At 41.7% G+C, this 72,089-nt stretch overlaps 2 protein-coding genes across 2 annotated transcripts; one reads left to right on the top strand and one right to left on the bottom strand.

Moving 5' to 3' along the window:
• Nucleotides 1-45,788: 45,788 nt before the first annotated feature.
• LOC123251553 (centrin-4-like) lies at nucleotides 45,789-54,135 on the bottom strand. The gene is made up of 5 exons (XM_044680845.1): nucleotides 54,048-54,135; nucleotides 51,982-52,128; nucleotides 50,905-51,033; nucleotides 47,131-47,268; nucleotides 45,789-46,259 (listed from the first exon to the last, which is right to left on the bottom strand). Exons 1-5 carry the CDS (start codon nucleotides 54,048-54,050, stop codon nucleotides 46,170-46,172), a joined length of 507 nt encoding a protein of 168 aa, XP_044536780.1. The 5' UTR covers nucleotides 54,051-54,135; the 3' UTR covers nucleotides 45,789-46,169.
• Nucleotides 54,136-56,613: 2,478 nt separating this feature from the next.
• On the top strand, nucleotides 56,614-58,734 carry BBS12 (Bardet-Biedl syndrome 12). Its single transcript, XM_044680686.1, has one exon. The coding sequence runs from the start codon at nucleotides 56,614-56,616 to the stop codon at nucleotides 58,732-58,734; it is 2,121 nt and encodes a 706-aa protein (XP_044536621.1).
• Nucleotides 58,735-72,089: the final 13,355 nt, after the last annotated feature.

The raw sequence follows: 72,089 nt of genomic DNA, 5'->3' as shown, positions 1-72,089 counted from the left end.
ACCTCAATTCTCACACTAGGTTCAAGTCCTTTTTATTGGCATAGAAGTCTCAGCAATCCTTAGCAAGATTAGTTTCTCTATTTAACCTGTGCGCTTGTTTGGCATCATACAAGTTAAATATGTGCTGCTTTGGCACTGTGTAGATATCTGTGCTTCTTTGGCACTGTATAGATGAAATCTGTGCTCCTTTGTTGATCCCATTTCTTCAAATCAGACATATGTGCAAAGTCCCATATTGGTTAAATACCAATGGCAGTTTCAGTAGTCTAAGGCTTTTGGGCAGGCAGTTACAGTTAGAACAAATGGATATATTAAACCTACACTAATTTAATAATAAAAAACTCTTTCAATTTAGACAACATGTGCTTCGAATACATAAATTGCACATGCAAATTTTAAAAATGTGCTAAAATTTCAAAAATATGTCTCCTATAATCAGTGACAATGATAGAAAAAAATATATGTATATGTATGTTGTAATTCATGTCACTTAAGGAGGGGTAGAATATAAAGGTTCTTACCCAAGAATTTAGATGCATTTCCTCTTAGCTTAGCCATGATCCACAGTGTGAGTGCAAATGAGGTAAAACAATGGAGTTATAAAAGCAATAATGCAGTTAAAAAAATACAAAAATTTCATAAAAAGCACAAAATGCATATCAAGTCAATTCAATACAGGTCTCCTTCAAAGTAATATATGTACAAATACAGTGAAACAACAACAATAACAAAATGAAAAAAAAAACCAACAAAGTACAGATGTAGCAAGTCCCTTCGTGGTCGCCAAATAAAATGTGAGGGTGATGGAGGGAGGAAATTAGGAGGAAGGATGGAAGGGAAAGGAAGGTAGCAGGCCCCAGCCCCAGCAAGGGGGAAATTGACCAGACCCCTTTGGGGCTCAAATTAAAGATCAGAGAGCAACTTAGGGTTTAGAATAGCTAGGTTTTATTTAAATTAGAAAAGGGAAAGGTTAGGTAGGGGAAAAGGGTCTCCCCAGTAGAAAGAGTCCAGGTTTAGAGAGAGTCAACCAGCCTCCAGGCTCAAGAGAGCTGGACGGAAAAGGCACCAAACAAAGGAAGTGGGAGGTGTTGGGGGAAGTTGTAGTAGGGAGTCCTGGGAGTTGTAATCTCCCAGGGCTTATAATAATTTTAAATGTTTTAAATGCCACACCATCAAACCATGTGATCAAGCAGTTGTTTTCTTTCTGTGTTTCTGCTCCCACAGTTCTTTCTCTGGATGTGGAGTATATTCTTTCTCATAAGTCCCTCAGAATTGTCCTGGATCATTGCATTGCTGCTAGTGGAGAAGTCCATTATAATCTATTGTACCACAGTGTATTTATCTTTGTATATAATAAGTATAACTTTAAATAGCAGCAAAACCAATTAAACATTTGTTAAGCCATTTTATATTTATTCAAATAAACCTCAATGTAAAAAGTATTAGTCATGTCCTCTTTGTATTCTTGCCTTCCTTTTGTCTATTATTCTATTCATATTGATGTATTTTCCCCATTTTTATATGACCGTGGTCTTGGGAACAGACATGTCCCTGCCTCTTCTATGTCTTCATATCCCCTATAATTCTTTCTAGATTTCTTTATATTCCTTATACAGTTTTTACCCATCTAAAGTCACATTATAGCACACAGACGTTACACACACACACACACACAATCTACTTAGCTATTCCCCAAGTGTGGGTCATTTTGTTTTTTTCCACTTTTTTATTTATTTTTTCTTATATATAACAAAATGCTTCTATTAATACTCTGAACATATGACTTGAAAATATTCATCAGAATATCTTTTCAAGAATAGGATTACTAGGTCAGCCAGTATCTTATTTTTGTAACATTTGCAATGTACAGCCTCATTAGACTCCAAAATAATGACATCAGTTTACAATTCTAACATAAGAGGGTGACTATTTCTCCACAGCCACACAAACATTGAGTTTGGTTATTTATTCTATTTTTGCCTTCTCAGTTTTCTTCCTTCTTCCCTCCACCCCTTCCCTTCATTCTGGAACTATAACCAAAACAAGGAGAGTATTCATCTACTCCTTTATGGCCCCACTTAATCATATCTGTAACTTTCTTGACCAGCACTGTCCTCGGTGTATTGTTGAATACTATTAGAAGGCATCCTCCTTGCAGGCAGTTAGTGTCTTTGATTGATTGATTGATTGATTGATTGATTTATTTATTTATTTATTTATTTATTTATTTTTATTAGACATTTATTAATATTCATTTTTAATCTGTTTACATACTTTATGCCCCTACTTTCCCCTTCACCCCCCGCTCTCCCCCCACCCATGGCCAACGCACATTTCCACTGGTTGTAACATGTGTCCTTGTTCAGGGTCTATTTCCCATTCATGTCCTCCTCAGCCCATGCATTCAAGCAATTGTTTATCTTATATGTTTCCTCTCCTGCAGTCCTTCCTCTGAATGTGGGTAGCATCTTTACCATAAATCCCTCAGAGCTGTCCTGTGTCATTGCAGTGCTGCTGGTACAGGAGCCCATTACATTTGATTTTACCACAGTATATCAGTCTCTGTGTACAATGTTCTTCTGGCTCTGCTCCTTTCACTCTGCATCACTTCCTGGAGGTCTTTCCAGTTCCCATGGGATTCCTCCAGTTTATTATTCCTTTTAGCACAATAGTATTCCATCACCCGCATATACCACAATTTGTTCAGCCATTCCCCAATTGAAGGACATCCCCTCATTTTCCAGTTTTTTGCCACTACAAAAAGCGCAGCTATAAATATTTTCGTATAAGTCTGTTTATCTATGATCTGTTTGGGGTACAAACCCAGCAATGATATGGCTGGATTTTGATTTTTAATTACTATCTCCACCTTAGCTTAGTGTGAGGCACATAGTAAATACTAAATGCTTTTGTATTCATTTTTTTAAACTCTCACCTTCCATCTTAGAATCAATACTGTGTCTTGGCTCCAAGGCAGGAGAGTGGTAAGGGCTAGGCAATGGGGGCTAAGTGACTTGTCCAGGGTCACACAGCTAGGAAGTGTCAGAGGACAGATTCAAACCCAGGATCTCCCATCTCTAGGGCATGGCTCTCAATCCACTGAGCCATCTAGCTGCCCCTCATTCATTCATTTTGTTGGGCAAAGGGTTATCTTTCAAAGTTGGTTGAATTTGCTTTTCTTTGTGAGTGAAGTTACTGAACGTGTGACCCTGGACAAACTACTTTCCTCCCAGGCTCTCAAGCGTCATCTTGGACACCTCAGTGTCTCTCACCCTGCCCTCCATATCCAATATGGTGCCAGGGCTAGTCAATTTCACCTTTCCAATATCTCTTGAGTATACCTCCTTTACTTCTCTGATACTGGCCCAATTCTAGTGGAGGGCCTCATCAACTCATTCTTGGAATATTGCCATGGTTGGTGGTGGGTCTGCCTGCTTCATATCTCTTCCCATTCCAATCCATCCTTCATTCTGTCACTAGAGTGACTTTTTGGTCACTGGTCTGAATTTGTCACACACACCCTTCCCCCCATGTCATTCTCCCCACCACCCAACTTTACAAACTCTTATGGCTTCCTATGGCCTCTGTAATTAATGGCAAAATTCTCTATTTGGCATTCAAAGTCCCTCCTAAATCTAGCCCCCTCCTACCTGCCTGATGCAATGACACTGGCCTCCGTCCTGGCTGTTTCACAGACAAGATGCTCTATCTCTCCTCTCTGGCTATTTTCTCTGGCCATCCCCCATGCCTGGAATGCTCTCCCTCTTTCACTCTCTCTGCTCCTGATTTCCCTGACCTCCTTAAAATTCCAGCTAAAATGTCACCTTCTACAGAAAGCCTTCCCCAAGCCTCCTGAAATCCAGTGCCTTCTTGCCTCTCTTCATTATTCCCAATTAATCCTGTATATAACTGACTTTGTATATATTTGTTTGCTTATTGACTTCCCAGTTAGATTATAAGCTCCTTGAGAGCAGGGTCTGTCTTTTGCCTCTTTATTTTTTTATGCCCAGTGCTTAGCACAGTGCAGGGCATATAGTAGGCACTTAATAACTGTTTGATTGATTGATTAGAGAGGCAGCATAGGCAAAATGTTGGCCTTAGAATCAGGAAAGCTTCAACTCAAATCCATTTTTAGACATTTAGCAACTTGGAAAACAAAACAAGCATTACATATCTACTCTGTGCCAGGCACTGTGCTAAATACCTTAAAATATTATCTCATTTGATCCTCACAACAATCTTAGGAGTTAGGTGCTAATATTAGAGGGTAAGTGACTTGCTCAGGGTCACCTAGCTAGTAAATGCCCAAGGCTGGATTGAACTCAGGTCTCTGATACCAGACCTACTTCTCTACCCATTACGCCACCTAGCTGTCTAGGCTGGGCAAATCATTTAACCTGAATTTAATTTAGTAACTGCCTAGAAGTTAATCCCAAAAGGACTGTGATGTATATGGAAGGGTGAAGGGAGTTTCCACATTAAAAATTCCCCACGCTGATGAAATCCTAGGGCTTCCTTTTATTTGTGTGATGATGATTCATATTTATATAGTTCATTGAAGTCTGCAAAGCCCTTTCCTCACAACAACCACACGAGGTAGGTTTTTTAATTTGTGCAGCTTTGCCTCAATTAAATCTAATTCACATGAAAGCCAAGACCACTCTGTGATGTCATTGGTCCTCTGTGAAAATGAAGGATGAACAACACTAGCAAGGTATTGTTATTCCCCTTTTATAGATGAGGAGAAAGAGACTTGACCATCATCACACAGATTATAAATATAACTATAATATTACTTGAAAGTTGACTTTAGTTTACTAGAATATATTCCCATGGAAACTGTATGAACCAATCCATATCTAACACTTTTAAGAGTGAGTATATGTGCTGCCAGCAGTGTGGGGGGCTGGATGATGAGGGTTGTCCAGCAGGTTGGCCCTCATGTGAATGGCACCCTGGATTCTCAGCTTCTCCCTCTAGGCATGGTGCTCTCTTGAGCCAAAACACTCAGCTTCACTTAACCTGTTGGGATGACCAAGGTTTCCTGAAGCTCTTGGCCTCATCAGAGCTAACTTTGCCCCTTCCCATACAAAGATAATTTATCTCTTCTCCTCCTAGTAGTATGAAAAGATTTAATCATCATTTAGCCCCTTCCAATTGCCCCAGTAAATTTACCTTTCTAGGTGTCTCTGAGTTCGTTTTTCAAAGATATTAGCCAGCACTGGTTTTCTCAACAGCAATACTAGAAGGTCCTTTATTTTATTAAAAGGCCATTAGCTTCCCCCCACTGTAGAATAATCCTTAGTACGGCTGGTTACTTTATTCTTGGTTGTAAAACTTTTTCTCTTGCCTTTTGAATATATATTCTAAGATTTCCTTGATGAGAGTTGTGATGTAGCCCGATGGGATCTTGATGTGGTTCCAGCATGCTCACTTTCTTCCTATTTGCTTTGCTTTGCTGTTTGACCTGAAAGCTCTTAACTTTGGCCATGACATTTGCGTGTATTCAATTTGGAGTTTCTGTCAGAACATGACTGGGGGATTCTTTCTACTTAGATGTTTATCCATTTGTTTGTTTATTCATTTATTCATCTATCTATTATTTGTTCATAGTTTGTTTTTCTGTTAGTTTCATTTGTTTGTTCCTTTTTATTCTCCATTATGTTCTTAAATGTGGACAATCAGCAAACTGATAAATCCAGCCCTTATTTGTAATATTAACTGATTTCTAAGGTATAAATGTTCACTGTGAAAATTGGACAATTGATTCTCCCCAGCCTATTCCAGTTGGCTCCAGCCAGCATTCCCTTGTCTAGGCTGTGGATTTCTATATTATTGAGTAATCACACATTTATTAAGTGCCTGCTGTGTACCAGGTACTCTGTTAAGTGCTGGGGGTACCAAAGAGGCAAAAGCCAATCTCTGTCCTCAAGGAGTTTACAGTCTAATGGAGGAGACAACATGCAAATAAATGCATACAAGCTAAAATATCCATTGTACCAGTTGTTGAACCATGACCAACATAACCTGTCTTCTGAAGGACTCTGAAGCTCTCATCATTGTCTTTGGCTCTTCTGTCTCCTTGAATAGTTAGCTCCCTGCTGTGTTTCCAACCCAGCCTGGTCTGAGATCATGGTGGCTTCATGCCCCATCTCCTTGAGATCTCACCAGCTTCAGTCTTTGTTTCCAAAAGACTGACCTCACCTTGTCATCATCTGCTTCCACAGCCTCCTACCCATACATTCATGACTTTGTCCCCTGGTACAGCCCCAACTGACTGGGCTGGGGTTTGTGCTGGTTTCATTTACTCTGACCAGAATGTCTTCAGACTTCCAGGCTTTTTCTGTTGCAGACCTGGCCTCTACCGAATCTTGGATAGAACTGACATTTTTTTCATCTTTGCTGGAGAGTCTCATTGGAGCTTGACTAGGCAGAAGACCTTTGCCCTATCTTCTAGAAAGAAGTTCTGGCTTCACTGTAAGCCCTTGTGTCCCGTCCTACTCTATAGTCAAATGGGGTTTCTTGAATCCGATGTCTTTTTGCAGACACACCTTTCCATTACAGCTGTTTCATAACTGAACTCAGGAAGACTCAACAAGAACAAGTCTTTGAGATGAGCTTTGAAGTGAGCAAGTCTTACTAATAAAAAACCTGTGAAGGCCCTCCTTCCTTTAGAGAGAAAAAAAGGAGGCAAAACTGTCAAAGAGATGCAAATGGGTAACAACCAGTTTCTCCTTTAAGGTGAATAAGACACACCATCTTTCACAGATCAGTTAAAGACAACCTTTGATTCCCTGCAATTAATTATATGATTTGATAATACAAAAGAGGAAGGCAAGGAAACTCTTGGAACCTTACAAGGTCATAGGATTTAGAGATCATCTAGTCCAAACCACTCATTTTAGAGGAAACTGAGATCTGAAGAGAGGAAATGACACTGTCCAGAGATAGACAAATAAATAAATGTGTGTGTGTGTGGGGGGAGGGAGGCTGAGAGGGACGGAGGAAGAAAGGAGCAAGTAATCACTACTAACATTTCATACCTATAGTCTACCATGTTTTCACTGAGAAGAAAGCTGTTCCACCATTAATCATGTGAAAGCAAAATTGGTCACTGTATTTGATGTGTATTCTGTTATCTCACATCTAGATCCAAATTGTTGCAAAAGCTTGTTGAATTCACTTTTACAACATCTCTTGAATATGCCCCTTTGTCTTCTTGACCACTGCTACCATTTTTTTAAACCCTTCCCTTCCATCTTAAAACCAATACCATGTATTGGTTCCAAGGCAGAAGAGTGGTAAAGGCTAGGCAATGGGGGTTAAATGACTTATCTGAGGCCAGATTTGAATCCAGAACTTCTCACCTCTGGACCTGGCTATCAATCCTCTGAGCCACCTGACTGACTCCAACATTGCTACCATTTTAATGCCAGCCTTCCTCATCTCATGCCTGGCCTATTACAATAGCCTATGGGTGAGTCTGCTTTCCTCAAGTCTCTCCCCTCTCCAGTCCATCCTCCATTGAGTCAATAGTGTGATTTTCCTAAAGCACAGGTGCAATCATTTCACCCCCTACTCAATAAACTCCAGTGGGTCTCTATGGCTTCCAGGAGCAAATACAAAAATGCTCTGTTTGTCATCCAAACCCTTTATAACTAACCCTCTTCTCCTTTTCCATTCTTACACCTTATTTCCAGATATACTTTTGGATCCAGTGACAATGCCTTCTTGACTTCCATGAAAAAGACCCTCCATCTCTTGGCTCCCAGTACTTTTTCTGGTTGTCCTCCTTCCTCATCTCCACCTTCTGGCTTCCCTGGATTCCTTTGAGCCAAGCTAAAACCCCTCCTTCTATAGGCAGCTTTTCCACAATCTCCTTAATTCCAGTGCCTTCTCTTCACCGAGACTATTGTAGTAGCCTTCTACTTGGTTTTACTGCTTCAAGTCTTTTATCCCTCCAGGCCATCCTCCTAAAGCACATGTAAGATACATGTCAAATGTCTAACATACACATGTGTGCACACATGTATATGCACACACATGCAGACACAAACACTGGGATGACCTGCATATGGTCTGAATAGATATGTGATCTGGATCATCCTGCCTCTAAGGAAGACTTTGATTGCCTCCTAATGTAAACAGGAAACAGAAATTGGGGAAGTTATACAGATTGAAGTCAACAAAATTCAATTTGGCAGTAGTTACAATAGTAAATGAGCTCTTCAGCTGGGAATAAGAGAAGATCTTAGCTCAATTAAGAGGATACCTTCTTGAAGGGGAGTAAGAGCATAAATCATGTAACCATGTTAACTTTTCTAAAAAATAAATATTAATAAATCTTAAATGCTCTCATTTAAAATGAAAAAGAATACCTTCATTGGAAGGGATCTGCTTTTAGCAGTCACTAGGGTTATAGGTACTTGAGAATCCCAGGGCACATGGAGAGCTGGTTTCCTCATGAATCTCATGGGTGAGTCTCCAGGGAATTCTCTAGTTCACCATTCAAAAATTCATGCTGTCATCTCCTGATCTTTCTTTTTTGATACATCTGTGTCACCTGAGCAAGTATGTAACATCATTGTCTTAGAGTACCATGAGCCAAAAGGGATGTTTGGAGTGTTCATGGAAACTTAATGCCTTTGGTGTAAAGGTCCATCAAGCCCTTTCCAGGGCTGCTCATCTATCTTTGGTGTCCATCTGCCACCTAGCTCTCACCGATGGTTCCAAGAATCTGTAGCATGTACAGCAGCCACGCATTGGTAAACTGTCTCAGCAGGAGGGACAAACCAGTGCCCAACTGGCCTCAAACCCATCAGTGACTTAGGAGGATGTCTACCTCAAATATTTGAAAACTTCTTTTGGCAGAAGGGACAGATGAAAATAATTTGTTCCATCATCCATGAAGGTGGCTGAAACAGGCACCGTGGAGCATTTAGAGCTTGGTTAGATATAGAAGAAGCCAAGGTCATCCATTGTATCCTGGCTCATCTCCAGTAATCCTGACTTTTGTCTTGCCACTGGACTTGGAGGACTCTGGAAGAAAGGGTGAAGCTGATGACTTTGTGCAACTCTGCCTCATTTAAATCCAATTTATGCTCAAGTCAAAAGATGTCACCAGCCATTTTAGTCTTCTTTGAGTACAAAAGACAACAACCAATAAGTCAAAGGGGAGTCGTATCTCCCCTTGGATTCACAGGTCAAAGCACCAGGGGTCCAGCCACATCATCCTGCTGCTCTAAAATATTCAGTGGCTCCTACTGCCTCCAGGTTAAAATGTCAACTTTTAAGACTTTCTACAATCTGGCTCCCGTCTATCTTTCCAGACTTATTTTCTGCTTCCAGATTCTAAAGGAAAAGGATCAGGAGAAAGAAGAATCTAAACCAAGTAAGAAAGAAGTGATTTGGGGATGACTAAACTTATAAGAATGGCCAGAGGTTGAGTTTGGGATGGAAAATTTGGAGAAATTAAAGCAAATTTGAAGGAGAATAATCTCCAGGCGCAGATTTGCCCCAGATTCTACTTAACAACTGCCCAAAGAGAATTTTGTAGGACAAACATCAAGGAGGAGTAAGAAAGCTCTCAGAGGAGTAGGAACTGAGGAAGAAGACTCCAGAAGGAAAAGGAGAAGGTAGTTTGCAGGTCAAAGGAAAGTATGAAAAAGTAAGCAGAATAATCAGGAGTAAAGCAAATCGATAGAATTGTCAATTAGGATAAATAGACGAAACAGGAGTTTACTGCAAAGAGTTAGATATAGTAGAGTGTGGTTTAGGAGTTGTTGAAACTAAAGAAAGGAAGTTCAATGGAGTTGTTATGTTATTAGTAGGTGATAGTTGGCTATAAAATTTTTTAACCAGGCTCTAAGGGGTGAAGTGTTATTCCCCTAAAGAAGTTCAAAAACACAAGGCTCAACCAATATGGAAAGTAGGGGAAATTATGCAACGACTTGTACTACTTTTGTAGTGTTTGTACTGCCACACAACTCAATCTTTCTGAAGACACAGATCAAGGAGAAGAAAAGTGACCATTTGTCAAGTGGATGGAGAATGGAAGTGTTCCAGAGAGAATAAAGGAAAGGAAAAGGAAAGCTTAAAACTTGAGCTTAAAACAAAGTTGAAGCTCTTCCTGAAGAGGAGAAAGCTGGATACATGGAGGCTGAGGCTAGCTACTGTGCATCCCCCAAAGACTTATAGAAGTACAGAAACTCTTGGGTAAGACATCATCCAGTAAGAGGTAGAGGAAAAAACGATGAGTAGAGTTGCTGGTACTGACTTGGTAACAATAACAGAGTTTTATATTGACTTCCTGGATGATATATCTGAGACATAATAGTGAACCTCCCAAGATTTATTTAAACAAATGGCTCCTTCCCACTTCTGGTGATTGACATTGGTATGAATGATCTTGTCAAATGAACCTGGCATATGTGAGATTACAAAGACTTGGGTAAGAAACCAAAGATTAAAGGAGTCAAAGGTTGTGTTTTCTTCCCTCTTGCCCATTGAAGTCGAGGGATTCAGGAAAGGAAATTTGCTTTGGGAAGAGAAAGGTTGATCCTTTCCCACAATGTGACAACCAACTTACAAGGTGGGCAGGCTAACCTAGCTTAAGCAACAAGGCATCCAGAGGAGGACAGGAGGCAAGGTGTGCCAGGCAAAGAAAATCACCATCACCTTCACCATTACCTCTCCTCAGATCCTGATGGAGAGAGTTAAGAACTATGAACCCCAAAACCTTGGGAATAGCTATGCTTCCAGCCCAGTGCCCACAGTCTTCATCTTAGAAAGCAGCCCCTGTGGAGACGCCACCTAGAATTGCTCCTTCAGGGATAGAGCCACAGCTCTTGGGGTCTCCACACAGATGATGCTCAAATGTATTTATTCATCCCTAACATCTCTCCTGACCTCCAGTCTATGTTCTCAGTCACCTATAGGACATCTCATACTGGATATCTTAGACATCTTAAACTCGATATGTCCAAAATTGAACTCAATATCTTTCTCTAAAACCCTCCCTTCTGCGTAACTTCCCAATTACTGTTGAGGGCACCACTATCCTCCTAGTCATCCAGTTTATAATCTAGGTGTCACCTTAGATTTCTCATTCTCTTGCCCCCCCCTTCTAATTAGTTGCCAACTCCTGTCATGTCTACCTTTATAATACCTCTTATCCATGTCCCTCTCTCTGTCTTCTGACATTGCCACCTGGACTATTGCAATAATCTGATTGTTCTCTCTTGTCCTCCCCTTTCATGTCCCCCGTACTTGCCCAGTGGGACTGAGTTGGGGGAAGGGGCCCCCATGCATTTTTCCCTCTAGAGTTGTGGGTAAATAAACCATTCTAAATCTTCTGCTATTCAGAGTGTCTTTCCAAACCAAACTTTTGCCAAATATTAGTCATCTTTAATCTTGGCACTTTCCTTCTGAGATGACTTCTAATTTACTTTGTACATATTTTATTTGTACACAGTTGCATGTTGTCTCCCCCATGGGGCTATAGGAGTTCCTTGAGAGCAGGGACTATTTTTTGCTCATTTGTTTTTCTTTCTATCTATCTACAATGGGCCAAGCACTGAGTAGGTGCTCAATAAATGCCTATTGACTTGACAACTGTTCTGCATGAGATTCTCACTAACATAGAAGACCAATTGAGGTGGAAACAATAGGAACCCAGTGCTTTAAAAGTACCCTCTCTCTTCTGGAGTTTGTGATAGAGGAGAGGGCTTGTAGACAAAGTCTGACATACCCTACAAAATTTGAAAAAGCAGATTTCAATCCATGACACTATGGATTAAAATTCAACAGGGAAAGTCAGTTTAGGAAAGATGAGAAATACTTAAGAATAAAATTCTATAGTCACAAAGAGAAACAGTTCTAGTGAGGAAGAACTATGGGATTCATCTGAATATACGAGTGTAGGTATAGAGCGTCTTTATGACTCACCAACCAACTTAGCCCTTAAAAAGAAACATAAAGAAGATGGAAGCAAAAGCACGTAATAACAAGGGTAAAGATGAGCAACTTTAAAAGATCTGAAAATTCTGATCATAGCAATGCCCAACCACATCTCAAGAGGACAATAATGAGACGTGCTCCCTACCTCCCACAGCCCGAACATTTCAAATGGAAATCATGTTAAAACCTGGACATCAGAAAAGAAATCACAGTGGAGCCAGTGGGAGACATTTCTAGTACACACAAACAATTACTCTAAGAAAGGTGTGATAGGCACTATTTCTACAGCTCTCTGGGTAAGAGCTATGGCTCCCTTTTGACCTGTGCTTTGTGGTCTCAAAAGACAAAGAAGATGCAAATACTCACATGCCATACATCTCTCATGTGAAGTTGCATGACTTCAGCTTAGAAGAGCTCTGATGGAAATCACTGACAGTATGATACTTGGGTTCCTTGCCAGGACCTCCAATAAGGAGACAGTGTTACAAGATACTTTGATGTCCAAGGAGCAACAGAGGAAAAGAACTCAACATGAGATTGATGAATGAGTGATAAATTTGGTATAAGCAAACAGAACGGCCCCCAAAAGTGTCAGGTTCCCTGTAAAGAGAGTTTACCAGAACCACTTATTGCCCATAGGAAAGTTAATGGGATTTCTCTGATAAGCAGGAGAATAGAAGTGATGGGCACTTACCTGAGTGGACTCAGTAGAGGAGGCCACCAAAGTGATAGTTCCAGTGACGAAGCCCCCCAAGCACTGTTTTCCACCCGTCTTGTCTTAGACAAAACAATTCCAGCTTAGAGAAAGGGAAATACTGAAACTAGGGGCAAAACCTTTTCTTCTTAGAATTTCAGCCACAGAGACTTCTAGGACACAGAGAAAATTCACAGTTGTTTCCTTTACAGCTTTATAGTCATTGTGTTCTCCTAGTGCTGCTCACTTTATTCTGCATCAATTCATGCATGTCTTCTCAGGTGTATTTGAGTCTATTCCTTTGGTAGTTTCTTATGGTGCAGTGATATTTACATTCCTAAACCATGAGTTGTCCAGTCATTCTCCACTTAATTGGCATCCTCTTAGTTTCTACCTCTTTACTATAAGAAAATGTGCTGCTATAAATGTTTTTAAACATCTGGATGCTTTCCTTCTTCCTTTGATCTCTTTGGGGCAGTGATGGGCAAACTACAGCCGAGGGCCAGATTGGGGGGGGGGGGTGAACCGTTCTATCATTATTCCTAATCTAATGAATACAATGAGAAGGATACAATACAATGAAACTTCAAAAGAGTTGCCTTAGAAACAGACTGACAGATGAGCATTTCCTTTCCTTTGGCCCCCTCTTTAAAAAAATTGAACATCACTGCTTTGGGGTATTCACTAGTGGTATTGTTATATCAAAGGTTTTCCACAGTTTAGTGGCTTTTGTTTAGTGGTACAGTTCCAAATCACTCTATAGGGGGCAGCTGGGTGACTCAATGGATTGAGAGCCAGGTCTAGAGATGGGAGGTCCTAGGTTCAAATATGGTCTCAGACACTTCGAAGCTATGTGACCCTGGGCAAGTCACTTAACTCCCATTGTCTTGCCCTTACCACTCTCCTACCTTGGCAAGACAGAGGTAAGAGTTTAAAAAAACAAAAAATAATATAAAATCACTTCTAGACAATATAAAATATGTAGGAGTTTATCTATCAAGACAAATACAGGAATTATACGAACACCAACTACAAAACACTTTTCATACAATTAAAACTAGATCTAAATAACTGGAAAAATATTAATTGCTCCTGGGTAGGATGAACTAACATAATAAAAATGACAATTTTACTTAAATTAATCTACTTATTCAGTGCCATACCTATCAAACTACCAAAAAACTTTTTTATAGAATTAGAAAAAATTATAACAAAGTTCATCTGGAAGAACAAGAGATCAAGAATATCAAAGGAACTAATAAAAAAATGTGAAGGATGTTGGTCTAGCATCTTAACCAGATCTTAAACTGTACTATAAAACAGTGATTATTAAAACAATATGATACTGGCTAAGAGACAGAAGGGTGAATCAATGGAATAAACTAGGGGTAAATGACCTCAGCAAGCTAGTGTTCGATAAACCCAAAGATCCCAGCTTTTGGGACAAGAACTTGCTATATGACAAAAACTGCTGGGAAAATTGGAAAACAGTATGGGAAAAATCAGGTTTAGATCAACATCTTACAACCTATACCAAGAAAAATTCAAAATGGGTATATGACTTAAACGTAAAGAGTGAAATCATAAATAAATTAGGTGAATATAGAATTGTATACTTGTCAGATCTGTGGGAAAGAAAGGAATTTAAGATCAAGCAAGAGATAGAGAACATTATAAAATGTAAAATGAATGACATTGATTATATCGAATTAAAAAGTTTTTGTACAAACAAAATCAATGCAACCAAAATTAGAAGGAAAGCAACAAAATGAGAGAATATTTTTATAACAAAACTATCTGACAAAGGTTTAATTTCCAAAATATTTAAGGAACTAAATAAAATTTACAAAAAAATCAAGCCATTCTCCAATCAACAAATGGTCAAGGGACACAAATATGCAGTTTTCACACAATGAAATCAAAACTATCAATAAGCACATGAAAAAGTGTTCTAAGTCCCTCCTGATTAGAGAATGTAAATTAAAACAACTCTGAGGTACCACCTTACACTATCAGATTGGCCAATATGACCCAAAGGAAAGTGATAAATGTTGTAGAGGATGTGGCAAAATTGGGACACTAATGCATTGCTGGTGGAGTTGTGAATTGGTCCAACCATTCTGGAGGACAATTTGGAACTGCCCAAAGGGCTTTAAAAGAATGTCTGCCCTTTGATTCAGCCACGTCACTTCTGGGGTTATATCCCAAAGAGATAATAAGGAAAAAGACCTATACAAAAATATTGATAGCCATGCTCTTTGTGGTGGCAAAAATTGGAAAATGAGGGGATGTCCATTGATTGGGAAATGACTGAACAAATTGTGGTATATGATGGTCATGACATACTATTGTGCTGAAAGGAATAATGAACTGGAGGAATTCCATGTGAACTAGAATGACTTCCAGATATTGATGCAGAGAGAAAGAAGCAGAACCAGGAGAACACTACACAGAGACGGATACATTATGGCACAATCAACTGTAATAGACTTTTCTACTAGCAGCAATGCAATGACCCAGGACAATCCAGAGGAACTTAGGAGAAAGAAGGTTATCCACTTCCAGAAAAAGAACAATGGGAACAGAAATGCAGAAGAAAAACATATGATTGATCATGTGGTTCAATAGGGATATGATTAGGATTTTGGCATTAAAAGATTGCTCTACTGCAAATATGAATAACATGGAAATAGGTTTTGAACAATGATAAATGTATAACCCAGTGGAATTGCTTGTCAGCTCCGAGAGGAGGGAGGGAAGGGGGTGGGGAGAATCATGAATCATGTAACATTGGAAAATATTCTAAATAAAAGAAATGATGAGCAGGATGACTTCAGAAAAATCTGGAAAGACTGCCATGAACCAATGCAAAGTGAGGTGAGCAGAAGCAGAACATTCTACATAGTGACAGCAATAGTTTTTGATGCACAACTAGCGATGACCTAGTTATTCTCAGCAATGCAGTGATCCAAGATAATCCCAGAGACTCATGATGAAAAATGCCGCCTGCCCTCTAAGAATGTAGACTGAAATACACTCTATTTCACTTTCTACTTCTTTGTTTGAGAACTCTTCCACAAAATGACCAATATGGAAAATGTTTTACACATGCAAAATCTATTTCAGATCGCTTACTATCTTGGGGAAGGAGAAGATAAGATGAAAAGGAGGTAAAGAATTTAGAACTCAAAACTTTTCAAAAGAATGTTAAAAATTGTTTTTACATATAATTGGGGGAAAATATTACTTAAAAAGAGAATAACACTAATTTTTCACTTCACACACCTTTACTTCTTTAGGCCTCAGTTTTCTTATCTGGCTGTTCCCTTACAACTCACTCAAGATTCCAGAGTTCAGCTTGAACAATGAAAATGTAGGTCTCTGGTTTCCATGGCAACCACCTGCCTTGCCAAATGCAACAATAATTCAGGTATGGAACCTCAGCATCATCCCTGACTCCTCACTCTCCCTCACTCCACATAGCCAGTCAGTTGCCATATCTTCCCACATAACATCTCTCCACTTCATCCCTTTCTCCTTACTCACACAGCCTCCATCATCATATGAACCTCCATCACTCCCCCATGTAAGAGGGAAAATTAGATATTATATTTAAGGTGTGGTCGCCAGGAGTCAATCAAATTCAGATTGATTCCATAATTAAAATAGACCCAAGTCAGGATGCGTTTTATGGTAGTTTATTTACAATTTGGGAAGGTATAAGGTAGGGAAATAGATAGAGGGAGAAGCTGGCCCTGACTGGCAGAGGTCCGGACCGAGAGAGGCTTAAAAGGCTAATTAAACTAGGCTACTAGTCACAAGGCCTTAGCAATTAGAGAGGCAAAGAAGCCTTATTGAGGCAGAGATTCTAGACCGCCAAGGTAGGCAAAAGGGAGCCAGCCTAACACCCACGTGACAATTCAGAGAGGAAGCTGTCTGAGGTCTCAGCAGAGATCCTTCAGCACCAAGTTCAAAGCGGGAACTTCCTCAACAGGAAGTTACCATCATATTTGAAAGATAGCAGCTTTCCTCACTTCCTGCATCCACCTCTAATTCAAGTGGACAAATGGCAGGTTCTACATTGATTTGGACTGCCCAAAGGGCCATCCCTTGTTCTTGATTTGTTACTTATTGTCTTGAGTGGGTAACTCGTCTCCCCTCCCCACTAAGGGAGGTGGGGATGACATTATCTCTGGTGGCTAGAGTTTTGACTATGAATGGGCTTGAGCTAATTCCATTTACACACCCACACCCAGATGAGTGTAATGGCTGTCTCTCTGCCTCAAGTGTCCCTCCCACTCCAGTCCAGCTTACATACAGAGGCCAAGGTGATTTTCCTAAAATGACAGGTCTGACCATGTTACTCCCCTCCTCAGCAAAAGCCAGTGGCTCCCTATTACCATGAAGATCATATGTGAACTCTTCTATTTGACGTGTAAAGTCCTTCCCAACCAGGTCCTTTCCTTCTATTCCTTCTTATACTTTATTTTTCTTGCCTTAAAGAACCAGACATACTGGCCGTTGTGTCATTTCCCACGTATTCTGTCTCAGTGCTGCGGCACTGGCTATATCTCCCATGCCAGGAACATGCTCCTTCTCACTTTCACCTTGTACATTCCCTAGTTTCCAGCAAAACTTAGTTCAAACTTTATGTTCTTCATAAAACCATTCCAGTATTCAATTTCTGTTTCCTATATATATACTTAGATGTGTTCATGCTATTTTCTCAACTAGAATGCAACTTCCTTGATGGCAGGGGCTCAGTTTTTTCCCTTTCTCTGTATCCCCAGTGCTTAGCACAGTGCCCCCTCCCCAAACAGTAAGCTCTTTTAAAAAAATTATTAAAAAAAAAACATTGCATTAAAAAATCAAGTGCTTGTTCTAAGGCAGAAGAATGGTAAAGGTTAGTCAATGGAGGATAGATGACTTGCCTAGGGTCACATAGCTAAGAAGTGTCTAAGACAGTGGTTCCCAAACTTTTTTGGCCTACCGCCCCCTTTCCAGAAAAAAATATTACTTAGTGCCCCCTGGAAATTATGAAACTATTTATTGAACTCTGAATAAAATGTAATACAAAAAAAGTGTGGCCATCACCGCTCCCTCCGGATCACTGCAGCACCCACCAGGAGGCAGTAGCCCCCACTTTGGGAATCACTGGTCTAAGATCAGATTTGAACCAAGGACCTTCCATCTCCCAGCTTGGTTCTTTATCCACTGAGCTACCCAGCTGCCCTGAAAATATTAAGTTCTTAATATGCCTTTGGCTGCCTGACTGTTGAATAACATGAGTATGAGCTCTTTGAGGACATGGACTGTTTTTAAATTTCTTTGTATCTTCAGCACTTAGCACAGTGCCTATCTGGCATGTAAGTGCTTAACAAATGTTTATTGATTACTTGATTTTTATTTTATTAGCAGATCCCACAGTGAAAAACAAAACAAAACTATCTGAGCAGAGAAGTCACAGATTTATCTTTTGGAAGTCAATGCCTCTGAAAAATTAATGAAAAAATACTATTCACTAAAACTCTTAGTTATCTATGAAGTTTCCTAAATAAAAAGAGTAGTATTGTATAGAATCTGTTGGTCCTCCTTGTCCAAACACCTTTCTAGACTCTTCAGCCTCTTCATTTCTAGAGTATTCCAGAAATCCAAACCAAATCGGCAATAAAGATGGGGCTTTAAATAAGATAAGAGGACTCATCCTATGGGGTGGAAGAGGAAGAAGGGAACTCAATAAACATCCAGTGTTCTAAGAGGTGGGGATAAAAGAAAGGCAAACAATAGCAATGACAACCTAAAACTGCCCCTTATCCTCAAGGAGCTCACAGTCTAATAGAGGAGACTATGTTCAAAGTATATCCAGGGCAAATTGGAAATAATGAATAGAAGAAAGATCCTGACTTTTTGTAGATGTTGTGTGCAACAGTAAAATGTTGTAAAAGCAAGCAGGCTTGGCTTTGGGCTATTGGTTTTCAGGTTTGAGGGGATGCTAGCCCTGTCACTGGAAAATGGCTTTTCCTTCAGCTTTTAGGACTAGAAGCAAACATAAGAGATCATTTTACAGATGAAGAAATTGAAACCTAGAGAAACGTCTTGCTCAATGTCACACAGATAATTTACAATAAACTCAGAGCTTGAAACCTGGTTCACTGATCCCATATCCTGGGCTCTTCTCATTATCCCATACAGTAAAGACTTGATTGAGAATGGAATTGCCGGTGAGCTTTCTAACTTCTCCTGAGATCAATTTCCGTGGAATTTGTTAGCTTTATTGGTGAGTTGCAAATCCTGGGAATTCCTCTCCATTAAATCCTCCTATGATGATGTGCTGCTTTGTAGAGTTGGTCCTTCCTTCCTTCCTTCCTTCCTTCCTTCCTTCCTATTGGAAAGCTATTGGAAGCAAGAACACTAAAGATCTCAGTTGTGTTATAAAATACTAAGAATTAAGTTGTAATAATGTTTTTGGTCTTGTGTTCTTCACATTCCTTGACTTCTTTGAATCAGGGTAAGAAAGGCTACATACTTCATTCATCTCAAAAGGAGAACTAGTAATGTGATAGAAGGAGGAAGTGGCCTTTTGTTATCCAAAGAAAGTGTCCCTTAATTTGTTGGGGACCAAATAGAGACAAGTCGCCTCTTCTTTACCATGGACTTGACCCACTCATTTTTCAGGAAAACAAAAATTCCGCTTCAGCATTAATAGTGATTAATAAAACAAAACTTATCACTTTGTAAGAATTAAAAATGATAAAGGCTGATATTATGAGGAAAACTAATATTTTATTTGGGCCCATTTTAATAGAATAATTCGGACCACATGCCTGGCTATTTAAAAATCCCACCTCCAGTACCTTCTCCTATCTTGTCTGTCTCTTACACCAGAGAGAGAGAGCCCCAGCTCCACCCCTAAATTTAAGTCGCACCCTACGTTGTTTCCCATTGTTTGACGTCATCACACCAGAAACCAGAAACCCATTGGATTAGGAAAATGTAGTCTCAAAGTCCCCCACATGTCCACAGGAAGTTTGTCAAATACTTTTAAATGGGACCCCCCTGAATTCCAAATAACACACCTTCCACTTAATAAACTCCGCTGGCTTCCTATTGTCTCCAGAATCAAATGTAAAATGCTCCGTTTGCCATTCCAAGCCCTTCCTTCCTTAGCCCCTCGTATCTTCCCAGTCTTCTCATCCCTTACTCCCTAACATGTACTCTTCATCCCAATGACACTGGCCTCCTGGATGTTCTTGGCTCCTACCATTCTTTCTGGCTGTCCCCATATGTGGAACGCTCTCCCTCATTCCCTCTGTCTCCTGACCTCCCTGACTCTCTTTCAGTCCCAACTAAAATCCCAGCGCCTACAGAATGTCTTTCCTACCCTCTCTAAATTCTGCTGCCTTCCCTCTACTAATTATCTCCGAGTTATCTTGTTTGTATCTGGCTTGCTTTGCACATGTTTGTTTGCACGTTCTCTCCTCTCTTCGATGATAAACTCCTGGAGGTCAGAGGCTGTTTTTGTCTCTTTTCCTATTTCCAGTACCTTAGCACATTGCCTTAGCACGGTACCCACATAATCATTTTTCTTTAATACTGAGTCCGACAATGCACCTTTGTTTTAGTTTGCTGTGGAATTTTGTCTTGTGTTCAAAAACAATTATAAAACACAAGTGGAAATTGCTTTGGGCAAAGAGGATTCGAATGAGCAGAGGGAAAACTCTTCCTTGGATCTCTCTCCAAAAAGAAATGTTTATATAATAATAAACCGTCTTCAACTAAAAGCCAGAGTATAGGATTTTCTTGCATTGTTGAGGCCTACCCAGCATGCTAGGACCTGAAAGAACTTGGGAGCCTCTGAAGCGCTGTTTTTTATTTTGTTGCATATTTGTAACAGGAGTTTGTTTGTTTTGTTTTTCTTGCTTTCTCAAGGTGGGGGAGAGAGACAGAATGTAGCTTTTGAAAATGAAAACAACATTTAATTTAAGAAGGGAGGAAGGAAAAGAAAGGAAGGGCATTATGATTATTTCTTAAAAATCTTACCTTCCATCTTAGAATGAATGCCATCTATTGGTTCCAAGACACAAGAGTGATAAGGGCTAGGCAATTGGGGTTAAGTGACTTGCCCAGGGTCACACAGCTAGGAGGTGTCTGAGGCCAGATTTGAACCCAGGACCTCCTGTCACTAAGTCTGGTTCTCAATCCACTGAGCCACCCGGCTGCCCCCTATTATTATTTTTTTTAAAAACCCTCACCTTACATCTTAGAATCAATACTGTGTATTGTTTCCAAGGCAGGAGAATGATAAGGGCTAGGCCATGGGGTTTAAGTGACTTCCCCAGGGTCATGCAGCTAGGACATCACACTGAGCCTAGCTGAAGGCTAAAAGACTTATCCAGCCCAAACAAGACAGATTGCTAAGTTCACAGTGGAAAGAACATTTATTGTCAGTCGGTCAGTCAACAAGGGTCTATAAAGTGCCTACTATGTTCCCGAAACTATGCTAAGGCCTCGGGATAGAAAAGAGGCAAAAAAGGCAGTCCTTGTCCTCAAGGAATTCCCAACCTAATGGGGGCAGAAACCCGTAAACGCTATGTACGATTTCTATCGAGGGTAAATAGAAAATGACGGGGCGAAGGCTAATGGGGCCTCCTCTAGAGAACTGACTGACAACTCACATTCCAGGAATCGAGCTCTATGACAAGAGGAGTAACAAGCTAGCTAGGATTCTGAATAAATAATTAAGGTAGGGTAAGGAGGGGTGTGTGTGTGCGTGCGTGTGTGTGCATGCGTGTGTGTGCGTGCGTGTGTGCCCCTCATGCTTAGTAGAAGTATGGGCTTGGGATCAGAGGACCTGAGTTCAGATCCTGCTTCTGTCACTTCAGAAATATGAGAGGGTTGAGCTAGATGGCTATTGAGTCTCCTTCCTTCTGTTATGATAATAATAATAAATTATAATTACTAGGATTATAATTAGCAATGATGTTATTGTAAATATCTAGTATTTTTATAATTTGCAAACTCATTTAAACCCTGACAACAACCCTATAAGAGAGGTGCTATTATTATTGCCATTTTACAGAAGAGGAAACTGAGGGAAAGAGAGGTAACTTGCCCAGAGTTACACAGCTAGAAAGAATCTGAAGCTGGATTTGAACCACTTCTCTTTCGGACTCCGGGCCTGCTGCTCTAATCACGGCACCACTCAGCAGCTTTACATCCACGATCCCGCGGGCAAAAAATGTTCTCTGGACTCGATTTCTCAGAACGTTCAATGCGCATACAACCCCAAGCATAATTACAAAAACGCATGATGGAATCAACTGCTGTGGACAGAGATGATCTCTCCTTGCCCTCTCTTCCCAGGGACAGTGATCAGAAGCCTAGTGGGCTGAGGAGTTTTTGCCCATGTATCATTACCAAGGAGGTCAATACCAGGAGGAAGGAGAACCTACTGAGAGGATGAAAAAACAACAACTTAGTCCTAGAGCTAGCGGGAACCCCTCCCCATTTTTATCCAGTCCTCTGATTTGACTGATGAGGAAACGGAGGCAGAGAGACCAGATGACTTGCTGAAGCTGGCATAGGCAGGAAGTGGAAGATGGAATGTGAACACAGGGCCCCTAACTCCTGAGCCAGTGTCCTAACTCTAGGGTGGGGGTGAGGAACGGAAGCAGCAGCTTAAGGCAAGAGGAGCTCCAGAGCCAGGAAGAGCATCATGGAGCTGCAACGAGAATGGGATGCAGCCTAGACCCCCAGGACGCTCCAGCACCTGGCCATTCACTCCTGGGAATGGACCTCTCCATGGCTGAACTCTGGGGGAAGAAAGGAGAATCAACAAGGGGGAGAGTGAAGGCTTTTGACCTGGAGCTGAAAGGGACCTCCCAGGCCAAATAGCCTAAAAACCTCCTCATTTTACAGAAGAGGAAACCCAGGTTCAGAGAAGGGATGTGACTTGCCTAGGGGCATACTGAGCAGGTTGCCTGATCCATCACAAGCCCACTCCCACTAGCCACCATGAAATATATATCCTGGACTCAAGGGGAAGAATTGGAAGAAAGAGGCAGAAATTATGGAGAGGCAAAATTAGGCCAGATGCAAGGAAAAGCAGCTAGGGGGTACCAGAGTGGATGGAAGACTGGACCTGGATTCAGGAAGACTCATCTTCGTGAGTTCAAATCTGGCCTGACACTTACTAGCTACGTGACCCTTAGCGAGTCACCTCACCCTGTTTGCCTCAGTTTCCTCATCTGTAAAATGCCCTGGAGAAGGAAATGGCAAACCACTCCATTATTTTTGCCAAGAAAATCCCAACAGGGTCACAAAGAGTTGGGCATGACTGAAAATGACTGACCAGCAATAGCAAGAAAAAAATGGTCAAATATCAAAATTATCTCTGAGTGGAAGAGACTGCCTCAGGAAGCCATTGAAGAGGGAATACATATGATGCCACCACAGTGTATCACCCCAGTGACTTATGGTGAAGGACTTCAAAGAAATGTTCTACTTGCCTCACTTCACGAGCTGGAATTCCAATACTTTTCCTGTTTTCTCTGCATTTTAATATGCTGGGTTCTGATTTGTACCCTGCAAACTTGATGCTTGCTGGGAAATGGAAGCCCTCCAATCTCCTTTGTCTTAAGTGAAAGAATGCCAATGCAGGCAAAGAACCATGCCCTGTTTTCATGGGCTACATGCTGGCTTTGGAGGAAAAAGGTCCAAGACCTTCTCCCTTAGAGTGCCATCTTCCATCAGATGCCATCAGCCAGGAAGAAGTCACTTAGAGGGAAGCCAAACTGAAAAAGGAGAGATTGAGTCCACCTAGTTGTCCCCAGTATTAAGAGAGAAACCAGGGAAAGGTGCCTTGAGCAGTAAATATGGGTCCATGTGGGTGTGAGACAGAGGAATGACAGAAAGGGGCCCACAAGTAGGGACTAAAGTTTAACAGCAAAGGGGTGTCTGTTATTGAATTGGCTGTTAGGTCCAACTGCCACTCTGAAGTACCAAGACTAGACCTATGGAAACCAGCAAAATAAAGGCAAGAGTTTATAAGTTAAGGCTACACATTTAATCAAGGACAAACTAAGATTAAGGATGGGAATAGGGTTAACTACACTTAAAAGCTAAGGGCAGGGGCAGCTGGGTAGCTCAGTGGAGTGAGAGTCAGGCCTAGAGACAGGAGGTCCTAGGTTCAAACCCGGCCTCAGCCTCTTCCCAGCTGTGTGACCCTGGGCAAGTCACTTGACCCCCATTGCCCATCCTTACCAATCTTCCACCTATGAGACAATACACCGAAGTACAAGGGTTTAAAAAAAAAAAAAAAAAAGCTAAGGGCAAACCACTGGGTCAGGGGAAGGACTTGACTACACTCTCCTATGATCTAAGCAAGACAGGGCCCAAAGAAAGCTGTACTGGAGTCACAAGGGAAAAGTTCCTCCCAACCTGGTTCGAGCCAGGTTTGGTCAGCTTAGCTGAGGACCTGAGGGTGGCTTTACTTGGGATCTCATGGCTAATTCAGGGATGGTTTCAGGATACCAGGAGTCAACTCCACCAGAACTGGTGATCCAAGGTATCCAGGTAGGGAGAGAAAGTTTGCAATGCTGTCCACCAGATCACAAACCACTTCCCTACTCGGTGCTGCTCTGCAGGTCTGATGTCCTCTGCTGTAAGCCTTCACCACTCTCAGGATCCCAGGAAATCTGGATACAATTTCCCTAGCTCTGAGATTTCCCAGGGTCAGCAACAGTTTGTGCTAACCACCATGGAGTCCTTCTCAGGCACAAGCCACTTCCTCCTTCCCCTACATTCCATTCAGAATGTCCATGACCTCCAGCTAAGGCTTTTCCTAGCCTGCTTACACACCTACTTTTAAACTTATGCCTCTTACAGTTCCCCCTTTGCACAAAGCCAAAATAGTGTTCCACACAATATTTTGGTATTTGTGCACTACAAACTAAACTAAAATTCTAACCCAAAATAACAAACAACCTATGCTAACTCTATTCTATCTACCACTATCCTACTCTACCTACACTAGGGACTTCAACAATGAAAGGTAAAGGGATAAATACATTGAACAGTTACATAGCTCAAAGCACAAAGCAACAAGTAACAATGCCAAAATTTCCCAACAAAATCAACAAAATCAACAGCGAATATGAAATATCAACACAAAAATCAAAACAAACATCAAACATAACTCCTATTCTAATACAGAAATATCCTACCAACTAATAAATGCAAACCATTTTGAAAAATACATTTTAACACAACATTGCATAAGTCTTTACATCAAAATTAAAACAAAACATTAAACTCCCTATGCAAATTACATTTCAATGCTTGCAACTCAATTATATCAAAGTATTCACAGAATTTACAGTTATACACATATATACAGATGATACATACAATATACACAGCATATACATGTATGTACACATAATATATACACATCAAACATACATATGTACATCCTTTACATATATACAATACTTACACTATAATACAATTTACAATATACACATACAATTTACACAACTATTTACATTATTTTGTAATATGTGATCTTTAGTATGTTATATGTTCTTTATGTAATGCAATTTTGTTATGTGTGTTGTATTTGCACTATAATGTACATTAGTACCTTATCTTATCCTCTAATCTAACCTAATACTACTCTTAAACTATTCTAAGCTATCCCTAAGGTATTAGCATATTAGTCTAGTTATATCTACCTAAATAACTAGCTAATCTTTGTTGGATGCATATGAGTATGTAGTGATACTATTTACATTACCCAAAATACTTCCAAGCCATTTAATCCAAATTATCCATGATTAATCCTCTTCTTTAAGAAAATCCTTGAAAATGAAGTTTTATCAGTTCAATTCAATAGTTCATCAGTCTTAATACAAAGTCTACAAATCTTGAATCCTGAATCCTCTTCATCCAACCATGTCCTCTTCCATCCGAACGTCCTCTCCTTCCTGAACTTTCTGACTGCAGACTCTAATTGACTGAAGATCTCAAATTACACAAACTCCTCCTCTTCTTCTTCTCCTTCATTATTAATAATTTCTACATTTTCATTATCTATTCCATGGGCTAATTTAATATGTGAACAATGATACCATGAATCTCTACCTAAAACTTTTACAGAAGATGGTGAAACTAATACAACTATATAAGGACCAACCCAATTTTGTTCTGTTGCTGATGTTTTGGCAAAATTTTTCACATAGACCATATCACCTGGTTGAAAATTATGAAGAGAATAATCCAATGGACCAGATTGAATTAATACTCCCATATCTTGTAATTCTCTTAGCCTCTGCTGTAAAACACTTAAATATGAAACAATTTGGCAATCACCTCCTAAAACTGATGCATAAACAGCCTTACAAGTTTTTACTTGCAGTGGAGCATGTCCAAAGAGCATCTCATACGATGATATATGCAGATCTGCTCTTGGCCTCGTACATAGGTAAAACAAAACTATGGGAAGAATCTCTGGCCATTTGAGATGAGTTTCTGCACAGTTTTCCAACCATAGTCTTGAGTTCCCTGTTCATACGCTCTACCTGACCTGAACTTTGTGGGTGATAAGGAACATGATATTTAGGTGTTATTCCTAGATTCTCATAAACTCTTCTAAAGATATCCTGAGTGAAATGAGATCCCTTATCCGAATCTATGGTTAAAGGTACACCAAATCTAGGCACAATTTCCTTGAGTAACACTTTCACCACAAAGCTAGCTGTGTTGGTATTTGATGGAAAAGCTTCAGGCCATTTAGTTAGTCTATCAACTATCACAAGACAATACTTGTATCTTCCAGCTTTAGGCATACAGATATAATCAATCTGTAAACTCTCAAATGGACAATATGCTAAAGGCCTACCACCCAAACCTTTCTTTCTGAATGCACTTTGATTGAACTTTTGGCAGACTGAACAACTATTACAGATCTTATTTGCAACAGTTTGTGCCAACCACCATGGAGTCCTTCTCAGGCACAAGCCACTTCCTCCTTCCCCTGCATTCCATTCAGAATGTCCATGACCTCCAGCTAAGGCTTTTCCTAGCCTGCTTACACACCTACTTTTAAACTTATGCCTCTTACACCAGACACATAGAATCTTGAAACTAAAAGGAACCTTAGGAGATCACCTAGTACAAATCATTTCATAGATGAGGAAACTAAAACTCACAGAGGTTTGTGTGAAGGAAATTATTGAGGAGACTTTGATCATGAGGATAGAATCAAGACTCTGGTGCCCTCTGTAATCATCAGGAAAAGCTAGCCATCAAGGTAGGAGACAAAGAAGCAGGAGGCAAGCCAGATGTCTCCTGGGCGGCCCAGGCAAAAGAGAAAGGGAGACAGTTGGTTCGTGAGGTATGAGCGTCAATGGGCAGAGAGAAAGTTCGATAAACTAAGGTGAGAAGGAATTTCAGCCTCTCAAACTTCCACGTTGGTGCTGACTGGGGGGCCTGAATGGCTGCTGCAGAACAGCAAGCATAATAGGGAAGCTAGATTAGGGTAAAACTTCTTGAAATAATCTGCCTCCACTCGTTCTCTCCTACTTCTTTCTGATTAAATAAACTCATTAAGCCCATGTCCAGACCCTCTAACAGGCTCAGGAATTGGAAGGGACCTCAAAGGCCAGCCTAGCCTGTACCTGAAAAGAATCCCCCCCCACCCCAATACTATCTTCAACAAGTGATCAGCCTTCTCTTGAAGGATGATCCTCCAGGGATAATCCACTCTTTCTCAAAGTAACACATTTCACTAGGTGGAGTAGCTCAGATTTTTAGGAATCCCCCCAACACTGATGTGAAATCTATCTCTCTTCAATTCTACCCTTTGCTCCCAGTCCTGGCCTTTGAGGCCAAGCAGAACAATCCTGAGATCAATGGCTTTAGTAGTGGTTCCCAAACTTTTTTGGCCTACTGCCCCCTTTCCAGAAAAAATATTACTTAGCCCCCTGGAAATTCATTTTTTAAAAATTTTAATAGCAATTAATAGGAAAGATAAATGCACCTGTGGCCATCACCACTCCCCTGGATTGCTGCAGCACCCACCAGGGGGCAGTATCACCCACTTTCAGAATCGTTGGCTTAGAGGTTAAAGAAAAGATGTTAGGGTCACTGAGTTCTATTTTATAGAAGAGTCCAAGCCCAGAGAGGGGGCTGCAGTTTACAGGTTCTCCAGGTCCAACACACTTCTTCAGCTACAGGATTCTAATCTCTTCCCCATCATGCTATTTGGGATGCTTGAAGACTCTGAGGAATTTTCCATCCCTAAGTGTTCTCTCCTCTGGGAGAGTTCCCTCAGCCAGTCTTCATATTTGGAAAAGATGTTAAGGTCCTTCATCACCCTAGAATCCCTCATTTCCTTTAAAATGCCAATCCCACACTTCCTTCTGTATGAAGCTTGATATTTCCTCATCCCTCCAGCAACTAGTCAGTGCCCTCTCCCCAGCAGCATGCCGGGAACCTTCTCACAACTGGCTTTCTGGAAAAGAAAAATTAGACTAATGATATGCAATTCAGTTAATCTGGGTTAGTAACATTTTCTCCATCATTTTCTTAGGCCAAACGATTGACAGAACAATACACCAAGCCTCAATTTGTAGTGTTGACCACTTTCCAACACATAAATGGTCAAACTGACCATCATAACTGGCTCCTACAGGCCCTTGCCACTCCCACAAAATTGTCTGGCACATGGTAGGCATTGTATTCTGTATCTGCGTATCTGTGTACATGTCATCTCCCCCAAGAGAATATAAGCTTCTTGAGGGCAGGGACTATTTAATTTTTGGTTTTGTATCCCCAGATCCTAGGACCAAGTAAATGAGTATTTTTTCATTAGTTGATAGATGAATTGAGTAACTCGTTCTAGCCACCCTTCTCTGGACACTAGCTGGTTAATGTCCTTCATAAAACATGGAAGTGGTGGGATTGATTCAATGGCACAACCTAGGAAGTGACAAAGCTGGGATTCATCCCAACACTGACCCAATGGCACTATAATAGATTAACCATTGCTTTAGGACAGTGATGGCAAACTTTTTAGAGATGGAGTGCTGTGCCTCACCCCCACCCCCCATCTCCCAGGCCGAGTGTCATGCTAGGCCCCCCCAACCCCCATGCCATTGCATGCCCCCCAACCTAACCCCCTGGCCCTCCCCTTTACCCCTGACAGGGGAGGGGAGAAGTGAACCCATTGGGCTGCTGGGCATAGGGGCAGGTAATGAGAGGCACATATAGAGAGGGGAAAGAGAGTGGCCTGAGTGCCCTGTCCCCTCCATATATGTGCCACACTGTGTAATCTCCTCCCCTCAAACCTAACTCCTCTCCAACCTCACCACAGGAATCTTTGCCATAGATTCTGCTGTCTGTGCCACACCCTCGTGTAGCATGTGAGTCCCCCTGTCCCCTTATTCCAGACAGGGGAGGGAGGAAGCACTCCCATTGGGCTACTGGGCAAAGGGGCAGGTGAAGGGAGGAATGCCCTCATGTTCATGGAGAGGGGGAGGGGAGCAGCTCCACCCCAGTCCCTCTGGCTTTTTAGTAACGAATTCTGGGTGACAACTGCAGATGGAAAAATTGAGACTCAGAGAGAGGCTACATGATTTGCCCAGGGTAACATAGGTAGAGTCAGAATAGAATTTGAATCCATATCCTTGAATCCTTTTGGCACACATGCCAGAGGTTCACCATCATGGCTTTAGGATATCTCAGTAGAGAGAGGCAACATATTAGAACAGATAGGTCTCTCTACCTGGAGCAAAAGTCATGGGTTCAAATCTGTTCTCTGCCCATCAAGTCTCACCTTGGATGAGTTTCTTCCTCTCTCTCTGGGTCTCAGTCTCCTCATCCATAAAATGAAGTTGATCTCAATAGTCTATGAAGCACCTCTTGACTCTAAGTCTATGCCCTGTGTTTGCTTGACCTAGCCAAAGGTCTTTACTTCTCTCTCCATGGTGGTTATTGTGATAAAATACTGCCTTGTGATAGGTTACTTACACCTGTGTCTAATCTCCCTCAGGAAAAGCAGAGATTGTACCTTAGGAGAGGCTTCTTTCTCCCCTACAAAGCCTTGTACTTAGTGAATATTTGTTAAACGAATAAATGAGTGAAAGAATAAAGGAAAGAGGGAATCAACACCTAAGTTATCCTCTGCTGGTTTGTGACAAATTATTGGGCATTTTCTGTCCATCTAAGGAACATGAAAAGTAAGTTTAAATTCATCTTTGGGACCTGAAAAGAATTCATGAAAAAATAACCTTTACTAAATGCTTCTTAAGTGTCGAAACTGGAATAAGACAAGGAGCAAGGCAGATCCTAACCTCAAAGAACTTCTATTCTACTAGGTGGATGCAGCATTAATGCTAGGTGGAGTGGCATTTGGGAGAAGTGTTTCTCCATAGGGAAGTTGGAAGAATGGGATTGTAGGGCAATTGGTGGGCATATCTTTTCCCAGCAATGGCTAGATGGATTGATTATTATTCTCTGAGCTAGATTTGGAAAGGGACAGGGAAGGTTACATGGAGATGGCCAGGAAGAGGCATGGCGAGCCTCAGATATATTTAGGAGAAAGTGAAAGCTTACCAATCCTAGCCCAGAGATCACAGAGATGAGAATTGCAGATTTATTAGGGCCCTCTGTCTAGTCATACAAGTAGCAGGTGATCCATGATGATGATAACTCATATTCCTATAGTGTTTTAAGGTTTGCAAAATCCTTTATATATGTTCCCTCTGAGACAAATATTGTTATTGTCCCATTAAATTGGGAAATAAGCTCAGAAAAATGAAGTGACTTTCCCAGGGTCACACAACTAGTAAATGTCACAGGATTTGAGCTTTGGTTTTTCTGGCTCCAGGTTCAACAGTCTTTCTTACAGAATCACACATTCACAGATTTAAAACCAGAAGGACTCTGGAAGATCATCTAACCCACGCCCTCATATGAGAGATGGAAAAACTGAGACACAGAGAGAAGCTACATGATTTGCCCAGGGGTCACACAGGTAGACTCAGAGCAGAATTTGAATCCATATCCTTGGACTCCAAGTCAAGAACTCTCCCTGCTCTATGAGGCTTGGAGAAAATGACTTTGGATATGAAGAGACTATCTCTTGGTTCATTGCCCATGCAAACTTGCTTCTGCTCCCCTGCCAACACTCCCTTGTATCCTGTACCTAAGCATATTTCAGAAAGGCCCAGGTCACACCAATTGTGTAGACTCAGCAAGTTGTTGATCTACGGGGGCTGTGGTTACACCGAATGGAATATAAGAATAGATGTAGGAGTGAACATTGTCAGCACTTGTACCGGACAGTTCCCATAGGGTTCTAGAAAAGGAGTAACTACAATTAACTGACAGTATGCTCAGTGTACATGCAGATGTTTCAAAGAAATGAAAAAAAGGTGAGAAAAAAAGTCCTCAATCAATGGGCCATTCATTAACATTTTCAATGCAGTCTCCTTACAGAAGGGGAAATTCTACCCCAATTGGCAGCATTTTTCCTCCTGCTTCAGCTATCACCAAGCTTTTTCAGTCGGTAAAGTAACCACCAATGTAGGCCAGGTCCTCCTCTGTAGGTGCAGGCAGCTCAGGGGCCCCTCTTGCTCTAAGCTGGCCCATCTTCCAAAGGCCTGACTGAGCTCATAGCTTCCCCTGCAATCTCTTCTGCCTCCCTTGAAAGTAGAGGCTCCCTCCTCTACCAGCTCTGCAGGAGGATAACACATTCATTCACAAGTCAAGATATCAGTCCCATGATGGATCCCATGGGATGATGTCTTTGGTCCTCTCCCAAAATGAAAAATTAAACAACACCCTCACATTAGAGCTGGTCCTTTAGGTCTAGTCATGGAGAAGAGCAGTAAACTGAGGATTAGGGAGGTTAAGACTTGCCCAAAGTCACACAGCTAGTGGATACTTGAAGAAGAATTTGAATCCAGGTCTTCCTTAAGAATCCCAGTGTACCTCTCACCTAGGAGACTAATATGGAAGCAAAGGAAAATAAATGTTGGAGAGGATGTGGCAAAATCAGACACTAATGCATTGCTGGTGGAGTTGTGAATTGATCCAACCATTCTGGAGGGCAGTTTGGAATTGTGCCCAAAGAGCATTAAAAGACTGCCTGCCCTTTGATCCAGCCATAGCTCTGCTGGATTTGTACCCCAAAAAGTTAATAAGGAAAAAGACGTATAAAAATATTCATAGCCACACTCTTTGTGATGGAAAAAAATTGGAAAATGAGGGGGTGTCCATCAATTGGAGAATGGCTGAACAAATTGTGGTATATGCTGGTAATGGAATACTATTGTGCTCAAAGGAATAATGAACTGGAGGAATTCCATGTGAACTGGAACAACCTCCATGAATTCATGCAGAGGGAAAGGGGCAGAACCAGGACAACATTGTACACAGAGACAGATACACTGTGGCACAATTGAATGGAATGGACTTCTGTACTAGCAGCAATGCAATGATCCAGGACAATTCTGAGGGACTTGTGAGATAGAACGTTATCCACATTCAGAGAAAGAACTGGGGGAGTAAAAATGCAGAAGAAAAACATATGATCGATCACGTGGTTTGAGGGGGATATGATTGGGGTTTTGATGTTAAAAGATCACTCTATTGCAAATATGAATAGCATGGAAATAGTTTTTGAACAGTGATACATGTATAACCCAGTGGAATTGCTTGTCAGCTCTGGGAGCGGGGAGGGAAGAGGGGTGGGAAAGAACATGAATCATAGAATCATGGGAAAATATTCTAAATAAAAAATAAACTGAAAATTAAAAAAAAGAATCCCAATGAGTTTTTTTTTAATCTTTTTTTTTTAACCCTTGTACTTCGGTGTATTGTCTCATAGGTGGAAGATTGGTAAGGGTGGGCAATGGGGGTCAAGTGACTTGCCCAGGGTCACACAGCTGGGAAGTGGCTGAGGCCGGCTTTGAACCTAGGACCTCCTGTCTCTAGGCCTGGCTCTCAATCCACTGAGCTACCCAGCTGCCCCCATCCCAATGAATTTTAATGGAGATTGGAAAGTATAAAGTCAAGAGGGTAGGAGTCTCTTCATAGGATCATAAATCTGGAGCTGGAAACAACCTCAGAGGACATTGAGTCTAACTCCACCATTTTACAGATAAGGATTTTGAGGTTCAAGAATGGAAAGTGACTTGCCTAAGGTCATTCAGATAGAAAGTAGCAAGGATGTTGTCCTATGTTTGTCAGGCAGTTCCATTCCATTCAGTCCAGGTATTTAGCATCTCCTCTTTGTAAGACTGAGTTAAAGTCTCAGAAACAGATAAGCTATGGGCCAAGCTCTCAATGAGTTCACAATGTAAAGAGAGGAAGGACAATCATATGAACAGCCTGGAGGCAGGAGCACACAGAAGAGATGTTAGGAGAAATCTGGAGGCAAGTTCAAGGAAGGCTTCCTGCAAGAGGAGGTATCTGACTTGTCTTCTTACAGGAAGGGAGGAACTTCAATGGGCAGAATTGGGAGAGTCTATCCCAGGTATGGGTAACAGTGTGATCAAGAAGGAGGCACAGAAAAGGATTAAGAGATAGAAGGTGGCCCAGGGTGGCTAGATCATGAAATGCCTGAAGAAGAATAAGTGTTGTGAGAGAAAACTCTTCAGGGCTGGTAGAACCAGATGAGGAGACATGGGATGGGCTTAAATACCATGGACAGAAATAGGTGACTGGGAGCCCCTGAAGGGAGGAGTGACCTGACCCCAGTGTTGTGTTAGGAAGGCTGCTGCATGGAGGATAAATTACAAAGAGACTGTGGGCAGGGATGCCAGGTAAGTGGCTCCCTCAGGAGTGCAGGGGACCGCCTGAAGTATTGGGGATGGGGTGGGGTAGGGAGGAGGCAGGGGCACAGGGAGCCCCACATTCAAGAAATAGTATGAGAAAGAAATGCAGTTGACTGCATGAAGAGGGTGAGGGAGAGGAAAAAGTCAAGGATGATTGGAGCCAAGATTAGGAGCCTAGGAGCCTGGGAAAACTGGAAGGGGGGCATGCACAGAAATAGAGAAGCTAAAGAGAAAGACAGCTTTTAGTCAAGGGGGTGAAGAGATCCTGCTAGGACATCTGAGCAGGAATGTGCAATGGACTAGGCACTGGAACCCTGGGAATAAGTTGGGGGATAGAATTAAAAATACTAGATTTTTCCACATTGAAGTTCAGGAGCATGTAGGGGCTCTCTTGAAAACTCTGGAAAGCCCATTATTAAATTTTCAGTGGCAGTATTTACATTTTGGAAATCAGCAAAACCTACAAATCCAGGCTTGATTTACTGTTCTATTGATTGCCTAGGCTTAAGAAGGTGATGGAGAAAATGCTAATAATGCAAATTAAACTTAAAAGTGAGTTTTGTGTTCCTTCCTTTTTTCTTACAGATCTAGTTGTTAAACATTTACCAGCATACCACAGGAGATGATCCATGAGGCATTGATGAGAGCAGCAAAGGAAAGAGTGGAGACAGGAGAGAGAAGAGAGTACCAGATGGGGGCCCTGTCCACCATCTTTCTTTCTCTACCTCTCTTCTCTATCACCTCCATCTCTTTTTCTAAGGCCTTGGGAGTTGCAGACCTCAAGGCAGGATCCATAAATTAATTGTGTGTTGGTTGGCTGGTTAGCTTCAGAATTCTGTTGAGTAACACAACAGCCAGGATTCTTGTGTGACTCATCAGGTTGGAAGCTGCTTGTTTCGTAGGCCCAGAGTAAGGACCATGTACTTCCTGCAGGCCCAATGTGTAGGTGTATGATTACCAGAAACCTGCCACAACTCCACGCAATCATCTCAGTCTCTGCTTCTACTGAAATGACTAGGATGAAAGAAAAGGAAGATTTTATAACAAAGAAAAATGGGTGCTTTTCTTATTTGGCCAAACAAGGAAATCCTTTTAGTGAAGAGAGATTTGCTGTTCAGAACAAACATAATTAAATCAATTTTCGATTCATATTCTTAAACCGAATCAGTTTGGATATAGCTGAGTTTTGGGCAGACCTTCTAGCCTGACCATAACATTACTTGTGTTTTCACACCTTCTAAGGCTTTTAAAAAGCAAAACAAAAGCACAGTAATTTGGCTAACATTTGTAAGTGGATCATATCTTCCCCATGTGGAAAAAAAAAGAGGGACAGATGGGAATCAATAACTCCTCAAATAATGAAATAATATTTGTAAAGGCCTTAGCACAGTGCCTGGCACATGGACGGCACTCAATATGTGTGTGTCCCTTCCCCTTTCCCTCAGATAAGTTATAAATGTTTTATGGGCAGAAAAAAGGAACCCAGAGCATTACTCCTGATTCCAACCCTTCCTACTCTCTGATACTACTTCCACCACACACCTCCCCACCCCACCAGTTACACAGCTGGTCACATTCCTATAGTCCTGCTCAGTTTACAATGTGATTTCCTCACAACACTCTAAAAATGGTAGTTTATGATTACTACCACTTTACAGATGGGGAAGCTGAGGCCCAGGGAGGGCACATGAATTGGCCAGTGTCATGAATCTAGTAAGTGCCTGAGCTGGGATTGGTGCCCAGATTTCCTAACTAACTGCAAGATCTCTTTCTTCTCTGCCACACAACTGCTTCTCAGTCTTTGACATCATTGAGTCATAACGGAGATCAGTCAATCTCTTAGTCAATAAGTCAGTCACTCAGTAAACATTTATTAAACACCTACTCTGGGTCAGGTACTGTGCTAGGTCGTAGGGGACCAAAGCAAGGGAAAAGCTACCCCTGCCATCTAGGAGCTCACTAGCTCTAATCAGTCTCAAAAAATGTTGAGTTGACCCCAGTGAAATCTGCCAGGGTCTGCCATATTGCCAGGTAAATGGAACAAGAACACACCCTTGTAATGAGTATCCTTTGGCTCTTCCCTCCCTGCCCTGAGCTACGACTCAGCTAAGCCCAATGACTTGGCGTCAAGTAGACCTGGGTTCCAATCCTGCCTCAGACACTTAGAAGCTGTGTAAATCTGGGCAAAGTCACTTGGTCTCCTGCTGAACCTCAGTTTTCTCATGTTTAAAATGTGTTGCTGGCCCCCTACAACTCTATGCCCTAACTCTATGATGATGGGCGATTAAGTAAATGAATGAATCTTGTACCAAATATTGCAGACAAGTGAATAGAAAAGTAAGATAGTCTCTAACCTCAAGGAGCTCCCATTCTAAGACAACATAGATAGTGAGTTCAGCTGTAAATTGGATGGAAAGATCCTATGATCTTTAGGAAGGCATCGATAAAGCAGTTGGTTGTACCTCTAATGTCATTTACACTGAAAAAACCACATCCATTTCTGATTTGAGCACTTGGCAAGTCTTTGGTGTTGAGAGCCCTCTATTTCAGGCCTTTGGTGACCCTGGCCACTGATGTGGGGATGGGAAGTGGCAGCACCCACAGCAACAGTTGCCAGGCCATGTCTCCATAAGGGCTGATCTTACTGTCTTTTGTCTGGAAGGACGGGAGAGGTGGGATGAGTGGGAGTGGAGTACTACTATATTACAGAGCTCTTGGCTTCTAAGCTGTCTCCATTAAGATCTTGGGGAATGGTGGCAGCAGCAGAGGGGTTGATTTTTTGTCACACATCACTTCCTGTTAGTTCCTTGGTATGTGTGTTGGGGGTTGGGGTGGGGTCTCCCTGCTTCAGCCAGACTGGCTCACTAATAAGAGTTTTTTTTTTTTTAAACCCTTGTACTTCGGTGTATTGTCTTATAGATGGAAGATTGGTAAGGGTGGGCAATGGGGGTCAAGTGACTTGCCCAGGGTCACACAGCTGGGAAGTGGCTGAGGCCGGGTTTGAACCTAGGACCTCCCGTCTCTAGGCCTGGCTCTCACTCCACTGAGCTACCCAACTGCCCCCTGTTTTTTAAATGATATTTGTGCCATGGACCTTACCTGATCCTTCCAGTCCCAACAACTACCATCCTAAATTTCTCCTCTCTTTTATGGATAAAACTCTTTGAGAAGGACATCTGTAAGTGGTGCCTTTGCTTCCTTTCCCCTTACTCTATTCTTTACTCTGCAATCTGGCTTCCATTGTTCAACTGCATTCTTCTTGATGTCTCTGTAGCCTGCGACACTGTGGTTCATCCTTTCCTTCCTACTCTTTAGGCTTTGGGGAGTCCATTCTCTCTTGGTTATTCCCTATTACCAATGAGGGCACCACCATCCTCCCTTTCACTCAGCCTAACAAGCTAAGTGACATCCTCAATTCCCTCAATATCCAATTTGTTGCTAAGTCTTCTTTCAACCTTTACAGCATTTCTTGAATTCCGCTCCTTTTCTCCTCTACCACTGCCCCCACCCTGGGGCTGGCCATCATCACCTCACACCTGGACTAGCAAAGGTTAGTTGCTGGTGAGTCTGCCTGCCTGTACAAGTTTCTTCCTATGTCTTCCATAAAGTACAAGTTTAATAGTCTTCCTCTGACTTGGCTGGATGCAAATATAGATCCAGATCCAGTACTCTATACACTGTGCCAACTCTCTGTAAATAAGCATGTTTCTTGATTTCATTAAGATAGAACACATGAACTTATGTTATTATGGTTGGCTTAATTAAACAGTAATGATTATTCTATTGAGCAATTTCTAGTTTTTAAACAGTACCAAATTGTTTTGTTGATTATTCCTTTGCAGCATCATTTGAGATCTAGTACAACTTGTCTCCTTTCCTCCCCACTTTTTCCCCACATTATTTCTCTTGAGATTCTTGATCATCTGTTCTCTCAGAGAATTCTATTATTCCTTCTGATTTTACAAAGCAACCGTAGTTCAATTAGCAGTGCATTGAATTTCTAAATTACTTTAGGAAGCAAATGTTATCATGTTTATTATATTAACCCTACCTAAACATGAGCAATTATTGTCTCTCCAAATATTTAAGCCTGTCTGCATTATATTTATAATTATGTTAATATCATTTTTCTGTATTTTTTTAAACTCTTACTTTCCATCTTGGAATCAATACTCTGTATTGGTTCCAAGGCAGAAGAGTAGTAAGGGCTAGGCAATGGGGGTCAAGTGACTTGCCCAGGATCACACAGCTAGGAAGTGTCTGAGGCCAGATTTGAACCTAGGACCTCTCGTCTCTAGGCCTAGCTCTCAAATCGACTGAGCCATCTAGCTTCCCCCTTCTGTATTTTTTGCTAAAGTGTTCCAGCGGGTTTATAAATTTTACAGGGATTTTTTATTTTATTATCTTTTCCTGTTGAGTTTTGTTGGTAATATGCAGAAAGACATGATTTTGTGGGTTTATGCTATAACTTGATTCTTTACTGAAGTTAGTAGTTTTGTCAATTTTTAGCTGAACATTTTTATATAAAATTTTTCCTAATTACATGTAAAAACAATTTTTAATATTCCTATTCTAAAATTTTGAGTTCCAAATTCTCCCCTTCCTTCTTCCTTAAGCCTCTTCCAGAGATGGTAGGCAATTTGACTTAGGTTATACCTGTGATTATACAAAAAACATTTGTGATAATGAAATTAAATCTACCCAGCCCATTCTTAGATTTAATCACCAAAGATATGAACACCACCACTTAATTCCCAAGTGTGTGAAAGTCAGAATTGACTGACTGCCCCACTGGGCAGTCCTAAGCAAAGCGTCTGTTGTGACTGGACATGTAAACTAAGAAGAAGGCACAGGAAGTGATGCAAAAGAAACACCTTTAAAAGGGAGCGACAACTTCCTGTAACTCTCTTCTTATTCATGTCTTGGACCTGAAGGAGCTCTGGTTGTTTGGCTGGGACTTTGGAGATGGTGAGACTGTTCTTAAATCTTTACACGTAGTGAGTAAAGACGGATCTTTCCTGGATTTCTCTGAAGGAACTCTTCTTTTGAGAGAAGGCCAGGGGTGAGAAACGTGGCTTTTCAAAATTTATCTTACAAAATTAAGAGTTCTTTTTCCATGGTGATTAAATCTATGAATGGGCAGAGTAGATTTAATTTCATTATCATACATTTCCATATTGGTCATGCTGTAAAAGAATATATATGCTAAAGAAAACTATGTGAAAAATAGTATGCTTCAATCTGAATTCAGACTGTCAACTGTTTCTCTAAAGATGGATAGTACATGTAAGTGCTAAAATGGTTTGGCTAAATATATGAAAATTATAAATCTTTTATTTATAAAGTAGAGAAATACAAAGGGGTAGAAAAGACATTAACCTAACTAAATATTGTTCCAGTGCTTGGCTCAGCCAGGACTTGCTAACTTTCAATCAGAATTAAACTATCTCTAGAAGACAGGAAGGGAAAACCAGCTATCCACTCACCCAAGACAATGACTAGAGCTGAAGGTGACTCCTGAAGCCTACTTTCTTCTTTGAGCCAACCTTCTTCTGGAAGCTAACTTCCTTCTTGGAGTGACTCTCTTGGAGTTCACTCTCTACTACCTTCCTGCTCAGGGATTTTCATGGCTTTTATGGTGGTTTCCTGCCCCTGCCCCTTTTCATGGGGGCCAATCCAAGTTTCCAAATTATCTAAGTTCTCATGTTTGGAATCACACCTTTCTGAGTGTGTGAACTCTTAAATTTCTGGCTTGTTCTCATCTAGCATCAAGTAAGGTGTGAACTCACTAAGTGGTTTTCAAGCTTGTGTTGATTCAAAGTTTTTGCCAACCAAAGTGTTAACTCCAGCTAGGCAAAGAGAACAAAGGATTCCCTTTTCACAAGTGTGAACTCAAAGAGAACCAAGAATTCCGTTTTACAGCATAAGTCATTTGGAATTGTCTTAGAGCATTATATTGCACAGAATAACTGTCATTCACAGTTGATCATCATACAATATTGCTGTTACTGTGTAAAATGTTCTCCTGGTTCTGTTCACTTCATTTTGCATCAGTACACTTAATTCTTTCTAGGTTGTTCTGAAATGATTCTGCCTGTCATTTCTTATAGCATAATAGTATTCCATTATGTAAACCACAACTTGTTCAGCCATTCCCCAGTTGATGGATATCCCTCTAATTTCCAAGTTTGCCACCACAAAAAGAGCTGCTATAAATATTTTTGTTCAAATAGGTCCTTTCCCTCCCCTTTCTAAAAATCTTTTTGAGATACAGAACTATCGTATTGCTGAATCAAAGTTGTATTGCTGGATCAAAGGGTATGCAAAGTTTTATAGCCCTTTGAGCATAATTCCAAATTGCTCTATAAAATGGTTAGAACAGTTCACAACTCTACTTACAGTGCATTGGTGTCCCAATTTTCCCACATCTCCTCTAACATTTATTATTTTCCTTTTATCTCTTATTAACCAATCTGATAGGTATGAGGTGGTACCATAGATTTGCTTTAATTTGCATTTATCTAGTTGATAGTGATTTAGAACATTTTTTCATATATAGATATATAGATAGCTTTGCTTTCTTCATCTGAAAACTGTCTATTCATATCCTTTGAACATTATCAGTTGGGGAATAACTTGTATTCTTATATATTTGTCCCAGTTCTCCATCTATTTGAGCAGTGAGACCCTTATCAGAAATACTATATAAAAATTTTTTTCCTCAGCTTTCTGCTTTTCAATCTTGCTTGCATTGATTTTGTTTGTAATGATCAAATTATCTATTTTATTTTACATCTTGTAATGCTATCTCTTATTTGATCATAAATTCTCCCATTATCCATAGATCTGGCACTATGTCTTTTATGTCTTTATGTCTAAGTCATGCACCCATTTTGACATTATCTTGGTATAAATTGTGAGATGTTGGTCTATAACTAGTTTCTGTCATACTGTTTTCTAGTTTTCCCAGAAGATATTTTTCCCCAAATACCAGATTCTTGTCCTAAAAGCTTAGCTCCTTGGGTTTATCAAACTCTGAGTTACTACAGTCAGTTATTATTATGTAATATATATTTAATCTGTTCCCTTGATCCACCACTCAATTTCTTATCTAGTACTGAATTATTTTGATGATTATCACTTTATAATCAAGTTGAGATCTGATACAGCTAGGCTACCTTCCTTCAGATTTTTCATTAATTCCTTTGATGTTCTCGACCTTTTGTTCTTCCAGAAGAATTTTTTTCTAGCTCTATAATTTTTTATTGTTTAATTGGAATGATAGTGAATAAGTAAGTTAATTTAGGAAGGATTGTCATTTTTATTATATTGATTTGGCCTACCCATGATAATAAATATTTATATATAAATACTGATGATGTATGTGGGTTTATTTCATATCCTGCAACTTTGTAAAAGTTGTTAATTATTTCAACTAGTTTTTCAGTTGATTCTCCAGGATTCTTGAAGTACACCATCATATCTGCAAAGAGTGATAGTTTTGTTTCCTCTTTGACTAGTCTAATTCCTTCTCTTTTTCTTCTCTTGTTACTATAGCCAGCATTTCTAGTACAATATTAAATAATAGGGGTTGCTAATGGTCATCCTTGCTTCATTCCTGGTCTTATTGGGATGGCTTCTTTACAGATAATCCTTGCTGGTGGTTTTAGATAGCTACTACTTATTGTTCTAAGGAAAGCTCCATTTATTTATATGAGTTCTAGTGTATTTTTAAAAATAGGAATGGATGTCGTATTCTGTCAAAAGCTTTTTGGATGTGGATATTGATATAATTATATGATTTCTGTTGATTTTGTTATTGTTATGGTCAATTTTGCTGATAGTTTTCCTAATATTGAACCATCCCTGTATAAATCCCACCTGATCATAGTACATAATCCTTTTGATAGAGTGTTGTAATGTCCTTGCTAGTTTTCTACTTACATTTTTTGTATCAATATTTGTTAGGGAAATTGGTCTAAAGTTTTCATCATTTTCATTCTTCCTGGTCTAATTATCATTGCCAATTGTGTGTCTGGCTCATTCTTTAAGATTCTCTAGGTAAGCCATCATATTATCTGGAAAAGGTGATAATTCTGTTTTCTCTTTGTTTATTCCGTGTGACATTTTTTTCTTGTCATCACAACAATGAGTAATTCCAGATCTATATCAAATGTTTCAGCATTTTGATGTCCTAGCATGTGATCAATCTTTGTAAATGCACAGCTGACTGAAATCCTTTGGATTTACATTTAGTAATCTTCATCGAGCTATCATATCTGGTTCTTCTGAGAGTCTCTTCAGGTTCCTTAATCTATTTCTTATTTATCTTTTGTTAGATTTGTTTAGATTTGAGAGGGGCATGATTGGGTGTCCAGCTATTATAGTTTTGCTCTCTATTTCTCCCTCTAATTTGATTAATTATGCCTTCAAGTACATACATGCTATTATATTTGATGTCTAGAGGTTGGAGGGTAGGAAAGGGTGAAAAAATGGGGGAAAAGGACCACTGAAACATTGGAGTTAATAAACTAAATATTTTTCCTGTCAAGGGGAAACTGGACTCTCTAAGGAAGGAAGGAAATAGTGGCTCAGAATCTAAGGAATAATGGGGTATAGCCATAGATACTCTTCAGGAAGGGCCGGAGAAAGAAGGGAAGAGAAAAGTGCTGTTGGATTACTCACGGTTGAAGGCTACTGAGACAGCCATTTTCAGAAGCCAAAGATGTGCTCTTGTCTTATCAGGGACGTGTTGGAGAATCTTCAGAGACTGTCAGAAGACGAGTGAGACTACCTGAGGGAACCTAGCAAGTGTTGCTAGGTATAGTTGGGTAACTATCATTGGAGGTAGAAACAGAAGCAATATTGACATTTAAAAAGCCATCATGGCTTCATCAACTATACTCCCTGCCAGACTGGCACCTTCAGTTTCCAACAGTTACTAAGTAAGATGAATGCTGTGAGTAGTTTGCCTAGATTTTAGCAAAGCATCTAACAATACCTCCTACTCTTCTGGGGGGAAATGAAGACGTATATTCTAGAAAACCTCTTAGTATGTGGATTTGGAAGAGTTTGAATGCCTGGACATGAAGTATATAGTCCTCAATGGTCCATTGGCATCTTGGGAGAAGTTTCCAGTAGCATGCCCCAGGGATCTGTGCTTGGTCTTGTGTTAACATTTTAATTAGTGACTTCAATGAGCTGGTGAGAGGGATCGCTGTCAGAATTGGTTTCCAGTGTCTTGATAGGCTGGGAATTTAGCCTGTTTCTAATAAGATGAAGGTACAATTGGCTTCACAAATAGAGTTTGGGGGAGATGTGGTTAGACAGCCACTTGCTGAAAGAGAGCCAAGCATTTCAATGGCAAGTCCCATGTACATTTTGGCACTGCTTTAAAGGAGGCCTAGCTTCCAGGAATAAGGAAGTCATGGTTCTTCTGTACTCTGACCACATCTGAAGTGTTCGGCTCCGGTACTGCAGCGTGGTGGCCATCGATAAGCGGGAGGGCCCCCATCCCCAGGGGGCCAGCAGCTGTGGAGCCCGTATCAAGTAAGCAGCATCGGGGAAGGGATGGTTAGCTGAGAGACGCCTCGGGGAACAGGAGAGCTGGGTTCAAGTATTTGAGGGATTGTAACATGGAACAGAACATTAGGCTTGTTCCTCTGACTCCAGAAGTAGAGGGAAAAAATTCAAATTTAGGCTCAGCGTCAGGAACAATTTGCTAACGACTAGAATTCTCTGATGGAGCAGTTTTCCTTAGGAGATGGTGGGTTCCACTTCCATGAAGGTTTTCAAGCAGAGATGAATGGCCATTTGTCAGCCATGTTTGGTATAAAAGATTGATTCCTTGGGTTAGACTAGATGGCTATGGAAGCCCTTTCCAGTCTAATTCTGATCATTCTGACCCGATTCTGTAGATTCCGCAAAATGGATTATTGGAGAGAACTAAATAGGACTTGTCAGGCATGTTACTCTGTGTTCAACTGGAGCAGCTTGGTGGTTCGGTGGATAGAGCGCCAGGCCTGGAGTTAGCAAGACCCGAGTTCAATCCAGCCTCACGCACATCTTAGCTGTGTGACTCTGGGCAAGTCGCTTCACCTCTGATTACCTGAAGGAATCACTGGACCCGCTGGAGAAGGAAATGGCGAACGCCTGCAGATCTTTGCCAAGAAGACCCCCTGGATAGCTCTGAACACAAGTGAATGACTGAACGAATCAAGGCTTGCCATAGCTGTCCCAGGCTGACTGAACAGCGCACTTACAGAACAGAGCACGTCCTCTTCTCTAATGCCGCTCCATCCGACGACTGCGGGCTGCGTTAGGGAGCAGAGATGGGTGCGAGTTGGGATGCGATGATGTCGTAGCAGACCGAACAATGGCAAGGCATGGCTTTGGGCATCCATCTTCCAGCAACACCTTCGGAGAGCTCAAGAGAATCCCAAGATGTAGAAATTCTTCAGTGCTTGCAAGGGCTAGGACGGAGGCAGCAGATGTCTGAGACCTCCTGGAAAGGGGCGCACCATCGTCGCCCAGAAATTAGGTTGAGGAGAGGCGGCGTGTGGCTAGCATGTCGTAAAGGTCATAAAGCACTCGGGAGACCCGTGTTCAAGTCCTGCCTCTGATCTAAGCTATGGGAGCATGTCCAAGTCCCAGGGCCAGGCAACTTAGACTACACATTGCAAACGAGGACCAAGGGAGGATGTTTCCACACTGGCAATCCCCATATTAATGAAATCCCAGGATGTATCTGTAAATGTTTCCAAGTAATAAGCCTCGGGCCACATGGGCAGTCACAGTGCAAATATAACTTCTGAAGTCTGGACAGGCCATTCGGGGCCCCGCTGAAACTTGGGATATCTGAGAATTCTGTTTGACCTTGAGATTCATCACTCACACTAATTGGGACCTAGTGAGGTTGGAGCAGAACCCCCAGAGGAGAAAACTCCCCGCATGGGCACAAGTCAGCCCTTTTTCTGTGGCTCCCAGGTGCCTAGATCCCCAGGTAAGTGACTTGCCCAGGGTCACAAGGCCAAGATGTGCCCAAGGGCTTCTGAATTCCCATGTCCCTGCTCAGAGGCCAAGTCTCTCCCGCTAGGCCACGCAGCCAGGACAACCCCTTTGAGAGCCACAGAATACTTCCTTCAAAAGAACCCTGTGCTGAGGGCGTTTTACAGATGAAGAAATGAGGCTATTCACCCCCATCACATACTGAAAAGTATCTAACTAGGGTGGAATTCCAATCCAGATCTACAGACTGTGTGTGGGCCCACACTCCCTTCAGGAGGGCCCCAAATTACCTGGCTCTACACTCGAGAAGTTCTTGCAACCTCAATTACCCACAGGGCTCCAGGCCTTGATATTTGGATGTCAGAACTCTGAGGTAGGTCAGAGGATGTTTAGTGCTAGAAAGGACACATTAGTCTTCTAGACTAGCCTCTTCATTTTGCCAATTAAGAAAACTAAAGTGGGGACAGCTGGGTGGCTCAATGGATTGGGAGCCAGGCCTAGAGAGAGGAGGTCCCAAGTTCAAATCTGACCTCAGACATTTCCTAGCTGTGTGACCCTGGGCAAGTCACTTAACTCCCATTGCCCTTACTGCTCTTTGCCTTAGAACCAAACCACAGTATTGATTCTAAGCTAGAAGGTAAAGGTTTAAAAAAGAAAAGAAATGAAAGCTGAAGTGAGGCCACACATCCAAAGTCAAGCTGGTTATAAATCAGGGCCAGGATTTGAACTCAAGATCTCCAGCATGCCCAGCCAGCCTGATTTCTACTCTACACTTTCTTCTTGGTACTCTGTAAACAAAGGACAGCACCACCTGAAAACAGCCAATATAGATCACCGAGAAAAAATTGGCCAAGCTAAACGACAAGTGTGGAAAGCCTCAGATCTGAAAGCAATTTACATAATGAAAATGATTTGTTAAAGTTAAGCTTTGTGAACTTGGATGTAGTGAAGACTGATGGTAGTCATTCACCGCCTTCACATCTTGGTATCCCCAGCACTGAACAGAGTGCCTGGCATGCGGTAAAGGCTTAATAAATGCATGTCAATTAACTAGCTGTGTGGCCTTGGGACAGTCAATTATCTCCTCCAAGTTTCAAACTCCTCATCTATAAGCCTGAGAGTGTGAACAGAAGAGAGTTGACTAGATAATGTCGAAGATTCTTTGGTGTCTAATATGAGGAGGGGCTGCTGGGGCTACTTTTATTCTAACAGAGAAAATACATGACTAAGCAAAAGCGCTTGATAGTATCCTTGCAATATAGCTTTATTTCACTCTATACAAATGAACGATTTTTAATGAGAACAAAAAGTTCACTGTCTACTTTTCAGTTTGTGCAAAGGAAAATAAGTCAAGGTTCATTTATTATTTTGGAATTTTGCTTGGAAATTGTTCCTGGCCTTTTAGCCCCTGGAGCCCTGGATCAGTGGGATGAGAAAGTTAGTTTTGAATCTTTAACCTGGGCTTTGCAAGGCCTACCTTGCAATGAATTGATCTTCTGCTTTAGAGCCAAACCAGGTTGGTGGAAGTCAGTCCTCTCCTGTCTCCAGAGTTGGCCACAAAGGTAAAACACTACCAGAATAATCTAAAAACCGGGGCGGCAAACATTTAGGGTGGAAATTAAAGAATGAAATAACCTTTGAGAAACAAAGTGATGGGAGCAGTAGACTTAATAAAGGGTGGTTTTTTTCATCATCCTCAAAAACTCTTGCTCATTTATTTCTCCGTCTCCATCACGATCGGCTTCATCCAGCATTTCCTGTGAAACAAAGGCTTAATGACAAAATCTGAACTCTTGCTAGCTGGGTCTGCTCTGGGACGCCACTATGCCTCCAGAACTTGGCTCTCTGGCTCCCCTTTGTGGCTATTCATCGTTGCCACGGCCCCAGGCAACGTCCAGTAACCTGGTGAGCTGGGCCTTCTCTCCTTTCTCCTCTCAGGGAAAGAGCACCAGCTCATGGGACACACACACACACACACACACACACACACACACACACACACACACACACACAGGGGGCAGAAGCTCTGACATTCCTGCATCGGGGTTTGGATTCCTCTAGATAGTGGAGCTTTGAGAAGGCCTCTACTCCCTCAGGGCATCCTCCATGGCAGGGAACATGGGCAGCTGAGTGGGGTCCCGGGCTGGCCACAATTCCCAGGCCCTTGGATGGGCTTCTAGAGGAGCTGCCCTCTTGGGCAATGAGTTCCCCTTGACTCCTTTTCATGGACCTGAGGGATGGGCCCAGTACTGGAGGAGGAAACTCCTTTCACCAGGGCAGCTGGGTAGCTTCTCTGCAACTTTCTGGGAGCTGCCTAGAGTCCTATGAGATGGAGATACTTGGCTCGGGCACTCGTGCACAAGCACAGGACTCGAACCTGGGTCTTGCTGGCATCAAAGGAAGCTCCCCCCTCACTAGGCTGTGTCACCTCTTCTGCATAGTGTTTTTCTAGACCATATGAACCCCTAGAGAAGCGCACACTTCCCAAACTGGGCGTCTCCTCCCAAAGAACCTCCTGCATGGCCTCCTCTCCTCCTCTAAGTCATCCTCCCAGACAAAGACACACTCTGCCCCAGGGCTTTGATTTCTGAGGAAGGTTCTACAGCTAGTGAAAGAAAACCCATTTACCTGAAGCTCATCATCCGATAAGTTTTCTCCCAATTCCTTAGCAACCCTCTTAATGTTTTTGAGAGTGATACCTCCTGTGCAATCATCGTCAAATAATTTGAAGGCCTTCAAAATTTCTTCTTTTTCATCCTTTTCACTCTTTAAAAAAACAAAACCAAAAAGTCAAATGTAGGTCCAGTCACCAGAACAATGGTGGCATCTATCCTTGCTTTAACCTGGGGCTATGCCAGGCTCCCACAAGCACAAACCATCTTACAATACTCTATACCTCTCAATTTGGCCCCCTCCCTTTCCCAGGGGTCCCATGCAACAGCCTGAGCCTTGCTCATGCCAGACCCAAGATCACTCTCCCTCCCACTGCTCCTCCCTTCCCAGGACTAGGCAGGGTGCTGGAGGGGAGAAAGGGTGGCCATTCCCTGCTGCCACGGGGGTCTCTCCCCTAGGGCCTGGCCTGCAGAAGGCTGAGACCTAGCTTGTGGAGGATGGGTGCCTAGAATACCAGCTTTGAAAGGCACTAACACTCTCCATTATTAATTCACAGGATTCCTACTTTACTCTGGGGCAGTTTGTCATCTTAGCTTGAGGACAGAGCGCTCATTCCACCCGGCCCATCATTCTTTGCTTGCTGCGGGATGGGACGAAGAAGTTTGCAGACTGCTCCTCTATCTGGCTGATCAATGTCTGCTACTGCCCAGTTTGGCCTATTCTGAATCCCTCCACTAAATCCCGGAAAGCCCCAGGCTGTCTGTGAAACACTACTTCCTAGTGCAAAATGTCTGCTCCAGGGCAGCAGGTCCCCGCTACATCCTGCAAACAGCCACTTCCCACTTCCCTTCTCTGTCTTTCCATCCCTTTCTCCTCGAAGATTCCAGCAATATCCTCAGCATATCCAACGCAGAATTCATTAGCTTTTCTCCAGACCCAGCCTCTCAAGCTTCCCTATTCCTCTGTCAAAGGTACCCAGGTTTTCAGCCTTATTGTCGTCCTTGATTCCTCAGTCTCATCCCACAAATCCAATCAGTTCTGAAAATGTGTCCTTTCTGGGTGGCACCATAGTGGATATAGTGCCAGGTATGGAGACAGGAAAATTCATCTTCCTGAGTTCAAATCTGGCCTCAGACTCTTGCTGGCTGCGCGACTCTGGACAAGTCACTTAACCCCATTTGCCCTAGTTTCCTCATCTGTCAAATGAGCTGGAGAAGAAAGAGGCCAATCACTTCAGTATCTTTGCCAGGAAAATGCCAAATGGGGTCATGAAGAGTCAGACACAACTGAAACTGAACAATGATCACGTGCCCACTCACCCTAATTCAGGCCCTTATCACCTCTTCCCTAGACTATTCCAGCAGCCTTCTAATTACTCACATTCCCCTGAATCCAATCAATTCTCCCAGAGATACCCAATGATCTTCTAAAGTGCCACCTGATTGTGTCACTCCTAAAAAGTAAACTCTGTGGCTCCCTATTACCTCAAGAATCCAATATTAACTTGGTTTTGCATTTAGAACTCTCTAGTAGCCGGCCCCTCTTGATACGTCATGGTCCATCCCACAATCTGTAGTCCAGTAATACTCCATCTCCCCATCCTGGTACCTTTGGCCTGGCCATCCCGAGCCTACAATCTCTTTCTCTTCTCTCAGCTTCTTAAGAAGCCCTAGCTTCCTTCAAGACTCAGAGCAAGAACCACCTTCTGCAGGAGACCTCTGAACCTTCCCCTCCTCCCTGGCTGCTCAGGCCTTCCCCGCCGAGATTGCTGTAACCTATGTATGCCCCTTCTTATGTCTATCTGTCTGGTCTCCTCTGGCAAAATGAATCCTTTTTGCTTTTTCTCTTAGCAGGAAGCCTGGTACATAGTGAGCACTAAATCAGTGTCTGCTGAAAGCCTGCCTGATGCTTGAGTTACTGGGCTAGATCACAGGGTACCTACAAAGACAAATGAGGGCTAGGCAGCAGGGTCAAACTCAAGGAGAAATAGCAGTCACTCATCTATACATAAAGATCACTGAGGCTGTGTACTGACTTTATTTCTAGGTGGAATATTATTGGGGCAGCTGGGTAGCTCAGTGGATTGAGAGTCGGGCCTAGAGACGGGAGGTCCTGGGTTCAAGTCCAGCCTCAGACACTTCCTGGCTGTGTGACCCTGGGCAAGTCACTTGACCCCCATTGCCCACCCTTACCACTCTTCCACCTAGGAGCCAATACACAGAAGAGTTTAAAAAAAAAAAGGAACATTATCTATGTATTTTTATTTAGTTAGAGATTTCCCAACTGCATTTTAATCAGGTTCAGGCCACTGGGCACCCCTTAATCTAGACCAACATGTGTGGAAGGAGGAGGATGGAGGCGGAAGGTGCTGGAATATGGGGTGGGGGCTGAAGGGCCCCTGGGGCACATCCTGGGGCTCTGCCCGGCTGGCTGGTCAAGAGGTGGAGCCAGATATGGCTCGAGAGCCATACGTTGCCGACCCCTGATCTAGACCTATGCTCAAGGAGCTTGACATCGAATAGGGATGATTAGACATGAAAACAAATTAATTAACTCCAGTTAGACTGGAAAAAATTCAGCAGAAAGTGGGAGAGAGCCAGGGCTGCCAGGTGAGATCAGTGATAGGAGAAGGAAACCAGGGATCCAAGGGGAGAGGACAACCTCTAGCTAGGCCAACCACTTCACTAAGGAGTCAGGATGAGGGAGGGAGGAGAGTGCAGCCAGTACAGGGTGATGATGAAAAATAAGAGTTGGGGGTTACAAGGCAGAGGGAGAGGTAGAATGACAGCAATTATGAGCAGCTAGGAGAGTTCAGAAATATGGAGATGGAACATTTGTGGGGGATGACAACATCGAGAATTTGTTACAGGGCTTTGTTTTTCTTCTCCTTTTTCAATGGTAGGAGGTAGGAGGGAAAGAAAATGCTGGTTAACTTGAAAACAAGAGACAACACAGGCAGCAAAGGAGACAGAGGGAGTGAGTAGTTAAAGAGGCAGGGCAGGACCCAGATGAGAAAGAAGGTCCCAGTGTCACAAGGAAAGGAGTTGACGGTGCCAAACTATACTCTCTATAGCTGAGAAAGGTCATCAGATTTGCTGGTAGGGCCAGATCACTGGTAGGGCCTGGGGAATAGACGATCACAAGGGCTTGAAGAGCAAGGAAGCTATGAGGAATCAGAGGCATCTAGTGTGGCTGCTTCTGGAAACAAGAGCAGAGACAAAGGGTAGAAGCAGGGGAAAGGGAAAGTGGGGGGTCTGGTTGGCTTTGTTTTTACTAATAGTGGAAAGCCAAATGTGTTTGTAGATGGGGTAAAGAGTCCATGGGGAAGCCAGACTGAAGATGTTGAGGCTCCAGAGGAAACAGGAAGATCTGGGGTTCAGGGCAGAGCCAGCAGTTTTTGCCCTGGCCACCTAGGGGGAAGAGTCATCTCAGCCAGGGGAGGGACGGTGGTATGTAGGGGTAAACCAGCACAGTGAGTCAAGGAAGCACCCACTTGATGAACTATTCCTTCCTTGTGGGAATAAATACTTAATTGACTCCTCTCCTCTAAAAGCCATCCTGGAATAGAAGGTTGAGCCCCTGTGATAATTGTGGCTACTGTGTTAGGCAGCCCCCAAGGGCTCTGTTCAGCTACAAAACAAGCCATACCCTTTGGGGCTCTGTCCTTCTCAAATGTAGCTACTTCTAAACATACTTGTTACACCAATTGATTTAAAAAATTATGATCGAAGGAGAGCATTCTTTGTTTTTATTTCTTATTCTAAAAATAAAAGTAAAAAAATACTATACCATTTTCACACTCATCATGGCAAAAAAGTCTTCAAAGTTAATAGTGCCAAATCCTTCTTTGTCAATCTCTGCTATCATTTTTTTGATTTCTTCTTTCTTTGGCTCAAACCCTAATGCACGCATTGCAATCTGAAATGAGAAACAAAAGGCTACGCTTTAAATCATTCTTATCTTTTTGAAATTAGCTACTGATTTTTCCTGATTTGAAATGACTGACTTTTCTCTTTTAAAAAAGAAATTCTTGGGGCAGCTGGGTAGCTCAATGGATTGAGAGTCAGGCTTAGAGACAGGAGGTCCTAGGTTCAAACCCGGCCTCAGCCACTTCCCAGCTGTGTGACCCTGGGCAAGTCACTTGACCCCCATGGCCCACCCTTACCACTCTTCCACCTATGAGACAATACACCGAAAGTTAAGGGTTTAAAAAAAAAAAGAAAAAAAGAGATTCTTTGTAGATGACAGGTGTCCACTCGATGTGCTCTTGCAGATCTAACATGCTTCTCAGTCATATTAACCAAGTAGGTACTACCTTCACCCAAGTAGATGATGATGTTCCCTCCAGAGCCCAAGGGATGGTTCAAAAATTCATCATGTTAGATATCACCTGGCAATGAGCCTGCCTGCCTTTTTGTCCCACTTAAATGTTTAGTGTGGGTCCTTGAATGCATTGCTATGTTCTATTAAACTGGAAAAGATTAAGTGGTGGAGTCTGGGGCTGGACTGTTTAGCTGAGGACTAGCCTGGTTATGGCCACCACATCTCATCATCAGGTTAGATCCTGCCTAAGATTAAAAAAATCGGTTGACCTGGATTCTAGTCATAGGTTGCCACTAATTTACACAGCAGGATTTGAGCAGAAATCATTGCGCTGACTGGCTAGATTGTTCTCACCTGTGAAATAGGACAATAATGTCAAAGAGTGTCCAGGAAGGCTGTATACATTAAAGAAAAAGTTTCCATCAGCCATCAGAATTCCACCAAACACATATATTATATTTAAGCAATAAAAGTAGATTTGGAAAACACTACACATAATGAAAAACATTTAAGAATTTCCCGGTAGAAAGAAAATTTCAAAACCTTCAATTCCTTCACGTCAATGCTGCCTGACCCATCAACATCAAACAAATCAAAGGCCTCTTTAATTTCTTGTTTCTGTCCCTCCGTCAGTTCGACTTTCACATTAGGCTTCTTCCGCAGTCCAGTACTTGGTCGATAGTTAGATGCCTATAAAAACAAATCCAGAGCAGTTTAAACTGAATCGAATTCTATTAATGAGAGATACAGGAAGAGTAGTGTTAATAGCAAAGTTCTTTGTAAATCAAATAAATAATCATGTTTAAGGATCTCATCTTCTATCACTAAAGAAGCACTGGAGGGTTGGATTCCAACTCAAAGGCATATGATGCTAGTCTCAGTGTAATGAAACTTTGGGGCATTCAGGAAGATGTAGCTTGAGTGAAGCACTAGTGTGATAGTTCATCATTTAGGAGAAATTAATGAGGGTCTATAACCACCATCCCCTCAACCAGTGATGCACTTCATCCAGAGCATGCTAAGAGTTTAGTGAAGAGAAAAGCAAGAAAATGGAGGAGAATCAGCACTGCGGGAGGATTCGCAGGCTTTTCCTAACACTTCTCACTTGAATCTATTCTTCTCTCATCTCACTGCCAGCCGCCACAGAAGCTCAAGTCCTCATTTCTAGCTTGGATAAGTGTAATAAGATCAGCTGCCCAAGGCTATGGGCAGAGCTATCCTGCTTGGTTCTGGCTGCCAGGCAGGTCCATCAATGCTTGAGGCTAGCCCTGTGCAGCTCAACACTGAAGGTATCATGTGGTGCTGGGGGGAGGATGGAGCTCATGATTCACTGAACCTTTAAAGGAGTGACTCCATCCTTGCCTGGGCGGTTGGGCCAAAGAAGAGAAGAAAAGGGGACTGACCCCATTTTTAAGGCAAGTGGTCAGACTCTCCCCACACAGGTCTTGGCCTGAAGCCTGTCACTGCATGGGTGTTCAGTGTGGCAGTGGTTATTAGGCTCGAAGATCTAGGGCAGGAAGGGACCTCATGGACCACCTCTGGCCTCTTAATTTCACAGATAAGGGAACTGAGTCCCAGGGAGGGCCTTCTATTCACTCAGGCTTCAGAGGGAGGATTTGAACCTGGCTCCTTCGACCCCCAGATAAACTGTTTGACTCAATCCAGTGGCACTATTTGCTTTCATTGATTTCTGTTCTGGGCAGACTGGACACTAAGCTGTTTCCCGGTTGCTTCAGTACTACAGGGCCCAGAGCAGCCCGGCAAATTCTCTTGTTTTATGCTTCTTTGTTGGCCAGGTCTAAAAGGCCCTCTCAATGACTTCACCCTTGCCTCGCACCATTTCCTACCACCAAAACGACCTGTGTGGTGCCCTTCCCAATGTGTCTGTGCTTCCAGAGGCTGTCTTTAGTTTGACATGACATGCTCTCTCTATCCCCCACCTTCAGGTCTCTCCTCCCCTCCCTCCCCTCCGCTTCCCTGTAAAGCTCCAACTCCAACCTCGGGGTCTTTGCATCTGCCCCACCACCCCTAACCCAAACTGGCTCATGAGCAGGTAGAGGGAAGAGTGTTCTCTTCTCTAAGCTAACCCCCGCAGCCCCTTCCTCCAGGGCCAACGCTGCATCCAGGCGAGATGATGGTGCTGATGGTGGCCGGCATTTATCTAACACTCATTCTCTTCCAAGCAAGCACTCCAATAACGAGCTCGCCGATCCTCCCCACTACTCTGTGAAACAGGGGCTGTGCCGATACCCACTGTACAGCCCAGGCCAGGGAGGCCAGCAAAGGTCCCAGGTCAGTCCCAGGCAGGGACTGAGGCACGATTTGACTCCTGCACCCCCAGGCTCACACTGCGCCTGGAACCCTTCAGAAATACTCTCTGGGCCACATTCAAAATGTCCCAAATTAGCCAAGCTGGGAGGGGTGGGCCCGTCGAAATTTCCCCCATCCCCAAACCGGGTCTCTCCCTTCGGAGTTCCGTGACCCGAGAAAGACCTCACCCCGCTCTGTGCCTCAGTTTCCCCTCATGGCGCTCCCAATTCCCCCAGAAGCCTCCGTTTCCCCTCCTTGCTTGCCCCTCAGAGCCGCCCCTCCCCTTTCCCTAGGCTCACCATGGCTCAGGAGACTGCGCAAGGACTCGCTCCGGACCAGGCACCTCGGCCACAGCCACAGCCGCTGCTGCCGCGTCTGGCTTCAGCGCCACAACGGTTGTCAAGGCCTCGGCCCGCTCCGGACCTCGCGGACCCAATGGAAGGACGGCTTCTCCTGAGCTCCCGCCCCACTCCGCGCGCTCTAGACCAATAGGACAGCCGTTCCTCTGCCCTCGCCCCACCCCCCTTCCCACGGGCCCCAGCCGAGGAGTTAACTGACGCTATGGGGGAGGGAAGAAGACGCCTCCTGGTTGCCTAGCGACGGCGCTCCGCCCCGGGACACATGCGCAGTCTGGGTTCGGCTACGGGCAGCGGAGGAATTGGTTGAGTTGGATCTTGGCAGGGTCTGGAGTCCTCGGAGGTGAAGCCAGCTTGGGACGCCAAGGGGAAGTGCTGTGTGAGCTCGGGCCCACCGAGAGAGACGCCGGGACCCAAGCAGTTAAGCACGCATTAGGCGCCAGCTGTATAGGGTGTGTGTGGTGGGGGGTGGGGGGGCTTGAGGGGGGTGCTATGCGTGTGTGGGTGCTCCAAACATACCAAGCCCTGGAGAGACTAGGAGGGCAGAAATGGGGTACCCGAGGCAGGAGACTGCGAGGCTACTGGGGGAAAGTAAAAGGGAGGTGTGTGGATGTGGGTCTGTGGGCCTCTGCCCCTGTTTAGGACACCCTACATATATATCTGATTTCCTGCCCGTGATCCCCTATATATCCATACTTACCGAGAAGGAAACTGAGGTGCGGGAGATTCAGGCCCTTGTCCAAGGACATCTATACTGTCAGAGGTAGAATGCAGAGGAAGGACTTGGGTTAAAATCTCTTTCCTATTTACTAACTGTATCTTCCAGGTATATAGTAGGTGTTTAATAAATGTGCATTCATTGATTGATTTGGGCAAGTCACAAAACATCTCTGAACATCAGTTTCTTCATTTCTTAAATGATGGGTTAGGATAGATCTTTAGGTTATATGTGCTTGGGTGTGTGCTGTGCATGTGTGGACTCTGCCACATATTTACACAGATATGTGCACACATACATAAATATAATTTTAGAAGTTATGTGTATAATTTTGTAGGTCAGCATATTTTACACACACACAATTGTACACATGATCTTGTGACTTCAGAAGCATAGGGCATTCCTGGTCTGGGATCTCCCTCCACTAATCGATCTTAACCTATGTGTATGACCCATTGTCTGACTGAAGAAAAAAGAGAGAGGTAAGTAACTTGTTTGAGATCACACAGCTAGTATATATCAAAAGTTGGATCTGAACTTGTGTTTTGCTGACTTCAAGCTTTATCCTCTGTTCTATGATATCTTATGTAGGAGCCAGAAATAATGTCTTATCATACTACCGGTGCAGATAGGTGTTTTTAATGTTTATTAGATTTTTTAAATTACATGCAGAAATTTTGACAGTTGTTTTCAACATTTTACTATTCAGATTCTCTCCCTCCCCTTAGCCCTTCTTGAGGTGGTAAACAGTCTAATAAAAGTTATACCAGTGCTTTTGTGCAATATATATTTCCAAAATTTTTATGTCATGGCAGAAGATATATAATCACACATACAATAAAAAACTTACAAAGGAAATAAAGTAAAAGATGTTATACTTTGATCTCCAACAGTTCCTTCTTTAGCTATGGATAGAGGTTTTTTTTTAAATCATGAGTCCCTCGAGGCTATCTTATAATCTTGTTTTGTCCGTCACACAGCTGATGGTTGTAATATCTATTACTGTAGACACAGTTCTCCTAGTTCTGCTCACTTCACATTGTATCAGTTCATATAAGCCTTTCCAGGTTTTTTCTGAACTCATCCTGTTTGTCATTTCTTACGATGAAATAGTGTATTACATTGTTCAGATTTTGACTTATTTAGCTATTCTCTACTTAATAGACATCCCTTCAATTTCCAGTTCTTGCCACCATGAAAAGAGCAACTATAAATATTTTTGTGCAAGGAGGTCCTTTTCCCCTATCTCTGATTTCTGACCCAGTAGTGATATTGGTCAGTCAAAGGGTATGCATATTTTTATGTCCTAATTTTCCCACATCCCCTCCAACATTTATCATTTTCCTTTTTGGTCATATTTGTCAGTCTGATATCTGAGGTGGTATCTTAGAGTTGTTTTAATTTGCATTTCTCTAGTCATTAGTGATTTAGAGCATCTTTTTTGCTCATTTACTCTTATTCCAGTGAATTATTTGAGTAAACATAGTCTTTACTTTTCCTTTACAGAAGAGAATATTCCACTGAATTGTAATCAAGGTCCAATTATTCATCTCTATCAATGGCAAAAAACAGCATACCAGCAAAAGAGTACATATCTTAGGCATATATGATAACTCCTAGCACCTGTGCATGACAATCCTGTCAACAAGATCTTGGCTCACTGTGTGGCTTTCAGGCATTGTGAAGCAGCCAGTTTTCAGACTGCCTCTACTCATGTGCCATTTTTAACCACCATTGAGTGAATGAGTGTGAGACGTTAGGTACTTTTATTTCATTGGGAGATACTGAATTATGGTCATGGCCTGCAGAAATATAAACAGAAAGAGTCATATAGGACTTCAGCAGATTTCGTCATTAACAGAAACAGGACGAAGTTTCCTAGGCCCAGTAAAGTCTTCCAAGTTTATTATAGGTGAAGGATCTCAAGAAAGTGTATTAGCCTGTTCTACAATGAGGCTTCTTGAAAATCTGGATTTAACTTGTTCAGCTGGACAACTTCTTTATGAAACAATACAGTCACAGAAAAACGTGTATGGGACTGGGACCAACACCTTGTTGTTTCTTGCTGGTGCTTGGAGTGTCGCTGCCCTAGAATGTCTTCAGCAAGACATCCCGATTTCAGTCATAGTGTCAGTGATGTCAGAAGGCCTCAAGTCTTGCAGGGAAGAAGTTGTTTCTCTACAGATCCCTCTGTGTAATATATTTGACAATATTAAAGACACGAAATACCCTTTTCTTGAAACTCTGAGCATCATTCCCAGTCCTCTTGTGCAGATTCCACTGGAGATTCCTTGGACACAAAGAGATCATGACAAAAGAGATTTGTCTTCTCAACCATCCACTTTTGCGTTTTCTTCTGGGCGTTCTTCTGGATTATCTTCAAAACTCTCTTACTTCACTTCTCAGTCTCTGACTAAAAAAAACGAAGCTGTGTCTCGATCTCCAACAACCAATCAAATTACAAATAGTCACATCAGAAAATCAAGGCTAATTCATAGCAGACATTTTAATAGGGTAGAAGATAGTTCTTATCAGCCAAGCAGTGAAGGATTTCCAAACACTCATTTTGATTATAAGTGCAGTGATTTGGTGCAGCTGGCAGTGGGTCTGAGTCACGGAGATCATAGCAGTATGACATTAGTGGAAGCAGCAGTCAAATGCCAATATCAGAATGCACATGTGAGAAATAGTAGTTGTGGGGTACCATTTCAGTTTGATGTTTCAAAAATTTCTACTTGCTGCTTACCAGGTATATCCGAAAGCTTTTCCTGTGTCTGCTCTGGATATATAACTCTGGTATCGATAAGCTATAAAACTATAATCAGAGAACTCCAGAATAGGCCTCTGCGGGTAGTTCTCATTGATGGTGACTTTAAAGAGAATTACCACCACTTGGGATTTAATGAACCCGAAAATGTTAAAATTATTTTGGGAAATACAGCATATCAATATCAAAAGAAACTCTGGCTGGAAAATGTTTTGGAGATGTTAACCCAGTTAAATGTAAATCTAGTGATGGCTCGAGGAACTGTGTCTGAAAATTTAATAGAAAAGTGTATGCTTAGTAACTTGCTCATCATTGGGCATGTCAGTCACCACACCCTGCAGGATTTTGCAAAAGTCACTGGAGCAGTGCAGGTGGCCTATGCTACACAACTGAATGAAGGCTGTGTGGGGAGTGGTGCCTATGTGAGCCTGTGGAGACCCGGCCAACTGAACACCATAGAACAGAATAACAAGGTAGTGGTCTTGTTAAAAGCTGAAGGAATCCTTCTGGTGACAGCTGTGCTCGCTAGTCCAGTCATAGCCCAAATGCAGGCCAAGGAAGATATTTTCTGGACCTGTGCATATCGTCTGTATCATGCTCTGTTAGAGCAGAAGGTCTTCCTCGGAGGTGGTGCTGTTGAAGTCTTATGCCTTTCCCATCTTCAGATGCTGATAGAACAGTCTCTTAAAAAGACGGACAAGGATTGTTCAGGATGGTTTCCTACTGCTTCCTCTTGGATGGCCTCATCTCAGGCCCTTTATAGACCAGCTGTACTTAAAGCCTTGGCAGATGGGTGGCACAAGTACCTTTCAGCTGTCGTTTTTAACACTGGTACTTGTTCATCAGAAAGTGAAGCCAGCACATTCATTCAAAACTATCTCCAAAAAATTACAAACTCCGGTTGTCCTTTATTATTCCTTCTGAAAGAATACGATAGAGTGAATAGTAAGATTTTAAATTTGGGTATTTCTAGAAGACTAAAAGTAACCGCAAAGGTTTATGATGTTGTTACACCCAAGTTTGAGGCCTGGCGCCGAGCCCTAGATTTAGTATTATTAGTACTTCAGACAGATGCTGAAATTATTATTGGGGCTGGGAATTCACAGTTAAACTCACAGGAGTCCAATGAATTTTTATTATTATAGTTCTGTTTTACCATAATATTATGAGAAAGTAATCACAAACTTTGAAGAAAATTGAGAATTCTCAGAATAAGTAAATAATAGCTACTGCACCACTTTATGGTGGATCCAAATGTAATAAATATCAACAAGAAAAAATTAAGTGCCTTTCTTTTCCTGATGATAAACTAGAAACCTTAGGTACATTTGCTATCTAGTCTTCAAAAGAACACTATTAGAATTTGGCTAGATAAGTTCTGGACCTAAATGATCCTAGCGGCTTTTGTTATAGAATTTTGGGATTACGAATTTCCCTACTCCAGCAGTAGAGGTGAGGAAAAAAGGAAGAGATATAAGTGAGAGGCTAAAGTTGATGTGCTGGAACAATAAAGACAACTCGGATTCAATTTTTTCTTTTATTTGGAGAAAGAAAAAAGAATGTGTGAGGTTCGGTGTGAAAAAATGAAACGATTGGCCTCTTTTACCAACTAACTTCAGTCTATCACTGAAACCTTGACATGGTTCACTAGCTGAGCTTCATTTCTCTTTTCCTTGTTCAAGGCTGGAATGGCAGCAATATTGAGGATTAAAGTGTTCCTTGGAGAGATGTCTGCACTTTAGCTGAGTTAAAATAATTGCATTTGCCCTTTCGTGTTGGTTAAAATGCTTGTAAGCTGAATTTTTAAAATTAGATCATCACATGTGATGATTGCTTACTATGTAAAGAATCCATTTGGTGAATGTTGAGATAGAAAAATCTCTGAAATTTCAGAGTGTGTAAATATGTTTTTAAATATTAGGCTTGTATTTCAAGGTATTTTCTAAATCTTAGTTATTAAGCTAAATTTGGTTTAGCTTTTAGATGTTTTTAAAAAGTTTTAAAGTCACAATAAATATGGTCTTTATTATTCAGACTAATTGTTGGTAAAATGAGGAGGATGATCTCCAGCCACCTCTCCTTTCTGACTCTATATCGAAGGCAGAACTCATTTGCGGGACCCTACAAGGACAGACTGTGCAAGCATGTAGAATACAAATTGCTAAGGAAGCTCCATGAGCCAACGGATCCATACTTCCTATCCCAGGACAGAGAAAAACTCTGTTGTAAGACAGGGGTTGTAATGCGTTTACCAGAGAATTTTATCCAATTTTTTAAAATCAGTAATACGATGTGGATTATCTTCACAACTTGAGAAAGCAACCTACCAGATATTTTCTATTAGACAAACACATTCATAATACCGAAATAAGGGATGAAGTACAGAAGGACAACGATAAACAAATATCATTACTGAATATCGATTCCAACATTTTCAATGAAATCCTGCTAAACAAAATTGTTGCAGCCACGTTGGATTCGTGTTAGGGATGCCCGAGTGGGTAAAAATCAAAACGAGTATTTTTTAAAAATCCAGAAGTACGTGATTTTTTTCAGTACACGTATAAAAAGCCTTCGACAAAAATCTAATGCTCATGCTGAAGATCTCAAAGTATACATAATAGGCTCTAAAAATATCACCAAAAAGCAAATATCTAAAGGTGAAAGCAAGGACCATATGCAATAGGATTATATTAGAATCTTTCCTAATAAATATGAGAATAAAGCAAGAATGCCCAGTCTCGTGTCTATTATTTGATATGGTTCTGGAAATGCTAGCAATAACAGTATCTATTTTTAAATAGCTAGTATTTGTGATCGCCTCTACTATGTGTCAAGCATTATGTTAAAACACTTTACAAATTGTCATCTCATTTAATCTACACAAAACTACCTGGGAGGTGGTTCTTATTATCCTCATTTTATAGTTTAAGAAACTGAGGCAAACAGGTTAAGTGACTTGCCCAGAGTCATACAGTTTGATTTGAACTCGAGTGTTTCTGGTACTGTCTACCTGCCTAAATAAGAAAAGAGAAATTAAAGGCATCAATACAGATAAAGAGGAAATAAAACTGTCCAAATTTATTGATGACAGTGGTAGAAAACCTAGGCAATCAGCAAAAATATTAATTGAGACACATAATAACTTTATTATTTTTTTTAATAAACTCTTACCTTCTATCTCGGAATCAATACTGTGTATTGGTTCCAAAGCAGAAGCATGATAAGGGCTAGGCAATGGGGATTAAGGGACTTGCCCAGGGTCACACAGCTGGGAAGTGTCTGAGGTCAGATCTGAACCTGGGACCTTCTGTCTCTAGGCCTGGCTCTCAATCCACTGAGCTACCCAGCTGCCCCCCACTTACTAACTTTAGAAAAGTTTCAGACTACAGAATAAATCCTCAAGTCAATTGCATTTCTACATAATAAAATCCATGAGGCAATATGAGATGAGTTATTCTCATTGCAAATAACTTTAACTATCTGGTGTTTGATCCACCACAGTGTATGAAATACTTGTGTAGATTCAATAACAAAGTGATCCTTAACTACAGGACTCTTTAGGTAACTGGTGGAATATTCAGTGCTGGGCTGGGCCATACCAATGTAATAAAAAAGTACTATGAAAACGACAATTTTAATGCTATACTAATCAAATTATCTAAGGGATACTTTACAGAACTCAACAAAAGGGCAAAAGTCATTCAGAAAAATAAAATATCAAATGAAATAAAGAAAAGAGATGAAGAATTGCATCTCTAGGGGACAGCTGGGTAGCTCAGTGGATTGAGAGTCAGGCCTAGAGACTGGAGGTCCTAGGTTCAGATCCAGCCTCAGACACTTCCCAGCTGTGTGACCCTGGACAAGTCACTTGACCCCCATGGCCCACCCTTACCACTCTTCCACCTAGGAGCCAATACACAGAAGTTAAGGGTTTAAAAAAAAAAATTGCATCTCTAGACCTCAAATTATTATAAAGCAGCAATCATCAAAGCCATCTGCAATTGATAAAAGAAACAGATAAATCAAACATACAAGAAAACCAAAAAACAATGGAACTTAAGAACCCAGTGTATAATGAACCAGAAAACATGAATTACAGGGAATAACTCCCCATTTGGTAGAAACAGCTGGGAAAACTGGAAAGCAATGTGGCAGAAATCCGTCTTTGGCTAGCAGCTTTGATAATGTCCTGCCACAGAGCACAAATGGGTATGTACTTTAAAGATCATACTAAAAAATCTGAAAAGAAGCCACTTCATTAATCAAGGTCATTACACAAAAAGACTTGTCCTTCATGATGATGAAGTACAGACAAAGAAACATGATGATAAATTCTTGTCTAGCCAGTATGAATATGGATTAACCCGAAAGAGGAACAAATTTTAAAAGAATGGGAAAACTTTGGAACTGGCATCTTTCCTCTTGGGCAGAGAGACAAATTCTTCACTGTCTGATATCTTCTCCTTGGTGCCTTAGACCAAATAAAATGTTGTTGTATTTTAAAATGTAAAAGCAGTTTAGCTCCCCTTACGAAAACTGGTGGCAGGCTCCATCTGATCCTGAAGGGTGTAGTTTGCGGATCCCTTACACTATCCATTTGGCCCCTGAAGGCAAACATGTCTGACAGGCGACATCATAGCAACACAAAATATATATACTTTCACATTTCCACCAGGTCTCTCAGTGTCTGTAGTCTCCCTCTCGATTTATATTCCCAACCGAGATCTTGCCCTGGAGTGACCCAGTTTAATGTCATGCTTGCTCACTTCTTGCTCCAACTAGTAAGATTTTCCTTCTACTTTTTCTCCAGGATAAGGGAAGAGCAGACTATTTTCCCCCAGGGCAATGGCAGCCTTACTGGGCCTACTTTGGGAGCATTCTCGGATCACCCAAGATGCAGGGACCAGCTTTGGGGAAGAGACAATCTGCATTCTCCTACCATGAGGTTTGGGAAAGCCTTTTCCAATTGGCTGCCTAGCTAGACCAGGCTATGCCAGACTGGGGCACACATCCTCTTTTCTGCTGTATACAGAGAAGAGTAAAGGCCATCCTTCACTCCTAGCACAGGCATCATGCATTGCCTGAGGGGAAAGGTGCTTTCTTGAAGTACTTCCCTTTTATCTCTCTGGCCCCAAGTAAGGGGCCCTGAGCTTTGATTTGGTCTATTTTCTTTGTCCTTTTCAGCTCTAGGCAGCACATTTTTTACCTTAAGCCAGGGTAAAAGATTTTAGGTTAGCTGTCACTGCCAGCCCCAACAGGGAAGCCTTGAACCAGGGTGCTCAGGACCCACGTCAGGCTTTGGAACTGGAGCGCAGCTAAATTTTTAGCTACGGAGAAACTGAGCTAAGCTGGGAAACTAAGCTCCTCCCCAGAGGGACGTGGTACTTATGTGAGGAATATTTGGATGTTTATTCTTACTATAATCTTGGAGTAAATATTGTTTTGCAAACTAATCCCGTTAAGTGGTTAAACAGAACTGTAGAGGGGAATCGTCCAACAATTGGGGGAACACCATGGATGGAACCAAAGAAGAGCCTAGATAGCCTCAGCCCCACGCAGGGACTGGAGAATCCTGAGTAAGTTTGTGCAAAGAGAAAGACTTTCCTTTTGCTCACAGAAAGTGGTTTCCAAATGCCTTGTTACTTATCTTACTGGTATCTGCTACGTTACGATGAAACAAAATTGTTTTTTGTCTACCGTCCATTTATCCATTTGTCTATCCATTCATCTATCTGTCTGTCTGCCTCTCTCAGACTCCCAGCACACAAGACAAGAGGCTTATCTCCTCACATCATCAGGTATCAAATGTTGGAATTTTTTCCATCTGTGGCAGAAGCCAAGAAAAATAGCTCTAAAATGGAGGTTAAAATACTCAATAAGAGAGGAATCAATGAAAAGAGTTAACTTGGAACTGGCTGAGATGCTGAGAGAAACCTTTACATGTTTGCCAGTGTTTCTACATACAAGGGGGATGATCAGAGATTCCCTTGGTCCTCCATCTCCCTTACATTCTCTTTTCAGTTAAGCGGATGCTTTCTGTTGAAATCAAACTAGACCACTTTGGGAGTACATTGATCCATGTTCCCAAAGTATGTTTACGTTGATCCCTGAAACGTGAGATTGGAGTCCCCGCTTTGGTTACCTTCTTGATTACCTTTGGATGGAGCTGATGGACAATAGGAGGGATTTGTGTGCTTCTATACGTTTATGTGCTTTGTAAAAGTGAAATTTGGGAAATGTATCAAACTACATTTCCCGCGGTCCAACGGGTTTCCATTTCCGGTTTTTGGGCTTGGGAAGGCTTACGACTTGACACAGGGAAGGGTTTAAATCTCCTGGGTTAGGAGGAAGTGGGCTCTTTGCGAGTAGGCGCTTGGCTAGGAGGCAGTAATGGAGGTGGCAGTTTTGAATGCTTACAAGTGCGTGGTCTGATAACTTTATCTATCAACATGGCTTTAATTAAAATACTAATTTATATATTTATACCAGCCTTTATCGTTTTTAATATTTATCAGCTTTCGTGAGGCCCCTGTACATTTTGTATCTTTTTTCTGGGGAGTAAAATAAAAGCTGTTCCATGCCTTTGAAACAATACCTTAAATGTCTGTCGAGGAGTTGGGGGCCCTTTTATCCATATTTGAGGAAAGTGGGATGAGAATGTATTAGAATATACATAAAACTTGGTACTCAATGATTTTAGAACATAGTTTGATATTCAATATACTTCTGAGGAGAAAAATTATCGCAGTATTTGATATTTGCTTGGCACTCAAGGCACCTGCTAGAGTTTGTTGGCCTCGAGGTCTCAATAAACATATTGCCTGCTCTAACAAAGGATCCCGTGTTGATTCAGAAGCACAAAGAAGGACCTCAACAGAGTTGCCACAGAACTTCAAAGGGAGCAACAACAACTAGTGGCAGGGAGTTTTCAGTAAGGAGGTATACTGAAGGGAGTAGAATGGACCAGGAAACAGGGACTTTAATTCTTTGGGATTCTATGGTGACCAGAAGTCTGGAGTTTAGGACCCTTGCAATTTTTTTAATAGACAAAAAGACAGATTAGTTTGAAAAGCCTCTTCTGCTGCTGCTGCTCCTCCCACTCCTCTGGCTGCTATTGATAACGGTTACTGCTGCTGCTGCTACTACTAAGGCAGTTGTTGCCTGCTGCTGCCTCCCACGTTTGACTAGACTGGCTGGGGGTCCTTGAGAGCCTCTTTCTGTGAGACTGGTAAAGTATACATCTCCTTTCCCCCTCCCCATGTGGAGCCTGCGCTAGCTGCTTTTCAGCAGGGGAACACAGTGTGGAAAGACGTCCAGGAATTGATGCAGAGTGAAAGGAGCAGAGCCAGAAGAACATTGTACACAGAGACTGATATACTGTGGTAAAATCGAATGTAACGGACTTCTGTACTAGCAGCAATGCAAGGATCCAGGACAATTCTGAGGGACCTATGAGAACACTATCCACATCCAGAGAAAGAACTGTGGGAGCAGAAACACAGAAGTAAAACAACTGCTTGATCACATGAGTCGAGGGGGACATGACTGGCGATGTAGTCGATCACCGTAATGCAAATATCAATAATATGAAATAGGTCTTAATCAATGACACATGTAAAACCCCGTGGAATTGCATGTTGGCTAGGGGAGAGGGGTGGGAGGAGGGGAGGGAAAGAACACGAATCATGTAACCAATGAAAAATTTTCTTAATCAATAAGAAAATAAAAAAGATTTATCCTCAAAAAGAAAAAAATAAGAAAAAATAAAATAAGAAAAACAAACAAGCAAAAAAAAAATGCATGCCTTTTATGGCTGTTACAGTCTCATACCAGAGGAGAGAGGTTTCCCAAGGGTTACCCTGTAATGGGTTATAATCTCATCTAGGAAGTGGAAAGGTTTTCTGAGGGCAAGCAGTAACTACTGGAGCTCCCAACAGGGAGCATTTCTTATGGATCCTAGTGACTCCCTGGATGGTTTTTATTCTTGTAACTCTTCAACTTACTCTACCCTTCCACCAGAATGATCTAGAATCTTGGTGACATTTTAGTCCCAAAAAGTTTTCATCAGCAGTACAGAGGTTTTTCTGGGATCTCCTGCCAAATTTTGGAATCATGTATAAAAATTTTAAATTTAGGTTTTTATGCTAATATGAAAGTTCTAAAGTAATATTGTGGTCACCAATTTGAAAATATTACAACTTAAGTCAAAATGACTTTATCAGCTTTATTTACAAAGAGGTGGAAAGCGTGAGAGTGGAAAAATGTAGATAGACAGAAAGTACTGTCTAGCTACAAAATACCTTAAGTTTAATTCTAATGTCTCCAGACCACAAATGCAAATCCAAAAGCGAACCTCACCAGAATCCAAATCCCTAATTAGAAAGTCAAAAGCCGAAGAGCCAGGAGATGATGAAGAATTCACCAAGAACCTTCAGTGCACATGATGAAGCCGTCCATCAACTCCACAAAGATTCCTAGTGCGTTGGACACTTAGAAAGGGGAACCAAGGACTGAGTGAAAATGGGTAGCGGGTTATAAACTAGTGGAAAGAGAACATAAAGCGAGAATAAAGACACACAGACATAGAAAGTTTCGGGATAAGGTAGACAGATGGCAAATAAGCTCTGGTGGTCAAGAGCTTCTTTCTCAACTGTCATATATCTACTTTTATTGAGGTTACAACAGTATAGGGGGAAGGGGATAGCCAAATGATCTGATACATTAACATTATGAGGCAATCATCAGGAGATACAAACTGCCAGAACTTAAAACAATAGGTAGAGCTAACACCTGGATCAGGAGCTAATACAGCCTAAGGCATCTATGGATGTTTGATACATATGTTAATTGATCATTGTAGGTAAAGTAAGGAGATTGAGATAGCTGACTGGCTTCTGGGGAAGGGCCAGGGATTTGGCAAGGTTGAGGTTCAATTTGACTCAAGATTACAGAGATCAATCATTAGCAGTATAAGAGTTAAGTTTTTGAGCACTCTTAAAATAATATCACAATTAATGTACACCTGGATTGCTACACATGAGTCTAAGATCGGCAAGAATCTCACCAGAGCTTAAGCTGAAGGGAGTGTCCCACCAAAGCACCAACAAGCAGAGAGGGTCTCCTCACCAAGGAAGAAATCACTCCACTCACACTCCAGGATCCAAGGAAAGAGTCTCTTCCTCCAGTCCAGCTCGCTGATGCTGAGTCAGAGACCAAATCCTCAAGCTGGCCTTTTTAAAGCAGTTTTCTCAACATCACTTCCTGTTGCTCCCCCACTTTATGGGAACCAATCACAGTCTTTCAGTTTGCCTAGCACTGCCCAAGGTGGGGGGCATTGGCCTCTGGAGTTGTCACCCACTCTAGCAAGTGACTTGTGAACTCTCAAACTTAGTGACTGGTAAGGTACTAAGTAGGGGTACTTAAGTTTTTGACTGATTAACTTAAGAGTTACTGCTTGATATAGAGTTTGATTCACTCTTCACAGATAGCAGTAATAGCCTTTGTTAGAAATATCTCAGCTAAGGTTGAAAGATTGGCTAGATCTGGAGAACTTGTGATAAGTATCCAATATCCATAGGTTTTTAAAATGTCACAAAGCAAGTGGCATGTGAATCCTAATGATAGTGGGTTTGTTTGCCATTGCCATCAAATGGGATCTTGTGATTTGGGGGATTTTGGTACTTCTTTGAATGTGCATTAGCTGCTGTACTACTGTTTTAAAAAATCTGTTACTTGGTGAAAATTATGTGTACTCACACTGTGGATCATGGCCAAATTAAAAAGCATTTTTGAATGAGAAACCTTTGTATTGTGCCTCTCTTTGGGTAACACAGTATGTCACTGATTATGGACTATATATTTTTGATTTAAAAAAAATTTACTATTGTTTTTCCTTGTATGTACAATAGAGTATTTGAGTTTTCTTTTTTCTCTCATTTTTTATACTTGAAGCACCTGTTACCAGTATTGATGGTTTTTTGATTTTGCACTAGAATAAGTTTAAAATGTCCATTAGCCCTAATGTCAATGCATACCCAAAAGCTTTAGACTATGGAAACCTGCCATTGATTGTTAAATATTCTGAGACTTTGATTAATGATTGTGTCTGATTCCAGGAGAAGGGATCACAAAAGAGCCACTACACAGTACCAAGGAACACAAAGTCAACCTGCTTAGTGCCAAGGAGCACAAGGTCAAGGAGACCAACCAATCTTGGTGGGATTGATGAGATTCTGCACCAAGATAGGGGACTTGAATTTATTTTGGGGTTTGAGGAAACAGCTGTTTGCAAAGTCAGACACAGGATTCCCTCGAGCCAGATCCAGACTTCTACCAAGTACCTCAGTTTGGCTGCCATTTTGGTTCCCCTATCCCTGACAACAAAGGTAAAATCATACCAGGGTATGCTATTTACCTTTTTGCTTCAAAAATCTAGTCTGTCTTCTCTTTCTTTCATAGTATGGCAATTTTCTGTAGTCCTGGCTGCTGATTGGGTAAGTGCAAAATTGCTACTATAGGTTTGTTGGACATAAATCACTTTAATTGGGCCCTGATTCAAAGACCTGTTATAGGCTTATTTTTCCTTACTTAGAATTGTTACACATAAGATTTTGCATTTTTATGTTTCACCTGGAAGTTATTTTTTCTTTTTTTGTTTCAGGGTTTTTTTATATTTTTTATTTTCTTTTGACAATTGATTCATATACCTCATAACTCAACCATGTATCCCAGGGTGATCCATGTGTTGGTCAACACCCTCCTCAGGGGGGATTGCATTATTATCATAAAATTCTAGATTTGTAAAAATTTTTCTTGTTTGAAAGTAATTTAGGCTAAGAAACTTTCTACCTCCCTGAATCCAGAAAGTGAACTGCTTTGAGAGGGCACCATGAAGATGCCTGAAGAAATCACACACTGCACCAAAAGATCCAGAATGAACTTTGGAATATAGTGAAATTGAAGTGTTAAACGCATTTATTTTGAATGTACACTCTTATGCCAAAGGGGACTGCCTCCTTGGCTTTTTGTCAATGAGCCCACCTAACATTGGTTTTGCTCTCTTTCTCTTTTATTTCCCTCTTATCCCCAAATTATTGTAATTTCCCAAACTGCCATATTGTATTATGTACTACTAGTTAAAGATCTTTAGAGCTAAAAGTTGGTTATGTGTACTGATTCATTGGGGAAACTAGGCATGGAAATCTGGGAGATTACTACATGCTTGTTTCCCAATGGAACCACAAGGGGGTTAGGATTTGATCCCCAGAACTCTAAATTCCAGCATGCCATTTACATGTTTACTCTTTATATAGGGAGGATGTAAGTTTTGTGTAACTCTGCCCTATCTCTTTCTTTTTCCCCTGATCATGATTTATGGAGGTGGGGTGAGTGCCAGGCAGGAGAATTTTTCACATGTGGTCATACTTAAGTTTTATACTTTGTTCTTTTATTTCTTCTACTTCAAGCGATTATTAATAAATCTTATAAATTATAATACTTGGAGTTATTGGGTATTAATTTTAATCTTACATTTCCTTTCTTCTTCACCTTCTATAGTAAACCCTCAAAGTCAACCTGTTAAAAAATTGACTATTTTTTCCCTTTCATTTCATTGCATTGCTTTCACTTTTTCTTCCTTTTTGGTGGCTGCAACTTGCCAACACAAGACTTTTATTAGATTTTTTAAAAATTGTTTTTGCTTGCATCCAAGCTATGAGAATTAAGTTCTTTTGTTTTTCTTCTGATAGACCAGTTTTTTTTTGTTTTTTTACCATCTTTATTATTCTTTTCTGTATTTGTTAATGTTAGACCATGATAACTTTTCCCAGAAACTCACTAGCAGTGCCAGCTACAAAAATTAGTTACTGTAAGTACAAATATCTTTTACTGTAATAATTAACAGTTATTTCTCTAGCACAGAAAGCAAACTCTTTCTTTTTTGGTTTAAAATGCCTTCCTCTCTCCTTTACTCAATTTCTTTAACTAATTTGCTGCTACTACCTTGTGATCCTGGGAAATTGACTTTAATTCTCTAGACCAGTGATGGGCAAACTTTTTAAAGAGGGAGCCAAAGGAAAGGAAGTGCTCATCTGTCAGTCTGTTTCTAAGGCAACTCTTTTGAAGTTTCATTGTATTGTATCCTACTCATTGTATTTATCAGATTAGGAATAATATTGTGTGGCTGGATAGAACATTTCAGGGAGCCACATCTGACCCATGGGCTGTAGTTTGCCTATCACTGCTCTAGATTTTAGTTTCCTCATTATATATAAGTTACATTGACTTGTAGAAAAGGCTTAAATCCCAGCTCCAACAAATTAACTAGCTCTGCCTTGACCTTGGGCAAGTGATCTTACTCATTGAGCTTTAGTTTCCTAAACCACAAATGTTACCTCATAGGGCTATGGTAAGGAAAGCACTTTGCATACATAATTATTAAGCAACTGTCTCATTCCTTTTTTGGAAGGAAAAACAAGATAATTTGTGTTGAGTAATATAAAAACACTGAGCAGGGGGCTGGGTAATTTTGATTGTACAGTTCTTGTTCTACTTATTAACTGTACGACTTTGGGCAAGCATCTCTGGGCTCAATTTCCACATCTGTAAAGTATAGAGGGAGGGTTGGACTGGATGATCCCCAAGGTCTCCTCAGTTTATTTGGTGAAAAGTAATTTTCTGGATTTCAGCATACAAAGTAGGGAAGCTTTCACTGGAAAACAAAGACTCTTAAGGAAAGGGAGAAGAGACTGGGCAAAGGACAGAGTAAGCTAGAAAGCTCAATCATCCCCTTTTTCCCCCTCTTTTCCAAACATAGGTCCAATAACACCAAACAGATGGGGAAAAGTTGATGAGCCCAGAATCTTGAATGATATGGGTGCCGGGCCCTTGTTGGGAACCTGCCAAACTTCCAACCCTGAGTAGAAAAAAATCCTGTAAACAAGAGCCAGCTAACAAAGATCAAGCCTAAACTTGTCTGTGTACTGAGAATTATCTTCCCAATAATTTATCCTAAATGTCACTAGAAAAATCTAGCTGAAGTGGAAATCATTTTGTGTGCTTGTAAAAATGTCCAAAAAGCTCTCGGCCAAACTGGATGGCTTCCCAGTCACCTTTCTCCACTGAGCCCTCCTGCCTCTGAGTCCTTACTGATGCTGTGCCTTCTACCTAGAATGCCATCTTTCTCCTTTGTCACCTGTTCTTTATAATGCAGTTCAAATCCCGTCCCTTCTAGAAACCTTTCCTGATCTGCGTCTTGTTTTACAGTTGTTTCAGTTGTGTCTGACTCTCTGCAACTCCATTTGGGGTTTTCTTGGGATGTGGAATTGCAGAGAACGTTGGGGAATATCAGGTGTAAGAAGACTGGAACTATAAGAAGGGGCCAGGTTGAAAAGGACTTTGAAAGTCCAACAAAAATTTTCCTATTTGATCTTAGAAGTGATTTGAAATCAATGGAGTATATTGAATAGAGAAGTGTCATCATCAGATCTGTGCATTAGTTGTTGTTGGTAGTCCTTCATTTTCTAAGAGGACCAATGACACAATGGAGCGACACCTTGTTGTGTGCATTGGATTTGGAGCCAGAGCTGCCCAGGTATCAGCCTCACTCCCTTTTCCAGAGTCATCCAAGTCCAGTGGCAAGACAAAAGTCAGGATGGCTGGGATGGCTTGGGATGCAGCGGAGGACTTGGCATCTTCAACGTCTAACTAAACTTTTAGCACCTCATGGCCATTGGAACAAATTATTCTTGCCCACCCATCCCACCAGGGAAGTCTTCACAAGCTTGGGGTAGATATCCCCCAATTCGCCAATGGGTTTGAGGCCTGTCCGTTACCCCCAACTTGGTTTAGTCCTTTTGCTGAGAAGAGTTTCCTGTGGTGTGGCCACTGAACATGCTAACAGTTTCTTGGAGCCACAGAGGAGAGGTGGGTGAGAGGGTGACACCAAAGGTGGATGAGCAGCCCTGTAAAGGTCCACAGGTGCTAGTCCTCCCTGCACATCCCTACGCTTTAGTAAGATTAATTTGGCAGCTGAGTGGAAAATGAACTAGGATGGGAAGGGACTAAAGACTGGAGCCATTTTGCTGGAGTCCTTGTGGTCATTCTCTCGGGAATGGTGTTGCTTTTCTGCTGGGCTCCTTTGCCCATCGCAGCCAGTCAGTCCATCCTCAGCTCCCAATATAGTAGCTACTGCTCCCAGCTGCTGCTGCCCTGTGGAAGCATGCCCCTTGGACACCACGGGAAGTCCAAGTCCTCTGGTCTTCCTTGGTCAAAGATAGGGAAACTGAGGCTGAGGTGGAAGCCAAGTCAATTTCCTCCCTTCACCAAGTGATTCCTTCTCAAGGAGACTTTCACCAGGAAGCTATAAGTACTCAAATCCTCGATTCCAAACTAGCTCACTGGTTTGATGCAACCAGTTATTAAATGTTTAAATAAAGAAATGATTTCTACAACTTTTTCATCTAATACAAATAAAATTCCCATCCCATCCAGTTAAAAT

This window comes from Gracilinanus agilis, chromosome 6 (genome assembly GCF_016433145.1).
Source record: "Gracilinanus agilis isolate LMUSP501 chromosome 6, AgileGrace, whole genome shotgun sequence".
Lineage (NCBI taxonomy): Eukaryota > Metazoa > Chordata > Mammalia > Didelphimorphia > Didelphidae > Gracilinanus > Gracilinanus agilis.
This window is presented reverse-complemented; position numbering and strand designations above follow the sequence as displayed.

Coding starts and splice junctions, on each gene's coding strand:
- LOC123251553 (XM_044680845.1), bottom strand. Junction 51,034..51,981: donor TTGACGTGAAGGAATTGAAG/GTTTTGAAATTT, acceptor TTCTCATTTCAG/ATTGCAATGCGTGCATTAGG. Junction 47,269..50,904: donor CCATGATGAGTGTGAAAATG/GTATAGTATTTT, acceptor GTTTTTTTAAAG/AGTGAAAAGGATGAAAAAGA.
- BBS12 (XM_044680686.1), top strand. CDS start 56,614: ATGGTCATGGCCTGCAGAAATATAAACAGAAAGAGTCATATAGGACTT.